The following is a 71519-nucleotide window of genomic DNA, read 5'->3' as shown; positions in this document are numbered from 1 at the left end:
TGACCAACTGAATTAATTCTTGGATTTCTTCCTAAGTGACTTGCTTTATTTTTATTTATTTATTTTGCTTTTTAGGGCTGCACCCACGGCACATGGAGGTTCCCAGGCTAGGGGTCCAATCCAAGCTACAGCTGCTGGTCTACACTACAGCCATGGCAACATCAGATCTGAGCCGCATCTGTGACCTACACCGCAGCTCATGGCAATGCTGGATCCTTAACCCACTGAGCAAGGCCAGGGATTGAACCCACAACCTCATGGTTCCCAGTCAGATTTGCTTCTGCTGTGCCATGACAGGAACTCCATAAGTGACGTGCTTTCTATACAACAAACTTTCAGAGTGTTTCCTTGATGGCAAGGGAAGAGAGAGGGTGTTCCTTTTGTTCCATTTCTACCCTTTCCTTGAATTTCCTTCCCCTTCCCTGCTTTATCCAGTGGCTTGGTGTCTATATGATGTTTTTGATAGCTGTGTTTTGTTTCCAAAGACCACTGTGTATTCCATGGTGGGCACGGAGGGGCTCCAACTGGCATTAAAGGATATTTAGAATTAGAGACCACTTAGAAATAATAATGTAAATAAAAATAAAAAACACTTACTGGATATTCATTATATACCTTTTGGTGTCTTAAATTTATAATTTCATTTACTTTTTTTCTTTTTCTTTTTTTTTCAGCTGAGTCTGCAGCATGCAGAGGTTCCCAGGTAGGGGAGCAAACCTGCACCACAGCTATAACCAGAGCCACAGCAGTAACAACTGCCAGATCCTTGATGTGCTGAGCCACAAGGGAACTCCAATTTCATTTACTTCGTAAAAGACCTCTATTATCTGTGTATCACAGTTATCCTCATTTTATAGATGAGAAAACTCAAAAAAGTTGCCATTCCTCACACATCTAGGCAGTTGCAGAACCGGAATTCAAAGCTGCTCTATTGACTCCAGAGGTCCTTTCTTACCTACGCAGCCCTATTTTCTGTCTCAGTAAGTTTAGAAGTCAGGAAACCAGAAGAAATAACAGCAAAATAACCTAACATAAGACCAAGAGAATTGCTGACAATAAAATACGTCTCATGCTTTCTCCATGTTTAATGTCAATTTTTATACCCTGGTGAAGAGTGCCTATTATAAAGCTATTTGCTCAAGGTTATCTTCCTCATGCCCTGCCCCCATCATCAGATGATTTTTATTTATAGCTATACTTGAGCATCATAGGCAACTCTCAGACTCGAGGTATACTGAATTTGCCATCTGAGCAAAGATTCTTTTTTGAGGCATATTTGCTTTATTTGTGCTCTGTTTTTTTGCCAAGAAATTAAAAGGACGATTCTTTTTGGTTTGCTTTTAACTTTTTGTTCCAAGTACTCCTCAGCCCTAGAATTGAGGCAGTCGGGTCTAATTAGCCAAGACCAGATAAATCAAACTGAATTTTCAGATCCGTTGACTATTTTGAGCTCTACAGAGAAAAAAAATCTAAATTTCTTCTAAAGGAAATGATATTCTGATTTAGTTCTGTATTGTTTATAATCATATATGCTTTACTTCAGTGCTTGAATGCTAGTAAGAGCTTCCTAGAATTCATTCCTTAAGAAATTAAGTCATAGCATCTAATTATTTGGCAGGATGTTCTGAGTATATGTAATTATATCTTCCACTTTTGTGATGATCGTAAGCCAAGGAATCTGCAGCAAGAGAAAATAAATAATACCTACATTAATGCTACCAACAAGGAAGGAGCTCATAGCACTTTGGAAAAACCCTCTCATTATAATCTTTGCACATACTGAGTGGTCAGTACTTTTTTAACCTGCCAAACGAATATCACCTCCACCTTTTAAATTAATTAATTTTTTGACCATGCCCACAGCATGTGTGAGTTGTGGGCCAGGGATCAAACCTGCACCACAACAGTGGGCTGAGCCACAGCAGTGTCAACACCAGATCCTTAACCCACTGAGCCACCTGGAAACTCCCACTCACACCTTTTTAGATAAGAGAGCTCAGGCAAAGGGAAATTATAATCACCTTGCTCCATATTTCAGTCTCTTTAGATCAGTTGTGTGAGTGTTGCTGAGACCTTGAACTTGGGAGTATGAAGTTTTAAATCCTGACCACTACCTTGGGCAAGTCCCTTCTCTTTTCCGAGTGCCTGTCTGCTTCTTGCCAAATGAGATGGGACCACCTCTCACACAGGTATAGGGAAAAATGGTAAATAAGACAGCACACTGGGCATGGCTTTATAATCATGGGCATCAAGTGATGATTTTTTTCCTCCTTTATTCCACACGGTCCTAACTCTTACTTCTCTGTGTTTGGGGATGTTAACTGCAAAACATAGTCAGAAATTGGATTAAAAGAACTCTTTCCCAATCTGGTAAATTAAATATGTTACACGTTTTGTGGGAAGTAGATATGAGGTTCTTTCCTCTGGACATACCACAGGCAGGTATGAAGGGAAAGCAGAACTGCAGTTTTCAGCCCAGGTGGATCAAGTCAGTCTGCTTTGCCAGGCAGCTTGTCTTGTTATTCATTTGTTTGTTTTGTTTGCTTTTTTAGGGTCGCACCTGTGGCACATGGAAGTTCCCAGGCTCAGGGCTGACTGGGAGCTGCAGCTGCCACCCTACACCAAAGCCACCGCAATGCCAGATCTGAGCCACATCTGCAACCTTGACCACAGCTCACAGCAACGCTGGATCCTTAATCCACTGAGCAGAGCCAGGGATTGTACCTGCATCCTCATGGATACTAGTCGGGTTCAATACCACTGAGCTGCAATGGGAACTCCAAAGTAGCTTATCTTGAATGAAGGAGAACTTTCAGTCCTGCCAGTAGCTGATCTCTGCATCCAGGGCCAGCTTCAGCCTTTTGGTCAAGATGATGCCCTCAGGGCTGGAGAGTGTGTGCTCTTCTCCAGCACATTGCCAAGTGCTTGGGTTGACTGGTATTGAGGGTAGAGTCTAAAAGACAGGGACCAGGTTCAGTTCTTGCCTTGTACTTCATGGTTTAATATCCTTTGGAAAACTTCCATCTCTGAGATTCTGTGGTCACTGTCATGGCTAAAAACCGCAAGCAACATGTGTATGTATTAAATATATCACTGTTTAGTCTGCTGCTGAAGGACTTCTGGTTTGTTTCCAATTTTTGGTATAACAAACATCACTGCTAGAAACATCCTTATACTTACTTATCTCCTGAAGTCCATGTGCAAAACTTTCTCTAGGGAAAACAACAAGGAGAAGAAGAGCTGGGTTATGGGTTGTGCCCATCTACACCTTAACTAGATAATGCCAGATTTTCCAAAGTGGTTGTCCCAAAGTACAGCAGTGTGTAAGAGACCCCATTGCTCCACATCCTCACCAACATTGGATGTTGACAGTTTTTGCCAAATGGGTGAGAGTCAAACCTGGAATCTGTGGTTTTCATTTCCCTGCTTACTACCCTTGTGTTACTGGCCATTCATCTTCCTGCTTTTGTGAAGGGCTCTTCTGCCTGTCTATCCCCAGATCATCCCAGGGAGAACACAAGCTCCGCCAGGGTAGGGTACCTCTGTTTGGATGACCCTTCTGTCCTTCGGGCATGAATCTTGAACATAACTGGCGGTGTACGGAGCCAAATATTTCTGCGAATGCAAGGACAACGGAATGCGGATACATTTCACGAATCTCGAAGAGATTTATAGCCAGAGGTCCGATCCTACGGTATCTGAGCTTTCTTTAAAGCGCACATCACAGCCGCTTCTAACACTACCGGGTCGCAATCAGGACCGGTGCGTCCATCTCCTTGCGGTCTTCCCTCTAGAAAGTAGGCCTGAGTGGGCAGACGGTTGGTGGGGGTGGGGTCAGGGGCGTTTTCTTCTTCCCATGGAGGCTCGGAGTCGGAGGAAAGCGCCCACCTAGGGGGCAAGGCCACAATGGCAAGACTGCAGCGGCGCCTGTGGAAGCCAGGAGCGCTAGGAGGCCCCAGCCATGGCGCTAGAAGAGACATCGAGGCCCGGGGACAGGTGTGTTGGGGAGTCAGGTGCACTGCGCAGTACTGCAGGTACACCCTCTTCCGCCTACGACTGACCTAATTACAAGGTGCTGGCCGCACCCGGAGGCAGGGGTGGCTACTCCAACCTGGCTACCACTCGGCGCCTGTTCCTGCTCCCAAGATGCAGCAATTCCAGTGCTGTTGTAGAATGGAGGAGCCACGGGGCCCAATTCTCGTTTCCGTGCTTTGGCAGTCGCCAGGTGAGGAGCCGAGGCGTATCACCTCAGGGAAAAAGTCTCCGGCAACAAGGAGCCACCCTCGCACCCCGGCTGCGCCTGCGCCTGGTCCGCATCTACACCCTGCAGGATTTAGTGCTCTAAGATTAGCCCACTTCCCAGCTGTAAGCAAGGCCCCTGCTTGGACTCGGTCTTCCCTTCCCCCTCGGCCCCTCCCTTCTACAGGACCGCGCCCTAAAAGCGAAGGTGCCTGTTTCCAGCCGGCTACTTTACGCGCCTGCGCCCTGGCCCCTAGTTCCCGCCCCCGCTCAGGTCTGGCGGCAGATGGGAGCCGGCCCCGCAGTTGCGCAGCTCGTATCCCGGCGCTTCTACCCCTCCTCACCCCGCCACCTCCTGACGCCGGGCGTGACGTCACCACGCCGGCGGCCGCCATTACAGAGCCGAGCTCCAAGGCTAGAGCGAGCGGAGGAGGTCAGTGGCCGGTAGCCGAACACCGAGGGGCGAGTCAACTGGGCAGCGCTACTGCCGAGCAGCCTTCAGCAGCCACACAAGAACCCCGGGGGCCGACGGCAGCGTGTGCGTGTGGCCCGTGTGCGGGCGGCGGCGCGGGAGTAGCGCGGAGCGGCAGCCGGTTCGGGCGGGTGGCATCATGGACGAGAAGGTGTTCACTAAGGAGCTGGACCAGTGGATCGAGCAGCTGAATGAGTGCAAGCAGCTGTCCGAGTCCCAGGTCAAGAGCCTCTGCGAGAAGGTGAGCTGCACTCCGGCTTCGGGAGCCGGGGCGGGCCGAGCCCGCCGAGAAGGAAGCAGCCGCGGGGAGGGTGCAACATGGCGGAGGCCAGCGGCCCCGGCCCCCGAGCCTCCCAGACCGGCCCCCGGCGCGGCCCGGCGGCGGCTCCCGGACGACCCGGCGCCCCCTGCCTCCCGCGCAGGGATTGGTTGTCGCTGCCACCGCCGCCTAAAATGGCGCCGTTCACCCGACTCCGGGGCTTCAGAGCTTCCCGGCCTTGGCTGGAAGCGAAGTGGCTTGGGGGGGGGGGTGCGGGGGAGCGGAGACCCTGCGGGTAAGGGTCAGGGACGGTTTTGATATCTGGGCACGAGGTCTTAGGTTCTACGGCCTGGGAATGGGGCCTGGGACTCTTCTGTGAGGTTGCTGGGAGGTTTCTTACTTGTACTCAGGCCGAATGCTTAGGTCCAGAGCTGTCCAGAGGGTCCCCCAGAGGCAAGCTTGTAGGCCGGATCCCGGGACCTATCTAATAAAGGTCACGCAGATTTAGCATCGTCTTGAGTGGTTTATGGTAAACTTCTCGAGCTGTGTTTTGCAGAGACTTACTAGTACATTTTTTCAAGAGTTTTTAAATGAACCTTTAATCTGAGTTTCAATGAAGGTCATGGTGGTAGTTATAGGGAGGAGTATAACTTATTTTTCATAGTTGGAAGAATTAGACATTTTGGTGAGTCATTCTACATAGGAGCTTTGGGATTGGAAATCAACTGTCAGTTTAATCTCTGATTTATATGCTGACTCAAATTGGATAGTATGAAACCCTTCTTTAAGTTTAAGGTTCTTGGCATTTTGCCATTTGTTTTTTAAATGAGCAACATAAACTGTTAAGACCAGCAGATTTTGTATCCTTGCTCTCTGCTGGAAAAGTTGTTAGTATATTTGTGACTTTAAGTAGTAAGTATGATATTAACAGCTGTTGATCGAGCTTTTGCTGTATTCCAGTCATTGTGTTTAGTGTTTAAATCCCACAAACGTTTAAAATGGAATGTTGTAGTCTGTTTTAGAAGTCCATTTTAAATGACCTAATTCTGATTTGTTTTTCCCAAGGAGTTGGGGAAACAGGTAGCCTGTTTAAGTCTTATAATTCAGTTTTCTAAAGTAGAGAAAATGCTGATCTCCACCATGAATGTTTCAACTTCTCTTTTTAAAAATAACTCTGCACCATCTTTAGTTCCACAGAATTGTGGAGTATCAACATTTTGTATTAGTGAAGAGAGTTATTAGAAAGCAATTACACTGACTCGTTTGTGGTTTGATGTGAAAATTAGATTCGTAAATTTGACATATACGCTCCTAAAACAGGCTTTTTCAGAAACTCTTCTGTGAATTACTGCAATTTAAGTAAGTCTAATTCAGATTTGTTTATCCCAAGCCTCAACAAAACTTATAGTTGATGAGGTGGCACATCATCTCTTGGAGCTGAATTTTAATGCCGGCAATGTAGAGCCTTTTGTTGCTTCTTGATCCTTAATTCTTTTACATCAGATGAAAATGACATTTGTTTAAAGTTTTGGAAGTGGGCTTTTAAAAATTGTTTAATGTATAGTGTTAGGTCTTAGTTTTTGGATACTGTAAGTGACGATTTTAAAGATTTCTAGAGTTGAGTACTTAACTCTATATAAAGACTTTGAGTCAGCAGTTGGCTAGATGACTAGTTATTTGTGTAGCAAACATTGCAACAGAGTAATGATGTGGTTGGAAGACCACTGGACTGTGAGTTAGACCTGGACACTGGTCCTTTTTCTGCCACCAAGTAATTGTGACCTTGAGGCAATCACTTCACTTGGTCCACATTTTCCTGTCTATAGAGTTAAAACATGTTCCAGGGTTCCTTCTAATCATTTGAGATTATACAATTGCATTTTAAAATAGCACTCTGTATTTAAATATTGAACACTTACTGGATATCCAAGATTGTTTACTTTTATGAGAGGAATGAAAAGCAATGAAAAATACTCATGCTTATTTTTAAGGATCTTGAATCTGGTTGTAAGTCAGTAGTAGGTAGACCACAGAAGTAAAGGGTCTGTGTTGGAGACCGCAGAAGATACTGGAATTATGGTGGGGCTGAAGCTTGATCCCCTTGGTAAATATTGTTTGCTATGTCTCTGTAATATCAAGATGGAGTGAGATTAATCAGTTTATGTTTAAATCCCCATTGCTCATCCACTGTGTAAAGATTTTAATTCTTGGAGCATATATACATATATATTTGAGGCTAGATTTTTCAAGACATGGGTCCTTTTGGAGGTTGTCACATAGCCTTCATACTGTTTTTAATTTGTAAGTATTCCATCTTTGGGAACTATATTAATCTTCCAAAATAAATTAACTTGAAGGCAGTTTTTTAGGTATAATAAGTCTTTCTAGTGAAACAAAAGTTCTCTTTTCACTATTAATGTTTGTGTGGCCAATAGCACAACTGGCAAAACCTGTATATTTTGAAAATCTTTAGTGGAAAACCTTTTTCATTAGTGTAATAATTAGCATAATTATTTTTCTTTTTAAAGAAAAGGTATTTGGTGGAGGTAGATATTTGGAAATAGTTGATAATTTCTTTGATTATAAGAAAGTATATTTATAGACCAGGGTGAATATGGTTTTTATGTTATTAACTATTTAAGCTTTTTCCCCACAAGATGTGACTAAGGTCTGTATCAAAGCCAAGGTTGTTGTGTGTGCAGTATACCTTGTCATTTTTGGGGATCATAATTTGTTGATTGTTTAAAAATTTGTGGTGAGTGAAGCAGTTTTGTCTGTAGGCACAGTTCTGTAGTCAGTGAGGTTAGTGCATCTGTGTATCTAGACTGGTATGTTTCTATCTACTGATTGGAAGAATAAGTAGTATCCACTTGCTTTTACATTAACTGTATTACAAGTCTTTTGTTAGAATCAGCAGTGGTTTCATTTAGGTGTGATTTTTGGCCTTGTGTTTTCAGGTCTTACCAAACTTGTGGAGAATGTTGTTTGATAGCCAGGTGTTTTGTTTTGTTTTGTTTTCCAGAGGAGTTCTTTACTTTTGTAGGTATGCTGTTTTCCACTGCTGTGCAGGCGCTATAAATAAAATGCAATCATTAAGGCTTCACTTAGTTTTAACATTTGTTACATGAGTATGGAAAAAGCAACCCTCTTCCTTCTAGTTGGATGACCTGCAAAATACTTGGCCAAGGTTAAATTCCTGTATGAAATGGATAATATATTTTTGTGTGTATGCATGTTTAATTTAAAAGGCCTTTTGGCTTATTTCCATAAAGATTAATTTGAATATTCAGAACAAGCAGTTGTGGGAGGAGCATGGTGAGGAATGTTGTTTTCATCATTCTTTCATGTACACTGGTCTCTTAACGGGTTTATGAGGCAGTGATCCTCGGTTATAGTTAGAAACCCGAGGCTCAGAAAGGTAAAATGACTTGATTATAGGGCTAAATAGAAATTGCTTGGGTTATGGATTGTAAGCCCAATGTTTTAGTCTTGCTTCACAGCCCCCTTCTCTTTTCTGAAATAGTGTTAATAATGAAAGATGCAGACGAATTGGGGCCAGATTGGGTTTTCGAATCAAGAATTCTGTAAAAGAAAGCTAACTTTGTGTTCTGATTGCTTGAAAACTTGCTATTCATGTCACATTCTGTTGTCTTAGTCTGTCCTAGAGGAGGAAACAGTAATTATTCTTGAATTTTGAAGGTGGCTAACTGTGTTTGCCTCTCACATAAGATTAGTGAGATGAAAGCCCCAGTTCATTTTCTGTATTTTCTCAGATAGTATAAATCATGATCCCAGAGACCGAGCTCTAAAATACTCTAATAAAGTGTAACTGACATTCATATTGTTTATTACAGTTTGTTAAAAAATGCCTTTTTATCCTTATAGCTTCCACAGTCAAGCCTGTTTGCCTGTGTGTATTTTGTGATCTCCCAGACCTGAAGCGGTAATGCAGTTGTTTTTGAGTTGACTTGTTGAGGGAACATCAAAAAAGTGAACAGTTCTTTGGTGGAGACACACAGGTTCCCCCAATTCTGCCTTTGTTTTCTCTCTCAGAGACAAGAGTTTTGTGTCTGTGTATGGGCTTTAGGGCTAAGTGAGACTCCTACTGTAGAAAGAATGATGGGCACTGGAGTTGCGATAACGCTGGTCTGGCGTTCCTTTCCCCATATCTCATTGTTAGTCAAGTTTGTCAGTTACCTTTTTCACTTTTTTGCTTAACCTGTTTCTCATTACTGTCCTCTGAAAAAACCTTCAATCTGCATTCCCCCATGCAAGTTGAGATCTGATAGGAACTAGAACTAGGAAGGGGAAAGATTTTGTTTGCTTGTTTTTGCTTTTTAGGGCCATACTTGGGCACGTGGAACTTGCCAGGCTAGGGGTGGAATAGGAGCTACAGCTGCCAGCCTACACCACAGCCACAGCAACGTGGGATACAAGCTGTGTTGGCAGCACGGGATCCTTAACCGGTGAGGCCAGGGATCAAACCTTCATCCTCATGGATACTAGTCGGGTTCATAACTGTCTGAGCCACAAGGGGAACTCCCTGTTGTTGTTTTAAATAGGTTTTCTTTTTGCTTTTTTTTTTTCCCAGTTTTAGAGCACAAGTGGTAGAAGAGGCTGAAGTAGAGAGATCTGGTTGTCTATAAATGGCTGGAGGTGGAGGGGTGGAATCTGAAAGAACTGTAAAGAACAATCTGGAACTCACTGCTTAATTTTGTCACAGTTCAAAGTTACTGTTGCCTATTGATATATTGGTGTTGTGGTTTGGGATGGACGAACAAAGCAGTGAGAGGTGTATCTGCATCTGCGTATTTTATAACCTGTGCATGACCAGCTGGCCAGTCACTCTGGCACACCCTGTTTCCACTTCTGCCTTAGTCATGTCGTTACTACCACAGGTGGGAATTTTTACCCTTCTTTTGTTGAGGGGCCCGAAAGAATGTTGAGCTTCTGTTCTAGAGAGCCCCTGGGAGACATCGATTATCTAGAGTCATGCAAAGTGTAATTCACACAGGTTATAGAATGTCAGTGATAGTTTTTATCACTTTTTAATGATTTTTATTTTTTCCATTGTAGTCAGTTTACAGTGTTCTGTCGTTTTTTCTACTGTACAGCAAAGTGACCCACACACATATATATACATTCTTTTTCTTACATTATCCTCTATCATGCTCCATGACAAGTGACCAGATATAGTTCCCAGTGCTATACAGCAGAATCTCATTATTTAATCCATTCTAAATGCAATAGTTTGCATCTCTCAACCCCAGATTCCCAGTCCATCCCACTCCCTCCCCCTTGGCAACCACCAGTCTGTTCTCCAAGTCCATAAGTTTCTTTTCTGTGGACAGGTTCATTTGTGTCATGTGTTAGATTCCAGATATAAGTGATATTATATGATATTTGTCTTTCTCTTTCTGACTTCACTTAGTATGAACATCTCTGGTTGCATCCATGTTGCTGCAAATGGCATGATTCTGTTCCAGAGAAGTAGTAGTATTCCATTGTGTATGTATACCACATCTTAATCCATTCATATGTCAGTGGACATGTAGGTTGTTTCCATATCTTGGCTATTGTGAATAGTGCTGCACTGAACATATGGGTGCATGTGTCTTTTTCGAGGAAAGTTTTTTTCCAGATATATGCCCAAGAGTGGGATTGCTGGGTCAAATGGTAGTTTTGTATTTAATTTCCTGAGGTACCTCCATACTGTTTTCCATAGCGGTGGCATCAGTTTACATTCCCACCAGTGGTGTAGGAGGGTTCCCTTTTCTCCACACCCTCTCTAGCACTTGTTATTTGTGGACTTATTAATGATGGCTATTCTGACAGGTGTGAGATGACACCTCATAGTAGTTTTGATTTGCATTTCTCTAATAATCAGTGATGTTGAGCATTTTTTTCATGTGCTCAGTGATACTATTAACTATGTGACAATATACATTTGCTTTTGGAATACATTCAACCAAAATTTGTTATGCCTCCTTACATGTATTTTAAGTTTTTTTTTTTTTTTTTAGCTTTGTCTTAATAGCATTATTGTAGGGATTTGTTTTTTGCTCTGATAGCAGGGTTTCAGATTAGTCAAGAGGTTGAACTTGTAGTAAACTCTAGATAGGAGTGGTTTCAGAATTTTCATGCTCCTGGTAATCAAGCGAATTGTCTTCCTCTGCTGCCCATCATTTGTATATTAGCAGTAGTGTCTGCTATCTATTTCTGTTGGGTGATTTTGACTTTCAATAGAAAGGCTTAAGAAGTAAAGTGCTTTAGGATTGAAGTAGAATTTTGGTCTTAAAAAGAACGTTAAAGATCCTCTAGGCCAAGTCACCTTTCACAGATGAGGTAGGACACTGAGACTCAGAGTGATTGAATCTCATTCAAGATGGATTATTGTGAAGAGTTTTAAGACGGTTGTGTATATAGCAGCAGTTCTCAGTTTAGTAGATTAATGTTTTTCCCCCATGCAGCAACGATTGGGACTGTTTATTTAATTCACGCACATGTGTGTGTTCGTTGGTAAAGATGGGGGACAGTCTGTTATTGCATGTGAGACATAGAGCTTAAAGGAAAATAGTCCTTCGTTTTGGTCAGAGTTGTGAAGATTATTTGACAGAAACAGATGGGAAAACAATTACGTATTTCCTTCTTACACAGTTTTACAATTATCCTTCATCCCTGATCTTTGTCTTTCTGTTAGACCCTAAACCAAATAGCAAATACTTGTTTCTAGAACATTATATGAAGGATTATATAATACTTTTAAATTATAGTTATACAGATTTTAATCAAACACCGAAATGTTTCATAAAATATTAGAGACATCTGATCAGTGTAATTAATGAAAGATAAGTAATATGAAGAGGAGTTCCCGTCGTGGTGCAGTGGTTAACGAATCCGACTGGGAACCATGAAGTTTCGTGTTCTATCCCTGCCCTTGCTCAGTGGGTTAAGGATCTGGTGTTGCCATGAGCTATGGTGTGGGTCGCAGACGCGACTTGGATCCTGTGTTGCTGTGGTTCTGGTGTAGGCCAGTGGCTACAGCTCCGATTGGACCTCTAGCCTGGGAACCTCCATATGAAGGGGGAAGCGGCCCAAGAAAAGGCGAAAAGACAAAAAAAAAAAAAAAGGTAATATGAAGAAAGATTTGTTACTTGAAGATAATTAACTCAAGAATCATTTGCTTCCAGGGCTAATAAGGTCCTACCTTGTGTATCACACTAAAATAAAAGTCTAGCCACATACAATAATTTATCATGAACCTTAACTTTTTTTTGCAGTTACGTGAAAATCAAAGAAACTAACCTTTTAATTCATAAAAACAGTATAAAGTAAGTTGAAATTCCCTTAGGATATTGAAAAGCTTGATTCTTGTAAATTTAGTTATTTTGCTTTTTCAAAAAGTTTTCAAATGTCTTCAATTTTTACTTAAACTAAGAAGTAAAATTTGGAGTTCCCGTCGTGGCTCAGTGGTTAATGAATCCAACTAGGAACCATGAGGTTTCGGGTTCAATCCCTGGCCTTGCTTAGTGGGTTAGGGATCCAGCATTGCTATGAGCTGTGGTGAAGGTCGCAGATGTGGTTCAGATCCTGCATTGCTATGGCGTAGGTTGGCGGCTTCAGCTCTGATTAGACCCCTAGCCTGGAAACCTCTGTGTGCCGCAGGAGTGGCCCTAGAAAAGGCAAAAAGATTCCCCCCCCCAAAAAGAAGTAAAATTCAAAAATTAATACTTTTTTTTCAGTTTTGCTTCTCTTAATGTCTGTGGCTGTTTTAGTAAATGTACTAAATGTACTAAACTGTTTTAGTAAATGTTAATTAACATTTAATTAATGTTAAATTAACTTCAACTAGAGTTCTAGTGAACATTAATTGGAATTAATAATAATATTTTTAATAGATACCTAAGAACATCCAGCACCCTATGAATACTCAAAGAATACGTGTGGACATTTTGTGTAAGAGGAGAAATAACTGGAGTTCCCTAATGGCTCAGCAGGTTAAGGATCTGGCTTTGTCACTACTATAGCACAGGTTTGATCCATGGCTTGGGAACTTCCACATACTGCGAGCACAGCTAAAAAGTTTTTAGGAGAGGAGAAATAGATAGTATATATACATGGAATGAAAAGTTGGAACTCTGGAATGAAAAATGCTAGTTAAATCAGAAGATGACACTTTATGAAGTAGCTGAGAAGGAGGTACAGTCTTTTTATTACTGCATAACAAGTTGGGCATAGGTCCAGTTTTATAGTACGTATGAAACCAAAAATGTTAACACTGTTTTGCTCTGTAATCCCACAATTGAAAATTTCCTCAACGAAAATAATTCAAGAGCTCCTGCTTGTGGCACAGTGGGGTCCAGCACCGAGACGTAGGTTCCATCCCCGGCTGGCCGTATTGGGTTAATAAGGGATCTGGTGTTGCTGCAGCTGCAGTGTCGGTTCCAACTGTAGCTCAGGTCTGATTCCTGTCTTGGGGTGGCCAAAAAAAGAAAAAGAGAAAGAAGAGAAATAATCCAAATAAACAATACTGTATGTATAGATCTGTTCGGGAGCATGTTATACAGCAGTTTACTTGGTGATCTTACAGTGCTGTAGGAGATGAGATAGTGAATATGAAACTTCGGGACACAATGAAGTGTTAACCAATTGTAAACTGAAAGGAAATACAAAGAAATGAGAATATTTTTGTTGGTGTGGTAGAAATGAGATTAGCCATATTCTTAGAGTTTCACCACTGAAGTACATACTCAACATTTTATTGTTTTCCAGTCATTTTATACAAATAATTTTTACATTGCTGTAATCATTTTGCGTTTTTAAAACTGTTTCCTTGATTTAATAATGTAAAAATGCCTAAATGTGTTGCATAGCTTTTTTTTTAAACTGTGTAAGTAGAAATGATACTACACTTGTACCCTTTAAGGAAATTAATGTATATGTATACAAAAATTTTTTTAACTTTCACAGTTACTTGTGATAAACTGTTATTAATGGGATAGCTTGTTCAAGTTTTAACCTTGTTCTAGGAAGGTTTGTCCCTTGGATTCATTTCAGTCTGTATCATTTGGCAGAATTTCAGTATGGTTCCAATATCACTATGGTGGTGATTATATTATTTTTAAAAACTTGATCTTAATTCTTTTTTCAAATATTAATTTTATTAGCTGAGGCATTTGAAGTCCTAGAAAACAATGTTTTAGAGGAGACAAAGTTTACATTGTGTATGTTTTGCTTTTGCTTCCATGCATAGTTCAAGTGACCTGAGACTTTAAGTTATGGATGGGAATCAATACCAGAGAGTGAAAAGATAGTTAACTAAAAAATGGTAAATCTCTGAAGTTATTTTTATTTTATTTTGTCTTTTTGCCTTTTCTATAGCCTCTCCTGCGGCATATGGAGATTCCCAGGCTAGGGGTCTAATCAGAGCTGTAGCCACTGGCTTATGCCAGAGCCACAGCAATGCAGAATCCGAGCTGCCGACCCTACTACACCACAGCTCACAGCAATGCCAGATCCCCATCCCTCTGAGCAAGGCCAGGGATTGAACCCAAAACCCCATGGTTCCTAGTCGGATTCGTTAATCACTGTGCCATGACGGGAACTCCTCTAATGTTAATTAAGTGACTTTATTGAAAGTCTGGTTCTACCTTTTTCTCTGTTTATTTTTTATTAATATAGTTGATCTACAATGTTCTGTCAATTTCTGCTGTATGGCAAAGTGACCCAGTTATATATACACACATTTTTTTTTCTTAGATTATCTTCTGTCATGTTCTATCACAGGTGATAGGATATAGTTCCCTATGCTCTGCAGCAGGACCTGCCATTTACTTTGAGTATTTATCTAGAGAGTTGAAATTGTATAGCTGTGTTTGAAACTGATGGTTGGTGAAGGTCTGCGAGCACTCAAGATGTCTCATTAAAGAAAGTTTCCCATTGGGTGACCCAGAGAGGGGCTTCTATTAGGGGCTTCTGGGATTTATAAGACCTGAGTCCTTGTGATAGCTCAGCCTCTCTCAGATCTTTCTTCTTTGATTAGTTTTCCTGATTGTAGAATAATTTTTTAAAACAGGATGTCTGCACTCTTTATTGTTCTGATGTTCTAGGAATAGTGTATTTTGGTGTAGTAATCATCTCAGAGCTCATAATTTGAGACCAAAAATCAAAAACTATATTTAAGATTGGTCCTTTGGATCCCAATTGTTCTGGTCCAAAATTTGGTAAGAGGGGAAGAGCCAGCTTTAACTTTCCCAGGTTGAGAATGTTCACCTTATTGATGCAGTCAACTTGCCCTTTTGGAGGTCATTTTGGTAGCGTCAACAACAACAACAACAAGGAGTTCCCGTGTGGTGCAGTGGTTAACAAATCCGACTAGGAACCATGAGGGTCCAGGTTCCATCCCTGGCCTTGCTCAGTGGGTTAAGGATTCAGCATTGATGTGAGCTGTGGTGTAGGTTGCAGACGTGGCTCGGATCCCACGTTCCTGTGGCTCTGGCATAAGCTGGTGGCTACAGCTCCGATTAGACCCCTAGCCTGGAAACCTCCATGTGCCATGAATGCAGCCCTAGAAAAGGCAAAAAGACAAAACAACAACAAGAAACTACTGAATATACTAATAGGTCTATTTTATAATATCTTTCATATAGAAGAAAAATGCCTGCATGTGAATACAAGAGAGCAAACACTAGGATAGACATTGAAGCCCCCACCCTATTTGTAATCCTTCAGGAAATACTCTTACATCCACTGTGAGAAATTAGCCCCTTCTATATATGTATACATTATTATTATTATTTATCTTTGTAGGGCCGCACCCACAGTGTATGGAAGTTCTCAGGCAAAGGGTCTAATTGGAACTACAGTTACCATCCTACACCACAGTCACAGCAATGCTGGATCCTTAACCCATTGAGCGAGGCTAGGGATCAAACCCGTGTCCTCTGATTTGTTACTGCTGAGCCACGACGGGAACTCCCGTGTATGCATTATGAACTCTGCAATTATATTAAGAAAAATCAGGCTGCTGAACAGTATTGTTTCTGGTTTTAAAATGAGAAGGAACAGTTCCCTGGTGGCTCAGCCAGTTAAGGATCCAGCATTATCATTGCTCTGGCACAGATTCAGTCCCCAGTCCTGGAACTTCACATGCCTTGGGCACAGCCAAAAAAAGAAAAAGCGAAGGAAAGGAAAACTGTTATGTTTCTTTAGGCATATACTGGGGATGTATGATTTGTAAACAAGGTTTTGAAAAGGTATACTTCAGAGTCCTATTGGTGGTTACTTTGCCTAAGAGGAATGGGATTCTGGAGAGTGGTCAAAGGGGACATTTAATTTTGTACCTTCTTCAGGTGGATGGGTTCTGCCTCCTTCTACTTGAGAATGAAATTCTGTTTTTTACAGGCTTCTGTCCTCTACCTAGATACCTGGGCATTTTTCTGTATGGCTATTACCTATTATTTTTTCGTTCTCCAGAGAACTTGGTACCATTTTCCAGACCTGTACTTAGACTTTTGTCCTGGAAGATGTACATGATTTTCCCTGAGGATTACCTATCCAAATATATTTGATTCCTTTAAAATATATATTAAGTGCTTTCTATATCTTGGTCATTGTTCTAGTGAGGTGCTATGTGCACAGTGGTGAATAAAATGAATCTGGTGGTATTTTTAATAATTTTTTTATTTTCATTTTTATTTATTTATTTATTGGTCTTTTTTGGTCTTTTTCCAGGACTGCACCCACGGCATATAGAGGTTTCCAGGCTAGGGGTCTAATCGGAGCTGTAGCTGCCAGCCTATGCCACAGCCATAGCAATGCCAGATCCAAGCCACGTCTGTGACCTCCACCACAGCTCATGGCAATGCTGGATCCTTAACCCACTGAGCAAGGGCAGGGATCAAACCCGAAACCTCATGGTTCCTAGTTGGATTCGTTAACCACTGAGCCACGATGGGAACTCCTGGTGATAATTTTTTAAGCTGTGACTTTGTTGCATGGAAATTAAGTTGGAGGCAGGAAGAATGGAAACAGTGACTTTGGTGTGGAGGCCAGCACAGTAATCCAAGTGAACTGATGGTGGCTTGGACTGGGTAAAAAAGATAGAAGCATATGGATTGAGATCAATTTTTTGCTTTTTGGTTTTTTGTTTGTTTGGTTTTGGGTTTTTGGTACACCCGCAGCATGTGTAAGCTCCTGGGGCAGGGATCAAACCCATGCCTCAGCAGCAACCTGAGCCACAGCAGTGACAGTGCCAGTTCCTTAACCACTAGGCCTCCAGGGAAGAGGTATTTTTTTTTTTGGAAGGATAGTGGGCAAGATTTGTCAGTGGGTTGGTCGCTGAATACCAACCCACTGGTTAGGCTTTAAGCTCTACTCCATCTCAAATCCACATCCATAGTCCGACCTCTGAAATCCTAAATTCACTCATCAAATTTTCTACCAGTGGATCTTTGTTCTAATACTAAGCTTTGATTTGTTTCCAGTCCATATCCATCCTCCATTCCCCCCTACATTTCTTACGTGTGTGACTGTCATCATGACTTGCCTGGCTGCAACTGGGGTGTTTCCTAGGATGCAGGCTTTCCATGCTAAAACCAGGGTAATTTGTCAACCTGCCTCCACTCTCTTCTGCCCTCTTCTCTGCTCTTATGTGCTGTGCTTTAGCCATGTTAGCCTTTTCCTCTTAACTTGTTGGACTTTATACACATGATTGCATCTACCTGTGTTGGATGTCCTCCCATTTTCTACCCCCATCTCCTTCCTGTAACTCTCGCCCATTCTTTGTACCTCAGGCAGTTTTTATAACTTGTTTGTGAGAGTGGAACACTGCTGCTTACCCTAGCAGGTCATAGCACTCAGCTCTTTATTTTGTTACGATCTTTTATCATCTGCCTCTTCTGCTCCATTGTGTGCTTTTAAGGGCTGTGTTGTTTGTTGTGATATCTTAGACTTACAAAGTGGCTTCCATAGGTTACTCTCTCCTTTTCTTTAATGGCACTTAGTACAGTCTGTATACTTTGTTACCGGATTACTTGTTTGTGGTCATTCCCCTACAACTTTTCCCCAACCCTGGAGCTACCACAGGGCCTGGCACATAGTATCACTCAGATAGTTAAACAAAACATTATTTCCTAACGCATTTCACAGTTTTTGGCATACAGTAAATAATAAACGAGTGTTGAAATGAATAGTAGAGTTTCTACTGAGTGGAATATTACGTTGTTCTTGAAAGTAATGTTTGAATTTGTGGTTACATGAGGGAACACATAGGATACTAAACATTTTTCTAAAAGCAGCATAAAAACCATGTATTGGGAGTTCCCGTCGTGGCGCAGTGGTTAACGAATCCGACTAGGAACCATGAGGTTGCGGGTTCGATCCCTGCCCTTGCTCAGTGGGTTAACGATCCGGCGTTGCCGTGAGCTGTGGTGTAGGTTGCAGACGTGGCTCGGATCCCGCGTTGCTGTGGCTCTGGCGTAGGCTAGTGGCTACAGCTCCGATTAGACCCCTAGCCTGGGAACCTCCATATGCCGCGGGAGCGGCCCAAGAAATAGCAAAAAGACCAAAAAAAAAAAAAAAACCATGTATTGAATAGTCACAGTTGTAAAACAAGTTTATTTTTTTTTCATTTTTATTTTTTCCATTATAGTTGGTTTACAGTGTCGTCAGTTTTCTACTGTACAGCAAATTGACCCAAACGAGTTTATATTTTGATATAAAGACTGTAATAAGTAAGTCAAAATACAGACAAAATTTTAATGTCTTCAAAAATTTTTTTTAGAAAAGATAAATAGGACTAAGAAATCTCTCCTTATAGCCTGGAATCCTAGAGTGCATTAAAATTGAACTCTAAAGCTAAGGAACTAGATGCCCGAGTGTCTTGCTCCATTTTTATTGATTTTATATGGCTATTTATTTTAATAGTAATCTCTCTAGTGTTTAGTTAGATGGCAACTGATGGGTCTGAAAACTCAGGATAGTGATGAGAGGAATGGGACTATGCATCTTGATATACTTTTTTTTTTCCAGGAATGAAGGGCAAAACAGTGGATAGATTCTAGTCATAGCATGTCCTCTTAATTTAATGGGATCATAATTGCCTGCAATTTCACCTTATGCTAAGTCTTCCCTTGACAGCTACTTAAAGTATAACTTAAACATATCTGAAATATAACTAGGTATGTCTTTGTTGATGTTGTTTAATGCCAAATATTTTGGTTTATTTTTTTTTCCACCTGTAGGCTAAAGAAATCCTGACAAAAGAATCCAACGTGCAAGAGGTTCGATGTCCAGTCACTGTCTGTGGAGATGTGCACGGGCAATTTCATGATCTCATGGAACTGTTTAGAATTGGTGGCAAATCACCAGATACGAATTACCTGTTTATGGGAGATTACGTTGACAGAGGATATTATTCCGTTGAAACAGTTACTCTGCTTGTAGCTCTTAAGGTAATTTCAGTTTTATGTCTGAGCATTTTGAATTGGGTAAGACAATCCTCTTGAATTTCTTTTCCAGTCGTCTTTGGTTTTCTCCATCTGAATGTTAGCTTTTAGAATAAAACTCCACCTTTGTAGATATTTTTGAAGCATTATAAAGGAACAAAGGTTTCAGATGTTTATATTCTTTGACATAATATTTCTATTATTAAAATTTTACTGAGGGAGAATTTAATAAGAGGAAAGGAGCTTTATTTAGGTGAAAACATAAATTGTAGCATTATCTTTAATACCAGAAAAAGAATTGATATATTGGAGTTCCCTTGTGGAGCAGAGGGTTAAGTATCCAGCAGTTGTTACTGCAATGGCTGAGGTTGTTGCTGTGGTGTGGGCTAGATCCCTGGTCCCAGGAACTTTCACATGCCATAGGCACGGCCAAGAAAAGAAAAAGAATTGAAATAAATAACTAACAATAAGTGAATATTTAAATTATGGTTTATCTCAGTGGAGTAGTTTGTAGCCATTAAACATGACATGTAACCTAGAGCAATGGGAGTGATAAAGAAAGCAGGTTGTTTTGTACCAGCTGTAGCTTTGGGGAATTTGCAAAGATCTGAAGGTGAAACAAAACAGTGAAGAGCTTTTTAGGATGGTCTTTCTCTTAAAAGAAATTATTTGACTTGACTTTGGGGGAGAAAACTTTATTAAAGAATATGTAGGAGTTCCCATCATGGCTCAGTGGTTAACGAACCCGACTAGCAACCATGAGGATGTGGGTTCGATCCCTGGCCTCACTCAGTGGGTTAAGGATCCGGCATTGCCATGAGCTGTGATGTAGGTCACAGACGCGGCTCAGATCCTACATTGCTGTGGCTTTGGCGTAGGCCGGAGACTACAGCTCCGATTAGACCCCTAACCTGGGAACCTCCGTATACCGCGGTGCGGCCCTGAAAAGGCAAAAGACAAAAAAAGACAGATTATGTAGACTGGTGAGATGGCTGCCAAGATCTAGTATTGGAAAAGCAGTTAGGTGTGGTTTTGGCAAGAGCTGCATTTTAGGCAATTAATAAAATGTAAATGTTTGTGAAGCTACTAGTCTGAATCTTGTAAAGTGCTACAAAACATTTTTGGAGGTGGTTATGTTTTGCATCTCTAAATTGTAGTAGTTGAATTAAAGGATGGTAAGTTTTCTCTAGTAACTCTGGATACTTGGAAAGCAGCCTTGCAAGCTATCCTTTACTTTAAAAGCCCAGGGTGAATCCCAGTGCTCAGAGGAGTAATGAATATGCTACCTTTAAGAATTCACGTTTGAAAGTGTCAGGGGTTGAATTGTGCCACTACCACCTGTTCCCCACATTGATGTGTTGAAGTCCTAACTCCCAATACCTCAGAAGGTGTCTGTCTGCATTGGATACAGTGTTTGAAGAGGTAATGAGAGTATAAAGTGAGGTCATATGAATGAGCTCTAATCCAGCCTGACTGGTGTCCTTCTAAGAAGAGATCAGGACACAGATTCAGAGGGAAGATGACGAAAAGACACACGGAAAAGATGGCCATTTTCTAGTCAAAGGGGAGAGAGGGGCCTTCAGAAGAAACCACTCCTGCTGACACCGTGATCTTGGGACTTGTAACCTCTAGAAACTGTGAGGAAATAAATACCTATTGTTTAAGGCTTCTGGTCTGTGGTACTTTGTATGGTAGCCCTAGGAGACTATTAGAGTTTGGTATCTATACACACACAAAAAAATGAACATAGATACCTCATACCATATATTTAGATGGACCATAATTGATCATAGACCTAAGTATGGGTGCTAAAACTGTGAAACTTCTAAAGTAAAACATAGAAGCGTTCCTGTAGTGACTCAGCGAGTTAAGGACCTGACATTATCTCTGTGAAGATGCAAGTTCAATCCCTGGCTTTGCTCAGTGGGTTAGGGATCTGGCATTCTTTGAGCTACAGCATAGGCCAGAGTTGCCAGTCCAATTGACTCCTGGCTTTGGAACTTCCACATGCTGCAGGTGCAGCCATTTGAAATGATTAATTAAAATTAAAAATCTTTGTAACCTTGGAGTTATGTCATATTATGTCATGTGGTTATGTCATGGCTCAGTGGTTAACAAAGCCAGCTAGCATCCATGAGGATGTGGGTTCTATCCCTGGGCTCACTCAATGGATTAAGAATCTGGCGTTGCTCTGGGCTGTGGTATAGGTTGCTGATGTGACTCAGGTCTTGCGTTGCTCTGGCATAGGCCGGCAGCTGTAGCTCTGATTCTATTGACCCTTAGCCTGGGAACCTCCATATGCCGCTGGTGCAGCCCTAAAAAGACAAAAGCCAAAAAAAAAAAAAGAAATTTTTTTTTTTTTGTAACCTTGGGTTCAGCAAAGATGTCTTAGTTAAGATACTAAAAGCACAACCAATTAAAAATCTGATAGGCGTTCTCTTGTGCAGTGGGTTAAGCATCCGGTGTTGTCACTGCAGTGGCTTGGGTCGCTGCTGTGGTGTGGGTTTGATCATTGGCCTGGGAACTTCCTAAAACTGCAGGCAAGGCCCCAAAAAAAAAAAAAGGATAAATTGGACTGCATCAAAATTGATTATTTTGTTCTTCAAAAGACATCAGTAAGAAAAAGTATTTGTAGGAGTTCCCGTCGTGGCACAGTGGTTAACGAATCCGACCAGGAACCATGAGGTTGCAGGTTCGATCCCTGCCCTTGCTCAGTGGGTTAACGATCCGGTGTTGCCGTGAGCTGTGGTATACGTCGCAGACGCGGCTCGGATCCCACGTTGCTGTGGCTCAGGCAGCTGCATCTCCGATTAGACCCCTAGCCCGGGAACCTCCATATGCCGCAGGAGTGGCCCAAGAAATGGCAAAAAGACAAAAAAGAAAGAAAAAGTATTTGTATTCATATGTATACTTAAACCTGTAATAATAAGAAGGCAAATAATTTTCAGTAGACACAATATTTGAATAGATGTTTCCACCAGGAACATACATGAATGGCCAGTAAGCACATGAAAAGATGCTCAAACATATAGTTATCATCAGGGAGATGCAAATTAAAGTCAAAATCAGACCCATTAGAATGGCTTTTATTGGTTAGGTTTGTTACACGATGCGTTAGTTTGTTGGAGAGATTAGAACAAAGAAAAATGAAAGCATAGAGCATACAGAAACTTTTTGCATGAAGTATGATCACGGCAACGTTATTCATAATAGCCCCAAACTGCAGGCAACCCAGATGTTCAGCCTACTGGTGAGGGAAAAAAACAACAACAAAAAACATACATACATGTTATATATCTAGTATTGCCACACAGTGGAATACTGTGCAGTAATAAAAAGAGACAGATCACTGATCCATACAGAGATGAGTCTCAGAAATATTCTACTAAATATAGGAAGCCAGTTACACACCAAAAAACTACATATTGTATGATTCCATTTCTAGAGAAAGCAAATCTCAAGAGACACTATCAGTGGTTACTGCGTGGGAGTCAGGAGTGATTGCCAGCAGGCATGCAGGATCTTTGTGGGTTAATGGAAAAGTTCTAAAACGGGAATGTGATGGTTGTTGTGTAACTGTAACAAAACTCATGGATGGAGTTGTGCAGCCGATGATTATGCTTGGCATAAAGTTGGTGAAATTTGATTTTAATTGACATGGATGGGATTGGCAGATACCCCATGGGATAAATATCTGTTCAGTTCTGTGTGATATGGAGGGTGGGTGGGTGTGTTTGTGTTTGAGGGCAGGGTGGGGGTGTTTTTGAACATAACTGAAACTGTATTTTCCTGTAGAAAGCTTATTGGGTTGTCATTTGGTTTTCGAAGGATCCAGTTGTTTATGTTGTTTTCCTCTTTGTCATTTCAGGTTCGTTATCGTGAACGCATCACCATTCTTCGAGGAAATCATGAGAGCAGACAGATCACACAAGTATATGGTTTCTATGATGAGTGTTTAAGGAAATATGGAAATGCAAATGTTTGGAAATATTTTACAGATCTTTTTGATTATCTTCCTCTCACTGCGTTAGTGGATGGGCAGGTATGTAGGTCTTCCTAAAACTTATTGCTGGAGTTCCTGTCGTGGCACAGTGGTTAACGAATCCAACTAAGAACCATGAGGTTTCAGGTTCGGTCCCTGGCCTTGCTCAGTGGTTTAAGGATCCGGTGTGGCCGTGAGCTGTGGTGTAGGTTGCAGACGCGGCCCGGATCCCGCGTTGCTGTGGCTCTGGCGTAGGCCTGTGGCTACAGCTCCGATTCAGCCCCTAACCTGGGAACCTCCATATGCCGTGGGAGCGGCCCAAGAAATGGCAAAAAGACCCCCCCCCAAAAAAAAAAAAAAAAAACTTAACTGCTGATTATTTTCTAGAATGTGCTTTCTTAGCGTTTAGGTGCCAATAAGTCATTTTTCCATCCTCACTTCCCTTTGGGGCTTTTTTTGAAGTGCCTTCTTTATGTCAGGCCCTGAACTGTATGTTGGGACCACAGGGGTGGAAGATGTAGCCCATCCATTCTCTTCAGCTGTTTGTGGACATGTCGGCGTGGGGGTCAGGGTGAGGGATGTAATTAGCCATTTACTGATCTTGAGAAATGCACAAAAAAATTCCCAGGAAATTCTGTGGAGAGGAAGATAATAGTCTATGATGAAGGTAAAATCAAAGAAATGTTTTTTCTTAAAAGAGTTGGTTGAAGTTTGGGTGCAGTAGGGATAGTTCAGGAAGAATGGGAGTGTATCCCATAGTTTAAAGTGGGATGGAGTTCCCATCATGGCGCAGTGGTTAACAATCCAACTAGGATCCATGAGGTTGAGGGTTCGATCCCTGGCCTCGTTCAGTGGGTTAAGGATCCGGTGTTGCCATGAGCTGTGGCGTAGGTCGAAGATGTGGCTCTGGTGTAGGCCGGCATCTACAGCTCCAATTAGACCCCTAATCTGGGAACCTCCACATGCCTCGGTGCGGCCCTAGAAAAGGCAAAAAGATGGGGAAAAAAAATAAAAATAAAAAAAAATAAAGTGAAATGGGGTGGAAGAAAAAAAGACCCCCAGAAAGACCCTGCAGAAATAAGCCTAGTTCTAGTTCTGGCAGAATGCCGAAACACCAGTTGGGCCAAGTGATGTGGTCTGCTGCCTGCAGCTTAGTCCAGAATGTTTATGGTTTATTTTAGATGAGGGTAACATTGTAAACCACTCTTTTCAGATCTTCTGTCTACATGGTGGCCTCTCACCATCCATAGATACACTGGATCACATCAGAGCACTTGATCGCCTGCAAGAAGTTCCCCATGAGGTATTGATGCTTTCTTTTCAAGAAACATTAGAGAGAGGAAATGTTTAATTGTGACTTAATTACAAGTATTTTCTTGTTTAATTCTCAAAAAACGATCCCATGTGGTGTGAGCATTCTTGTTGACCTCGTTCTTCCGACGCTAACATTAAGAAAACTGCTGAGATCACAGTTGCTCTGCGATTGGGTTTAGGACCTAGGTGGTGGTTGTCTTTACAGCTTCTGTCTTAATTTCTAAACTCTACTGCCTAACATTGAAATTTGCACCCTAAAGGCAGATTAATTAGTATGGGCTTGTTGCTATTGGGACTTATTGATGTAGGCTGTGCCTGTTAAAAACATTTGAAAATAGTTTCTTATTTACTTGACCCAAATATTTGACGCAGTCTGCAAGTCCTTTTACCGTTTTCAGCAAACATCATTCAGAAAGTGTGGCTTAGGAGGGCGCAGCTTCTGATGAATTACTCAGATCGTGCATTTAACCAGGTTTGCAAGAGGTGGTCTAAAACTTAACTTGCTTTTTAGGGTCCAATGTGTGACTTGCTGTGGTCAGATCCAGATGACCGTGGAGGTTGGGGTATATCTCCTCGAGGAGCTGGTTACACTTTTGGGCAAGATATTTCCGAGACATTTAATCATGCCAATGGCCTCACGTTGGTGTCTAGAGCTCATCAGCTCGTGATGGAGGTATGTTCTGTATTTTGATGCTTGATTTGCTTTTTTATTTATTTATTTTTTCGTCTTTTCTAGGGCCACTCCTTTGGCATATGGAGGTTCCCAGGCTAGGGGTCAATCGGAGCTGTAGCCACTGGCCTACACCAGAGTCACAACAACTCAGCATCCGAGCCGTGTCTGGGACCTACATACACCACAGCTCACAGCAATGCTGGATCCTTAACCCACTCAGCGAGGCCAGGGATCGAACATGCAACCTCATGGTTCCTAGTCAGATTCGTTTCTGCTGCACCACGAAGGGAACTCCTTGATTTGCTTTTTAAGTAAACTTGAGGAAGATGTTAGGGAATTTTATGTTAATATATTTTAAATTACATGATTTATTAATATATTAATGAGAACATGCCATGTATTTTTCTGATGAGTTTACCATTATAGCATGTCTTATGGCTAGATGCCCACTAGAATAAAACCTCAAGGAGTTCCCCCTGTGGCAAAGTGGGAATACCAGCATTTCTGCAGCACCAGGATGCATGTTCTATAACCTGCATGGCACAGTGAGTTAAAGGATCCAGCATTTCGGCAGCTGTGGCATAGGTTGCCACTGTAGCTGGGGTCTGATCTCTGGCCCAGGAACTCCGTATGTCATGGGGCACCAGAAAAGGAGGAAAAAAAAAAAGAATCTCAAGGCTTTTGATCATAATGAGATTCATAGCTTCAGTGTTTTCAGAGAGTTCTATGACTGGGTAGTGCTTGAGATTTAAGGCTGGGAAAGTAAGGTGGGGAGAGGGAAATACACCATTTTTATGATCTCAATTTTACTTCATGTATTTAACATGTGTATGTATGGAGGAAAGTTTGGGAAGAAATATGCAAAGATGCTTAAGTGGTCCTTTGGATGGTAGTATTACAGGTGATTTAAAAGAAGAAACTAAAGAAACTAAAGGGAAATGATCTAAATTCTTAGCATAGAACATCGATGAGCATACTTATAAAATTAGGGTCCTGTTTAGATTAATGTGAACAAGATGTAAAAAGTAACTCAGGCATTCAGATGGACTTTGAGGGAATAAGGCTGGCATTACCAAAGGCATCTATCTCTCTTTTGTACCTGGGCAGTACAGGTGAGGACAGATTGACGGGAGTGTGTATATACCCCTGCAGGGAAAGTGTATATGCTCATTCTTAGATCATGTTTTTTTGGAGCTTATCTTTTTATAGTAGATTGGTTTTGTTCTTCTGGAAAAAATAAATAACATGTTTTGTTTTTTTAAATTGTGCAGGGTGTAGAAAATTATTAAATCATCCAGAAACAAAGCAATACTTTTCTAAGCCTTTTGGTGGAGGAGGGGAGATCTTTTCTCTCTCTTGAGAGGAGTCATTTAGTTGTGTAAGTAGGGAGTAAAATAGGTGTTTTTTTTTTCCTTTTCTTTTTTCTTTGCAGGGATATAACTGGTGCCATGACCGGAATGTAGTAACGATTTTCAGTGCTCCAAACTATTGTTACCGTTGTGGGAACCAAGCTGCAATCATGGAACTTGATGATACTCTAAAATACTCTTTGTAAGTATTTACACCTGAGTAGTTAGTTACTTGACTTTGTTAGTCTTAAGGGGAGGTTTAAGAATTCAGGAGCTCATGCTCAGTCCAGATTCTAATTTGATGCTTAAGTTCATTTGAAACAAATCAACGGAGATGTAGACCCTGATCTGAATTATTAGAATTTTAATTTTTAAATCCTTGATTTTACTGTAGAATTTATACAATATATCCTGAGAATGAGATTACAGATACAGTCTCTTAGTCTCTTTAAATTTTATTTAGTAGAACCTTTTTTCTAATGGCCTTAGAGGGAACCACAGTAAAAGTGTATCCTTTCTGGCTGAAGTTGGCTTGGCCCTTTGAGAAGGCATGCAGCTAGAAGACCCTTATTAAATGCACTCTTAGGCTACAGTTATTACATTAAGGTGTTGGAAAGGCGGGGGCAGAGGTGTGTAAAAATCTGCATGGAGATGAAATGTACACCATGGGGAATATAGTCATTCATGCTGCAGAAACTTTGTATGGTGACAGGTGGTTAACTAATCTAGGTGATTAATACATATTGTAATGTATAGAAATTTTGAAACCCTTTGTTGGACACTTGGAACTAACACGTTTGTAGATCAATTATACTTCAGTTTTTAAAAATACTATTGGAGTTCCCTGGTCACTCAGTGGTCTAAGCATTGTTACTGCTGTGGCTCAAGTTCCAATCCCTGGCCTGGGAACTTGCGCATACCTTGGGTGCAGCCAAAAAACCAAAAAGTATTTAAAAATGTGTAGCTTCAAAGACTTTTTTTTTTTTTGTCTTTTTAGGGCTGCACCTGCGGCATGTCAAAGTTCCCGGGCTAGGGGTCTAATCAGAGCTATAACTGCCGGCCTGTGCCACAGCCACTGCAATGCCAGATCCATTTCGCATCTGTGATCTGCACCACAGCTCACAGCAATGCCAGATCCTTAACCCATTGAGCAAGGCCAGGGATAGAACCCACAACCTCATCGTTCCTAGTCGGATTCATTTCTGCTGTGCCACAACAGGAACTCCCTCTATTTTTTTTTTTTTTAATTTTTTAGAGTTGATTTACAATGTTGTGTCAATTTCTGCTGCACAGCAAAGTGACCCAGTCATACATGCATATGCATTCCTTCTCCTATATTATCTTCAATCATGATCTATCCCAGGAAATTGGATATCGTTATACAGTAGGACCTTGTTTACCCATTCTAATGGAGTAGTTTGCATCTACTAACCCTAAACTCCCAGGCCATCCCACTCCCTTCCTTCTCCCCCTTTGCAACCACAAGTCTGTTCTCTATGTGTGTGAGTCTGTTCCTGTTTTGTAGATAGATTCATTTGTGCCATATTTTAGATTTCACATGGAAATGTTATACAGTAGTTTTCTTTTTGACTCACTTAGTATGATGATCGCTAATTGTATCCACGTTGCTGCCAATGACTTTATTTCCTTCTTTATGGCCGAGTGGTATTCCTTTGTATATTTGTGCCACATCTTTATCTTTTCCTCTGTCAGTGGACGTTTAGGTTGCTTCCATGTCTTGGCTGTTGCAAATAGTGCTGCAGTGAACATTGGGGTGCGTGTATCTTTTTGAATTATGTTTTTTTCTGGATATATACCCAGGAATGGGTTTGCTAGATCATATGGTAATTCTGTTTTTAGTTTTCTGAGGAACTTCCATACTGTTTTCCAAGCGGTTGTGCCAATTTACATTCCCACCAACAGTTTAGGAGGGTTCCCTTTTCTCCATAAGCTCTCCAGCATTTATCTGTGGACTTAATAATGATGGCCATTCTGACCAGTATGAGGTGTAGTTTCGATTTGCATTTCTCTCATAATTAGTGATGCTGAGCATCTTTTCATATGCCTACTGGCCAACTGTGTATCTTTTATCTTGGAGATTAAGCCCTTGTAGATTGCATCATTTGCAACTATTTTCTCCCATCCCTTAGGTTGTCTTTTTCATTTTTTAAATGGTTTCCTTTGCTGTGCAAACGCTTGTCAGTTTGATTAGTTTATTTTTGTTTTTATTTCTCTTGCCTTGGGAGACTGACCTAAGAGAAAAAGAAAACAATTATATAGTTTGTGTCAGAGTGTTTTGTCTGTGCTCTCTTCCTAGGAGTCTTATGGTGTCATGTCTTAATGTTTAAGTCTTGAAGCCATTTTGAGTTTATTTTGCGCATGGCATGAGGGTATGTTCTAGTTTCATTGATTCACATGGCAGCTGCTCAGTTTTCCCAACACCACTTGCTGAAGAGACTGTCAAAGACTACAGTATTCTTTATGGTAATTATCAGGACATTAATGTCTCGGGAGTATAAACAACAAATCTGTCTTGTTTTTCAGCTTGCAGTTTGACCCAGCACCTCGCAGAGGCGAGCCACACGTTACTCGTCGTACCCCAGACTACTTCCTGTAATGAAATTTTAAACTTGTACAGTATTGCCATGAACCATATATTGACCTAATGGAGATGGGAAGAGCAACAGTAACTCCACAGAGTGTCAGAGAATAGTTAACATTCAAAAAAAACTTGTTTTCACACGGACCAAAAAGATGTGCCATATAAAATACAAAGCCTCTTGTCATCAACAGCCGTGACCACTTTAGAATGAACCAGTTCATTGCATGCTGAAGCGACATTGTTGGTCAAGAAACCAGTTTCTGGCATAGCGCTACTTGTAGTTACTTTGCTTTCTCTGAGAGACTGCAGATAATAAGATGTAAACATTAACACCTCGTGAATACAATTTAACTTCCATTTAGCTATAGCTTTACTCAGCATGACTGTAGATAAGAATAGCAGCAAACAATCATTGGAGCTTAATGAACATTTTTAAAAATAAGTACCAAGGCCTCCCCTCTACTTGTGAGTTTCGAAATTGTTTTGTTTATTTTCAGGGATACCGTTTAATTTAATTGTATGATTTGTCTGCACTCAGTTTATTTCCTTTCTCAAATCTCAGCCTCATGTTGTTCTTTGTTATTGTCAGAACCTGGTGAGTTGTTTTGAACAGAACTGTTTTTTTCTTCCTCCTGTAAGACGATGTTACTGCACAAGAGCACTGCAGTGTTTTTCATAATAAACTTGTGAACTAAGAACTGAGAAAGTCAAATTTTAATTGTATCAGTGGGCAAGACTGGTGCTGTTTATTTAATGATAAATCAAGTGATAAATTTTAGAATTTGTAGAATTCTAGGTGAAAAATAAAAATCAAGGCCACTACGTCATCTCTCTCGTAAATCCTTGACATTCTTCACATGGATTTCAGGACTTACTTGTAGTCCAGATAGTACAGTTTTTTGTCAGGTTGCCATTGTGCTCTTCGTGGTTTCTTCCTGTATATTGTCTGCAAGAAGGGAAATGAAATTTCTGGGCTTCTCTAGTAAGACTTGATTGTAAACCATTTAACTTGAGATTTAAGTTTTCAGGTTTTGTTTTTTAATTTTAAAAAGGATCTTTTCAGGTAGAGCTTAACAGACTAATGTATCCACTTACCAGTGCAGTTTCTGGTTATAAATATTGCTGTGTTTGTTAACCTGAATGATTTAAGATGATGACAGATTGGTTAGTTCTTAACAAATATTTGTATATTACTTGTCATGTGGTATTAGAGATAACTTTGTCTCTGATAAGATATCTGTTAAAGAATTATCCAGTATTAAGCTCTTTAAGTGATACTATTTAAACCAAATAGAAAACTATTGCTGGATCATGGTTTAGTGTTACGTACATTCATCCAAGGCCAAATGGCATTTGAAATGAAGTTGCAGTGATAAGCACTTCATGAGTTTTTTCCCATCTTTTATCCTTTGAATAGAATCAGGAAGTTAAAACAGTTCTTCTGTGGAAACTAATACTTGATTGTCTTATCAGGGTAAACTTGAGGACACTTAATCATTAATTGTATGAGTGTAGTAATAAATGTTTCTTTGCTTTGTACTATGTTGTATTTGGAACCGATGAGGAAATTTTCACATTTTTCTAAGACACTGTATATGTTTTTTAAATGGTCCACTTTATTTATTCTCTGTTTTAATCAACAGTATTTTTGGCTCATGGAGTTGATGGTCTAAAACACCCTTAGTTTTTCTGCTTGTCTCCATTTTGTTTTGTTCTTTTAAGCTTTCATAAGAAAAAAACCTTTTTTTTTTTTTTTTTTGGTCTTTTTGCCTTTTCTAGTGCCGCACCCTCGGCATATGGAGGTTCCCAGGCTAGGGGTCTAATCGGAGCTGCAGCTGCCAGCCTACACCACACCCACAGCAACACCAGATGCAAGAGCCTCATCTGCGACCTACAGCACAGCTCACGGCAACGCCGAATCCTTAACCCACTCGAGGCCAGGGGTGGAACCTGCAACCTCATGGTTCCTAGTCAGATTAGTTAACAACTGAGCCACGACGGGAACTCCACACTTCTCTTTTTTTGTTTTATCATTTTATGCCTTTTCTTTCTGACTAAGCAAATAGTTTATTAATGTGCAGTACTTAACAATCCAGGTTATATTGTATTTGACATGTGTTACTGTCATCCAGGTACAAATTCTTTAAACCTTGTGGTTAATAGATAAGGGCTTTGGCCAGATGTGCTTGGGTTTAGAATGATTACTAGGGTTTAAACTAATTGTCTAATTGTAGAGAATGACTGGGCTTTGGCTGTCTAAACTAGAAAGTGTTAGTAACCCTACCTGATTTTAAAATGGGTAAAGATGATTCATTGATAAGTACAGTAGGAAGGAGTTCCTGTTGTGGCCAGCGGGAATAATCCGACTAGGAACTGTGAGGTGGTGGGTTCCATCCCTGGCTTTGCTCAGTGGTTTAAGGATCTAGCATTGCTAGAGCTGTGGTGTAGGTTGCAGATGCGGTTCAGACTGGTGTGGTTGTGGCTATGGCTGTAGCTGGCAGTTGTAGCTCCAATTAAACCCCTGGCCTGGAAACCTCCATATGCCATGGGTGCAGCCCTAAAAAGCAAAAAATAAATAAATAAGTGTTTTAAAAGCACAATAATTTCCTTTAATTATTGCTGTTGATTTTCACTTTTACAAAGCTTCAACAAAAATGAGTGTTTTGAGTATTTTAAACTGAGGACTTAGAGAAATTTGCTATGAAACTTAACTTTGTAAGGGTAAAATGAATTGGTAAAATGATATACTCATGTCTTAAGTTGGATATCCTAAGCAAACCTATAGGTGACTCTTCCCCTTTTTGGTTGTAGTAGGTGTTTTAAATGGAAGTGTATCATGTCAGTATCAGGTAATTTTTCAGAAAAACTTAGCTTTAACTTAGTAGAGAAAAGGTGGTTTAAACAGGGATTCTGATTTAAATTGTTTGGTGGAAAGCTTAAGTTTCCCAAGTGGTTTTAATTTCCATCTACATTTAAGAGCCCTACTCACCCAATAAATTTAAGAATATTGGGTTTTATGCAGATTAGTGGTGGTCGTGGGTTCTTGTAAATGATTAAAGTATACAGTGTGACTGTTATTTTGTTTAAGTAGCTACTACTTTTACCTGTCCTGTATAATCAGTCCCTTTCAACCATAATTTGTAATTAGAAATGGACCTTAAAGTTAGCGATAGGCTTGGTATGAGGTAGTTTCTCTTCCCACAAGCTAAAACTTTTCTCATTAAAGCTTTAATCTGTTCTCATGGTTTTTTGACATATTTCTAGCTTTATTAGCTTTTTTCTATTGTCCACACCCGCAACATGCGCAAGTTCCCCTGGGCCAAGGATTGAAATCCACACCATGGTTTACACCCTGTGCCACAGCCGTAGCAGTGCTGGGTCCTTAACCCACAGTACCACAGGGAAACTTTCCAACTCTTTTTGAGTTCGATTTTTTTCCCTTCACAGTTGTACATTTATTCTATGAATAACCTTAGGGAAGCCGTAGGTGTATTATTGTAGACATCTGATGTTCTCCATACTTGTTTCGATTACACTTTAAGCCTTACGTCTTAGAAGAATAAGTACATTATATTTCTCTTTTTATATATCTCTTTAATTGCATATGTACTGCCGTATAGACAGAAGTGAACTGTTGCAGAAACAGTACTGTTGATTTGAAGTCCTGATGCTATCTTGTAAATAGGTTACAGTGTTAATTTATCAGCTGGTGTATAAATTCGAAGGAAGGAAAATGTGGATTATGGATATTTATAACATACAAGCCTGTTTAAAAGTAAAACAAACATACAAAGATGTTTGATAACTAAGAGTAAGTGGACTGGATGACAAACCCCAGATTTATGGCTTCTATAATACCTGGACCAAAATAATTCCTCTCAGAATAAGAGAGGAATTACACAGAATAAGAATAAAGAGAAGACTCAATGCTTAGTAATTGAATGCTGAAAAAAGACTGTCCTTTTTTTGGTGGTGGTGGTTGGGGGGAGGTAGTTTTGGTTTTTTAGCCAAAGTGCAAATTCTCATGGCCAAAGTGTAAGTGTAAGTAGTTTGTATCCTCGACGGGTTTAGGAAGGTAGAAACCCTCTGCCTAAAATAATGCCAATAGAAGAAACTTCATGTGGCTACTTAGATCCCTTGGGAATCTCTCGCGATAGCTTCAGCCATCCAGATATCTTCCAAGGGAAGATTTAGCCAACTTCTTTCTTAGTGTAGTGGTTACAGCCTCCAGCAAGTCCATTGCCCACTGATAGAGGTCGAAGACCAGAAGTGTCTGATGGAGAAGGAATTTGAGAGTGCTTGCTCTGCAGGCAGGAAGACCAAAGTGAAAGGTCAAATTAAAGCTATTGGAAATAAAGTCTGTTGAGTACCTCTGCTTCAAGGCTTAAGTGTATCTTCTGAGCTGTAAGGAGATTTGGTGGTCTCTTTTGGGTTTTTTGTTTTGTTCTTTGCTTTTTGAGACTTCACCCATGGCATATGGAGGTTCCCAGGCTAGGGGTCCAATCCCAGCTGTAGCTGCTGGCCTACACCATAGCAATGCCAGATCCGAGCCATGTCTGTGACTTAACACCACAGCTCACAGCAACGCGGGATCCTTAACTCCCTGAGCAAGGCCGGGGATCAAACCCACATCCTCATGGGTCCTAGTCAGGTTCATTAACTGCTGGGCTACAAAGGGAACTCCAGGGGGTTTCTTTTGGTTTAGGTTTTTGCAAGAGAACTGCTTTGCTGTGGCATCAGTATCTAGGGGGCAGGGGCAAGGACTAGTAGTAGGTTTTATAAATACAGGAGGTGGCCTCCCAACTCCAGGGTCCGGATATGTCCAAGAGTCTCGGGTTACAAGGGAGAGTGAAATACACCCGATGTAAAATGGTTGTAGAATTACCCTTAATGTTAGGTCGGGCTGTCCTTTCAGGGTAAGTCCCTTGCCTGCAGCAATAAGGGTCTGGGTGTGTGTTTAATGTAGTGGGCAGGAGGAATGGGAGGAGAAGCTATGTAATGCATTTGGCCCTGAGCAGCCTTTTTTCCCCATAATCACGTGCCAAAGAAGGGTGAATAGTCTCTTCCTTGTTCCAAATAAAACTATCATTTTAATGTTAGTCCTCTCATTGGTCTGTGTTTAAAAGTAGACCACAAAGACAATATGCGCCAGCTCACTACCCCATCCCCATAGCCACACGAGCTGAAGAGATCAGACAGTCAAGTATAGATCAAGATCTTTGGGGTGGCAGGGTTGTAGTGCCCATGACCTCTGAAAAATTCAGGTGATAAGATCAGATTATGGTCTTTTCACTTGCTGCTACTTGAACATATCTTGTCCTTGGCTCTGGATTTCCGTGTTTTTATATTTTTTGATTGGCCTTTGGGTTTTTCCAACTTCACTTAGATCCTGTGGAAAATAACCCTACTCCAGAAAGTAGACGCTGGGCTTTTTTTTTTTTTTTTTTCCCCTTTTTCCTTTTAGGACCACACTTGGGGCATGTGAAGTTTCCCAGGCTAGGAGTCAAATCGAAGCTGTAGCTGCTGGCCTATGCCACAGCCACGGCAATGCCAGATCCTTAACCCACTGAGCAAGGCCAGGGATCGAACCCGCATCCTCAAGGATCCTAGTCCTTCATTAACCGCTAAGCCACCAAGGGAACTCCAATGCTGGGCTTTTAAAAGTAGGGCTGGGAATGTGGAAAGATGACTTGGGTGAGAGTATTTGTTTAAGCCACCTTTTGGAAGTACATTGACGTTTCTGCTCTTAATCTGTGTAGCAGATGGCCTGTGTCATTAGGCATATTAGAAGAGTGCAGAATAAGTGGTTTTTGGCTTCTGGAATATATGATTTTTTGCTTTGTTTTTGTTTGGCTGCACCCAAGGCATGTGAGAGTTCCTGGGCCAGGGATCCAACCCGTCCCACATGTCGCATGGGTTGCTGCAGTGACAACGCCAGATCCTTAATCCACTGTGCCATAGGAGAACTTCCAGGAATATATAATTTTGATGCTGCAATCCTAAAAGCAGTAGCTGACATTCTGAGCAAGGTTAGGGTTCTGGTGTTGTCAGCATTTGTGAATGAGGAGGGTTGAGTCCTGAGATGACAATTACTGCAAAGTTTCGTTGAATTCAGGGTGGTCAGGAGGGGTATTGGATCCTCAGACCTTGAAGTGGCAGAAATAGCTTATAGTGAATAATATCTGAAATTTGTATTTAGTAGCCTTTGAAGGGTGGGCAAGAGCCTGCACAGCTTTTGGGTCTAGAGAAGGTGACTTGTGTATGTGTGCTTGCTTCAGAGTAGACAGATACTTAGCAGCCCCTTTGGGAGCCTGGTCAAGGTGGTGGTTTGCACACTGTCCCTCTTTTTTTTTTTTTTTTTTTTTTTTAATGGCTACACACGCGGCATATGTAAGTTCCCCTGCCAGGGACTGAATCCGAGCCAACAGAGGCAACCTATTGGCGCAGTTGTGGCAACACCAGATCTTTTAACCCACTGCGCCGGACCCAGGATGGAACCCACACCTCTGCGGCGACCTGAGCCTCTGCAGTCACACTGGTCCTTTAGAGTGTGGGCCCAAGTCAAGTGTCCTGTTCACTGCACTTCTGAAGCTTATGGAAAGACTTGACTATGTCTCAGGGAGAGCTGAGTCTGATCAAGAAAATTATTTTCACCCGTGTCCACCATCTAACTTGTTCTTGAGGATAAAGGAAATTTCTCAGTGGACTTAGTTGACAAATGTATTAAAAATGAAAAGGAAAAACTACGGTTTATTTTAAGGAGGTATGTATGTAGTGGGATATATCATCCCCCAATTTTTTAAGGCTTTTTTTTTTTTTTTAAACAGAAGTTTCGGGTTCACAGTAAAATTGAGAAGGTATAGAGATTTCCTGTATGCCCCCCTGTACCCCCATATATGCATAACCTCCCCCATTATCAACATCCCTACCAGGGCGGTAAATTTGTTAGTTGATGAACCTACACTGACTTAAAATGACCTGGAGCCCATATCACTCTTGGTTTAGGCACATAAATAATTCGTATCCACCGTTGTAGTATACAGGGTGTTTTCGCTGCCCTAAAAATCCTCCGTGCTCTGCTTATTCTCCATCTCCTCACCCCAACCCAGTCTTGCATATAAGCAAAATAATTGCTCTTTTACTCCCTGAAAGCCCAACTGATTATTGTAGCCGAGAGGTGACCTTAGACTCTAATTAAACATCTGGTATTTAGTACAGCACTGTTGGAATCTAGTCAGCTGTTTAGTCTTTAACAAGGGTAGTAAATGGGATCTTCTAGCTTTTCATCTGACAATCCCCCAAGCTCTTTTAACTTGTCATCTTTGAGAGCAGCCAGAAGCCAAGATCAGATTACTTTCTTCCTGTCTAGTTCCAACCATCCAACATTAACCATCCAAATTTCTGATAAATAGGACTTGACTCTGCAAGTGTAACCCACTTTTTTTTTTTTTGTCTTTTTGCCATTTCTTGGGCCGCTCCCGCAGCATATGGAGATGCCCAGGCTAGGGGCTGAATCGGAGCTGTAGCCCCCGGCCTAAGCCAGAGCCCCAGCAACGCAGGATTGTTAACCCACTGAGCAAAGGCAGGGATCGAACCTGCAACCTCATGGTTCCTAGTTGGATTCATTAACCACTATGCCACCACAGGAACTCCTAACCCACTTTTGATCTGTATAGTTTACTAGTCTTTTTGTTGTGGTTTTCCAGTTGGTTTTTCTACTTATAAAATAACACTTAAAGTCAAACAATATAGATGTATAGAAAAAAATCTCTCCACCCTTACTGTCGTGAGGTTATTACTGTTGATTTTTGTGGACACCCTCATAATCATCACACCAGCACATAAAAACACGCCTTTTTGTAGAGTGGTTATGCTCTATCTTTTTGTTTGTTTGTTTGTTTTTGTCTTTTTGTCCTTTTAGGGCCGCACGGGCGGCATATGGAGGTTCCCAGGCTAGGGGTCTAATCAGAGCTGTAGCCGCCAGCCTACGCCAGGGCCACAGCAACACGGGATCTGAGCCGCGTCTGCAACCTACCCCACAGCTCACGGCAACGCTGGATCCTTAACCCACTGAGCGAGGCCAGGGATTGAACCTGCCACCTCATGGTTCCTAGTCGGATTCGTTAACCACTGAGCCACAAGGGGAACTCCTGCTCTGTCATTCTTAATGATAATCAGGAAAAAGTAAATTGCCTTCCTGGGAGCAGCTTAGGTTAATTTTGCATCTGTCAGCACATAGATAATGTGTGTTTTACTCCCAGCTTTTTTTTTTTTTTTTTTTTAAACAAATAGTAGCAGACACAGTTCTGTACATTGCTTTTTGAAAGTTTTAACATCTTGGATGTTGTGCCAACCAGTGTGAGCTTTTAATTGTTTTACAAGTAACAATTGTGAGTTCCCTGAAGCAGCTAAATTTTAAAGGGAAGCAAAACTTAACTCACAAGATTAAGTGTGGCTGGAATTGGGCACAGCTCCAACATAGGATGACTGGTCGTCTCAGTTTGCCAAGGACTTCGGGTTTTCCAGGATGCAGAGCTTTCAGTTTTCAAACTGGGACAGTTAGTTACCCCAAGAGAAAGCTTTTCCTACCCTCACCAACTTGGCAGAATCTCCACTCTGCTTTGGCCCTCATCTGAGTTACTGGTGGAGGAGTTGGGTAGGGTGGTAGTTGGATGAATCGATTCAGGCCTGAGTTCTAAGTAAGCATCTGTTGCTTGGACTGGTCAGCAGGAACCAGTCTGCATTTAAAAGCCTACAGAGTTTCCTTCATGGCTCAGTGGTTAACAAACCCAACTAGGATCCATGAGGTTGTGGGTTCAATCCCTGGCCTCTCCCAGTGGGTTAAGGAACCGGTGTTGCTGTGAGCTGTGATGTAGGTTGCAGTCGCAGCTTGGCTATGGCTGTGGCATAGGCCAGTGGCTGTAGCTGTGATTCGAACCCTAGTCTGGGAACTTCCATATGCCGCGGGTGTGTCTCTTAAAGGCAAAAAATAATTTTTTAAAAAGCCAATGACGATAGGACCTGCTGACTCCCAACATTCCAAGCCTTGTGCTTTACTGATGCTCTTGTTTATAAGAATTTCAAAGTCTTAAAGCAAAGAACAGAGATACTTGTCTCAGGGAGAGCTCAGAGGTAGGAATAAATTGGCAAAAAGATGAAGAAAGGGAGAAAGCAAGGGTGGTGGGGGGAGTGTGGAATGAGGTAGGTGATTCTAGCCAGAGGGCTTCGTTCTCAGCGTGTAGTAAGGAGTTGCTGCCATCTGGGGGAGCACAGCAACCAAGCCGAACCCAGAAGAGATGTTGCCATAGTGATGAAGTCCATCACGGGGTAAGTAAGCCACTGTCAAGCACCAGCTGAACTGAGTGGCTTGGCAGAGTGCGGTTAGTGGCTGGTTCAGGTGGGGTATCACAGATGCCTTGAGTCAGACAAGTACCTGGGGTGGCCTGGGTGGACTTGGGAGCAGTTTTGACTGTTTGCTCATAGGACAACCGTATGGTTAGGGAAGTGGAAAGCTCTGTTTAGGCCCCTGATGATCTTAACCTACCGACACTTAAAAATCAGACAAGTTCAGCCTTCCTGCCACCAACGCCAACAACCTATCTCTAATGATAATGGGATTATACTCAGTAGCATAAAGAGATGTGATTCCATTATCTTCATTCCTAAAAACAAACTCTGACCTCACAGCCTCCATTCTATATTCCTCTTCTATATTCCTTAGCACAACTCCTTGAGAGAAATGTTACCGATCTTATCTTTTCATATTATGTTCTCTCCTCACTCAGCACACCACTCCACTGAAATAATTGGCTTTACTAAGGTTCTTTTTTTTTTTTTTATGGTTTTTTGCCTTTCCTAGGACTGCTCCTGTGGTGTATGGAGGTTCTCAGGCTAGGGGTCTAATCTGAGCTGCAGCCGCTGGCCTAAGCCAGAGCCACGGCAATGCCAGATCCGAGCCACATCTGCTACCTACACCACAGCTCACCGCCACGCCAGATACTTAACCCACCGAGCAAGGCCAGGGATTGAACCCACAACCTCATGGTTCCTCGTCGGGTTCATTAACCACTGTGCCACGATGGGAACTCCAAAGGTTATTATTTTCATATTGCCGAATATAGTTGACATTTTTCTGACTGTTACATTCCAGGTTTTAGAATGTGAGTAATTGACCAAAACAATTTTCTGGAAAATACTTTATTGTTCTGCCCTTACTCGTGCATGCATGGCAAATCTAGCGATTTGCTTAGTTTCCTCTTGTCTTTTTCAACTTGCCAAGTTCCTTTGCTCTTTCTTCCTGTCTTAGTGTTAGACAGCCTAAATGCTTAGGTGATCTCATCCAGTCCCATTTATAGGGTGGAGAGCCCCAAGTGTATATCCTTGGCCCAACTTCCCTATGCTCCAGACTGACATTTCCTGTGGCCTCCTTGACATGACTCAGATCTCTTAATGTGCATCTCAAAACCGAATTCCTGATCCCCCACACCGATTCCTGGTGTTCCTTTACCTCATTCGTTACCTCTCCGGCATGGTTATCCCTCACGCGTATAGCCTGTTAGCTGTGCCTCCAGATGTGCCTTTCTCATCGCCACTGCCCCTGCCCTAGTTCAAGCCTTCCAAAAGGTCCCACTTCTTTCTCTCCCCCACTACAGGCCATTCTCCATGTCATAATTGTGGTCTTTGTGGATAACATCATCCCACTTAGTATTTGCTCTCTGTCCCCTGAGGTTGCTAAACGCAAATAGAAAGAAATCTGACAATGTCTTCATGGTTTGGTCCTGCCTTGCTTCTTTGCCTTGTCTCTTTGCGCTCACCCCCCACCCCCATTCATCAGGCTCTAAAGATGCTGGCCTTGCAGTTCCTGGAACACTTGAAGCTCATTGTTATCTTGGAGGCTTTGCACCTGCTATACTTGAAGGAACACTTATCCTGCTTCTTCTCATGGCTGGTACTTTCTTCTGCAAGTTTCTGCTTAAATGTGTTGTTGTCCCCACCCTCCCCGACTTCAACGCATTTTCTTTCCAGTACTTACCTACCTAATGTTCCCTTATTTGTGCTTGTCAACATCTAACCCTTTAGATGACGAACTCCCTGAGGGCAGAAGTCCTTGAACTTTCGTGCTTACTACTGCCTATGATGCGGGCGTGGGTGGCTGAGAGGGTGCTAGATAAATACTCAATGGCTAATTGGCTGACACTGTCCACACACCGGCAGCTTTCTAGGACAGTTAGTGGGTCATTGAGTCAGAGATGCTCCTGGGGAAATCTTTGCCACTCAGTGGCCCCTTGGCAGTCTGGCCTTCCTGCCTGGGCATTCAGTAGGCACAAATTGGCACTTGCCTTTAGGATATAATCTAATCACACTTGCCTTCCCCTCACTGATGTCTCCCTGCGTCTGGCTCCTGGAATGCTCAGCATCTGAAGGCCTGGCCCGGAGCTCCACAGGCAGCCCGCTGGCAGTCTGGGCTGCATACCTTTCAGACACACTGCCTGGTGTGGTGGTCTCTGCTCTAATGTGCTGGCTCCAGATGCCATGTTGGGGCTGGGTCTTCGTTACCCCACAGAGGCAAACAGTGAGAAGACAGCTAAAGATTGTAGATCATTTGGAGTTCCTGTCATGGCTCAGTGGTTAACGAATCCGACTAGGAACCATTAGGTTGCGGGTTCGATCCCTGGCCTTGCTCAGTGGGTTAAGGATCCCTTGTTGCTGTGAGAAGACGTGGCTCGGATCCTGCGTTACTGTGGCTCTGGCTTAGGCTGGCGGCTGCAGCTCCAATTCAACCCTAGCCTGGGAACCTCCATATGCTGTAGGTGCGGCCCTAGAAAAGGCAAAAAGACAAAAAAAAAAAGAGAGAGAGAGAGAGAGAGATTGTAGGTCATTTCTGTTGTGGCTTTGTCAAAATGCAAAAAAAGCACTGTGTTGCCCTCACCCTTGCTTCCAGGGCTTGCTGTGCATGAATTCAGTTTCACAGAGGGATGCTGTGGCCCACAGGGCTGGAGGCTACAACCACAGTCTGGGTGAAAAAGCTGCACTGGCATTCATTCTGATGGCCAGACCAGCGTTCTGGACAGGTTTGGGGTCCTGGAGAGGAGAGAGGGCAGCTTCTGGAGGCATCTCAGTGAAGGGCAGGGCAAGAGGGCAAACCTACGAGGGGACAGACTCAGCAAGGATGCCCTCCTCAGAGAGCCACCTGGCCCTCTGGCACCATCTGCTGGCTGAAGCCAGTTGGTATTGGCAATTCTTGGGCATTCACCAGCCAGTTAGGGCAACCCCCATACCTGTGCCTGCCTTTGCTGTGTTCAGCCTGGTTATTCTGAGCCCACTGGGGGTACCCACGTGTCCCCATAGACTTTCCCTCTGGAGGAGGGGGTGGGACAGAGGGTAGCCCACGCTCTTGGGGGAAGCTTTGATTCTTTCATGGTGAGTCAGCCAGACCTAGGTTTAAATCCTATGTCCCTTCCATGCACTTGGCCTGGGGCAAGATCCATAACCCATCCCAGTCTCCTGGGTGGGCCCACTCTGGCTTGACAACCCTCCAATCTAACCTGGGCCTACACCTCTCTGATGGTGGATGGGTCAGGAAGTTTGCTGTATCATTTATGCTGGATGCTCATTCTGCCTAGAGATTCCATGAGAGCTTTCAGAGGATGGGTTCATAGCCCACCAGGGCCCCCACTGCACCAGCAGGCTGTGATAGAAGCTGATGAGTAGCCCTTTCTGTAGCTCTGTCTGAGACCTCAGTTAGACTCTTCTCCCCTCGGCAAAGAAGTCCTGTGTGGACACATGGACCTTCTCCCACCTTCCCTCTAAATGTTTTTCACTTCCCCTTTAGCCTTAGCTGTGGATGGTTGAGCCATATAAAGATGAGAGGCTTATAGGGGCTCAAAGCTCCTTCTGGAATTGACGCTGGAACCACGCTAAGCATGCAACATCGGCTTTATTATCACTCCCCTCTTTCCTCTCCCCCTTTCCCCCCCCTCTCTTTTTTCTTTTTAGGGCCACACCTGCAGCATATGGAAGTTCTCAGGCTAGGGGTCCAATTGGAGCTGCAGCTGAGACCTACACCACAGCCCCAGCAATGCCAGATCCAGGCTGCTCCTGCCAACTACATTGCAGCTTGCAGCAACACCGAATCTTTAATCCACTGATCAAGGTCAGGGATTGAACCCGCATCCTCAGGGTTACTAGCTGGGTTAGTTACCACCAAGCCACGACAGGAACTCCCTCATTCACCTCTTTTAAACTTGAGTTGTGACTTGCATGCAGAACACAAATGTAATTATAGCTCAGGGAATTTTTATGTGTGCATACATGCTTGAAACTACCACCTGGAACAAGATGGGGCATTGCCAGCATCCCAGAGCTTCCCTTATCAACACCTCCCTCCCTGGTCAAAAGAACTATTACTCTCTCATCTCTAACCTACATTAGTTTTTGCATGGTTTTGGTCTTAATTTCAGTGGACTCATACAGTATGTACTCTTCTATTTCTTTTTTTTTCACCTTAATTTTATTAAAGTATAGTTAATTTACAGTGTTTTGCTAATTTCCACTGAGCCAGAGTTGTAACCTACGCCACAGCTGTGGCATCACTGGATCCTTAACCTTCTGTGCCAGGCCAGGGATCAAGCTTGTATCCTAGCACTGCAGAGATGCCATCAATCTCATTGCACCACAGTGGGAACTCCTTTTTAAAATATATATATAGGGAATTCCCGTCATGGCTCAGTGGTTAATGAATCCAACTAGGAACTATGAGGTTGCGGGTTCGATCCCTGGCCTTGCTCAGAGGGTTAAGGATCCAGTGTTGCCGTGAGCTGTGGTGTATGTCGCAGACGAGACTTGGATCTGGCATTGCTGTGGCTGTGGTGTAGGCTGGCAGCTCCAGCTCCGATTTGACCCCTAGCCTGGGAACCTCCATATGCTGTGGGAGCAGCCCAAGAGATGGCAAAAAGACAAAAAAGAAATAAAAATAAAATAATATAAAAATATATATATATAAGACATATATATGCCTTTCCATTATGGTTTATCCTGGGAGGCTGGATATAGTTCACTGTGCTATCCAATAGGATCTTGATTTCTATCCATTCTATATGTAATAGTTTGCTTTTACTAACCCCAAACTCCCAGTCCATTCCTTTCCCTCCCCACTCCTCCTTGGCAACCACAGGTCTGTTCTCTGTCCATGAATCTGTTTCTGTTTCGTAGATAGGTTCATTTGTGCCTGTCTTTCTGACTTGCTTAGTATGATAATATCTAGTTGCATCCATGTTCCTGCAAATGGCATTATTTGCATCCTTGATAATATTCCATTGTATATCTGTACCATATCTTTATCTATTCTTCTGTCCGTGGACATTTAGACTGCTTCCATTGTCTTGGCTATTGTAAATAGTGAACACTGGGGTGCATATAGCTTTGGGAATTCTATTTTTCTCTGGATATATGCCCAGGAGTAGCAGTGCTGGATCTTATGGTAATTCTATTTTTAGTTTTCTGAGGAATCTCCATATTGTTTTCCATAGTGGTTGTACCAATTTATATCCCAAAAGTGTAGGGAGGTTCCCTTTTCTCCACACCCTCTCCAACATTTGTTATTTGTAGAGTTTTGTTTTTGTTTTTGTTTTGTTTTGGTTTTGTCTTTTTAGGGCCGCACCTGCAGCATATGGAGGTTCCCAGGCTAGGGGTTGAATCGGAGCTGTAGCCACCGGCCTACGCCACAGCCACAGCAATGCCAGATCTGAGTCGCATCTGTGACCTACACCACAGCTCACGGCAACACCAGATCCTTAACCCACTGAGCGAGGCCAGGGGTCGAACCCACAACTTCATGGTTCTTGGTCAGAGTTCCTAACCACTGAGCCATGATGGGAACTCCCGTGGAGTTTTTATTTTTATTTTTATTTATTTATTTATTTAGTCTTTTCTGGGGCTGCACCCATGGCACATGGCGGTTCCCAGGCTAGGGGTCGAATTGGAGCTGTAGCCACCGGCCTATGCCACAGCCACAACCACACCAGATCCGAGCCACATCTGTGACCTACACCATAGCTCATGGCAACACCAGATCCTTAACCCACTAAGGCCAGGGATCGAACCCGAAACCTCATTGTTCCTAGGGGGATTCGTTAACCACTGAGCCAGGACAGGAACTCCCCATAGAGTTTTTAATGATGACCAATCTAACCAATGTGAGGTGGTATCTCATAGTAGTTTTGATTCTCATTTCTCTAATAATTAGTGGTGTTGAGCATTTTTTCATGTGCCTATGGCCATCCGTATGTCTTTGGAGAAATGTCTATTTCGGGCTTCTGCCCATTTTTCAATTGGATCATTTGTTTTGGTTTCTTTTTATGGCTGGCTGCACCTTTGGCAAATGGAAGTTTCTGGGCTAGGGGTCCAACTGGAGCTGCAGCCGCCGGCCTACGCCTCAGCCACAGCAAAGTGAGATCCAGGCTGCATCTGTGACTTATGCTGCAGCTTGCAGCAATGCCAGATCCTTAACCCACTGAACAAGGCCAGATCGACCCCACATTCTCAACCATGTCAAGTTCTTAAACTGTTGAGCCAAAATGGGAATGCTTTTTTGTTGGTGGTGAGTTGTATGAGTTGTTTGTATATTCTGTAGATTAAGCCCTTGGTGGTATACTTTCTTTTGCTCAACATTGTGAAATACATCCATGATTATATCAGCAGTTTCTTTTTCATTGCCATTTAGTATTCCATTGTATTAATATATGACAGTTCATTTTTTCATTTTACAGTTGAGGGGTTTGTTAATTCTAGTTGTTGTTTTTTTCTCTTATGGCTAAAGTTGTTGGGAATATTCCTGAACCTATTTTTTGATGGCCATAAAGACATATTCCTCTTGGGAATTAGTCCAGAATTGGAATTCCTGAGCCCTTGGGTATATGCATGTTTAGTTTTTGCAGATACTGTCAGTTTTCCAAAGTATACCAATTTGCATTCCCACTAGCAACATGTGAGGATTTCAGTTGTGCTACATCCTTGTCAACACTTGGTATTCACTTTTTGTTTTGTTTTTGTCTGGACCTGCAACATGTAGAAGTTCCAGGGTCAAAGGTCAAACCCATGCCACAGCAGTGACAACACCAGATCCCTAACCCTCTGGGCACAGAGGAGCTCCAGTATTTGTCACTCTTAAGTTTGGCCATTTTAGTGACTGAAATAATTTTCACAAAAAAATTTTGAGGTAGGTGTTGCTATAAGCCCCATTCTGCAGATAAGGAGACTAAAACTAGAGAGGAAAAGCCACATATCCCACCCAGATCGCATATGATGTGAGCAGCTGCATGTGTTTGGTTTCTGTGCACCATGGCCATATGACTTTTTTTTTTTTTTTTGTCTTTTTAGGGCTGTACCCATGGCATATGGAGGTGCCCAGGCTAGGGGTCTAATTGGAGCTACAGCTGCTGGCCTATGCCAGAGCCACAGCAATGTCAGATTCGAGCCACGTCTGCGACTTACGCCACAGCTCACTGCAACGCTGGATCCTTAACCCACTGAGCGAGGCCAGGGATTGAACCTGCAACCTCATGGTTCCTAGTCGGATTCATTTCCGCTGCACCACGATGGGAACTCTGGCCATGTGACATTTTAATAAGAAAATGCAAGTGTGCCAAAATGAAAGCTCTCTTCTTTCTGTAACGAGCTTTCAGAAAGCTCGTTTCTTTCTGTAGTACTTACTTCCATTTGATAGCAAAAATATCATCTGGTCACTTCAGTCAGGTGGTTGTATGATCACTCAGTCATTTCAGGGGTACACTCAGTCAGGGTGAGTGTTTTGTTCTGCTATCCGGGGTCAAAGCTCCATTCTGAGCTTATGTGATCATGGCATGAAGCAGGAGCTGAGGAGGCTGGAAATTGTCTGGTCCTTGGTCATCATCCATCTTCTTCTACTGCTCAGGGGGGCAGGCAGACTTGACCCCTGCCAGTTGAGAACTGTCAGCCTTAATTTCTGCATTTCTCACAGATGTCTTTCTTTGTGCCAGGATCTCTGGCTTAGACTGTCCAGATTCTTCTAGGTCATTTGTTTCATCCCGCAAGCCCCTTGCTACTTATCTAGCCCCTCTGTGAGCAACTTCTATGCTCTTTTAGGGCTTCAGGACATACTTCAGAGCTCCCTGGGGTCCTCACACCTTCGGTACAGAGCCGCCTGTGATGCTCCCAGCCCCACCTGCCCGAGAACACCCAGCCGCCATTGCTGCTTCACTGCCACTGTACCTGCTCATCATCATGGAAGCCCTTAGACCTTACTCACAGGCCAAGGCAGGACTTCTCTTCACTCCCAGAGCTTCCCAAACCTCTTTGAGGGTCCTAATGTCTCCCTGTCCCATGGTGGAGGGGACCCGGGGAAGGAATCAAAGTTCCTTCTCAGAGACCCACCCCACTAGCTAACTGCAATGCTCTCTTTGCCTTAATTTTTTCCCTACCCCCAGTCTTGTGGAAAACTGGCTCTGGTACCATCATACCTTTTTCTTAACTTGCTGCTGCTGATAGAAAATTTGAAATATGAGTCCTTTGGTCTCTTGGGCTTTCAGTCCTCAAAAATTTTTCTAGTTCTAAAAAGCTTTGGAGAGTTCCTTTTGTAGCTCAGTGGTTAATGAACCCTACTAGGATCCATGAGGATGTGGATTCAATACCTGGCTTTACTCAGTGGGTTAAGCATCTGGCATTGCCATGAGATTTGGTGTAGGCTGCAGACGTGGCTCGGATCCCACGGTGCTGTGGCTGTGGTGTAGGCCGGCAGCTGCAGCTCCAATTGGACCCCTAGCCTGGGAACTTCCATATGCCATGGGTGCGGCTCTAAAAAAATAGTAATAAATAAATAAATAAAATAAAAAGCTTTGGGTGGAGTTCCTGCTTTGGTACAGTGGGTTAATGGTCTGGCTTGTCTCTGTGGAGCTGTGGGTTCGATCTCTGGTCCTGCACAGTGGGTTAAGGATCCTCTGTTGCTGCAGCTGTGGCAGAGGACCCAGCTAATCCATCAACTTCCATATGCTACAAGGGCGGCGAAAAAAGAAAAAAAAATTTAAAATTTCCAAAAAAGCTTTGGGTTTCAAGAGCCCATTCTGCAAATCGAGATTCAAGAATTTAACTCTTTTTGGAGTTCTCATCATGGCTCAGTGGTTAATGAATCTGACTAGGAACCATGAGGTTTCGGGTTCAATCCCTGGCCTTGCTCAGTGGGTTAAGGATCCAGTGTTGCCGTGAGCTGTGGTGTAGGTCACAGACTCTGCTCGGATCCCTCGTTGCTGTGGTTGTGGTGTAGGCCATTGGCTACAGCTCCGATTGGACCCGGGGCCTGGGAACCTCCATATGCAGTGGGTGAGGGCCTAGAAAAGACAAAAAAAAAAAAAAGAATTTAACTCTTTTTTTTCTCTACATTCAGCACTCTCTCCTCTGGAGTAATCAGGTGGTCTGTTTTTCAATGCGAGGCTTAGAGTTTGGAAAAAGGGAAGAAAGGAGGGGCTAAGCAGAGGAATGTGAGGCTCAGAGAGGTGAAAAAACTAGCCCAAGATCACATAACAGAGTCGCTGTGCTTTAACTGTATCAGGAGAGACTGGGACAGCTGACACAGCAGGAGTGTGTGGCCAGGAGATCTCTGACCACGGGGACTGGATTACTTCTGTGCTTACAGGCCATCCTATGGGCTGGAACCCACATCCAAAGACCAAGGTCTCTTCCATGGGTAGGTGCTTGAGAAAGGCTGTGTGAACTGAATTCCAGGCAGCAGCAAAGTCCGACTGATTTCAGATCCACCCGAGAGAGAAAGAGGGCCAGTCCTCAAAGGAATGCTCCTGTGGCTCTTTACAGCAGGGATACTCGGATTTCCAAAGGGAAATCACCTCTGGGAATGAATTCACCATTAAAACTAGATTTTCCCATCCGGACTGTTTGAATCTAAAGGCTTTAGCCTCCCTGGAGGTGGGTAGTATGCTGGGAATAGCTCATCAGGAAATATTTCTGGCATTTGAAGGATGGGGCCAAAATTCAATACCTAGGCTGTGGCTGCAGAAGCATGGTTGGGGCAGTAACTTCAGCCCTGCCCTTCAGTGGCTGTGTGACACTGGAAAAGTCCCTCTTCTTTGGTTTTATTTTTTTTCTTCTGTAGTACAAGGAGTTTTGATAACATGGTGTGTGGAATGACTGAAGTAAGGGTGAGACCTCAGTCTTCTCAGAGCCAGCTCTGGAATCAGTGGAACTCCCTCTCACACCCCAACATACCAAAGGGAGTGTGTGGGGGCTAGTGCTTTTTGACCTGGACTGGTGATTATGGCTAAATGGGTGGAGGTGTGTGTTTTCCAGACTGCACCCCCAGTGCTGAACTGTCTGGTCTCCCCTGAGTGGAGGGTATGGTTGATTCAGAAAGTGTGAAGCTAAATGAATCATCTTTGACAGACACTGCTGGCCCCTTTTTAGCAGTGCTTCACCATTGAGTCCCTACTATAGTGGTTTCTCACCTTAACCTGGGCTTCAGAATCAGGTGGAGAAGTTGTTCAAAATGCAGAAAAACCTGCCCCTAGGGAGTCTGATTCATGACGTCCAGAATGGACCCAAGGGAGTTCCCCTTGTGGCTCAGTGGTAACAAACCCAACTAGTATCCAGGAGGACATGGGTTCAATCCCTGGACCTGCTTAGTGGGTTAAGGATCCGGTGTTGCCGTGAGCTGTGGTGTAGGCTGCAGATGTAGCTCCGATTCAAACCCTAGCCTGGGGACTTCCATATGCTGTGGGTGTGGCCCTGAAAAGCAAAAAAAAAAAAAAAAAAAAGAGGGCACCCAGGAATCTGCATTTTCCTTGACCTAATGTCAATTTTTTGTAGAGATTTTTTAATATGTAATATATCCATATGGATCAAAATTGAAAAAATAGAAAAGTGTATAAAGTGAAAAATCACCCCAACCCTCTTCTCCAGTCACCTAATTCTCCTGAGGCAAACAATTTCTTGTGTATCTTTCCTGAGATAATCTATGCATATAACAGCTATATGAGTAAATGAAATCTTCATTTTCTTCCTTTTTTTTTGAAATCTGCATTTTATTTATTTATTTATTTATTTATTTATTGTCTTTTTGCCATTTCTTGGGCCACACCCACGGCATATGGAGGTTCCCAGGCTAGGGGTCAAAACAGAGCTGTAGCCACCAGCCTAGGCCACAGCCACAGCAATGCAGGATCGGAGCCGCGTCTGCAACCTACACCACAGCTCACGGCAACGCTGGATCCTTAACCCACTGAGCAAGGGCAGGGATAAAACCCGCACCCTCATGGTTCCTAGTCGGATTCGTTAACCACCGAGCCACGACGGGAACTCCTGAAATCTGCATTTTAAAAACAAGAATCCTGGCAGGTCCCGTTGTGTCTCAGCAGGTTAAGAGCATGACTAGTATCCATGAGGATGCCTGTTTGATCCCTAGCCTCACTCAGTGGGTTAAGGATTCGGCATTGCAGCAAGTTGCAGCATAGGTTGCAGACACAGCTCTGATCCAATACTTCCGTGGCTGTGCCAAAGGCCTCAGCTGTATCTCATATTCAACCCCTAGCCTGGGAACTCTCATATGCTGCAGGTGTAGCCATAAAAAGAAAAAGCAGCCAAAAAAAGCCACCCAAGAATATCTCGGTGATTCTAATATTAGGGGTCCCCAGACATTTTGGAAAAAACATACACCTTCCTAATGCCAGGCCCTGTGCCAGATCCTCCAGCTAGACGTGTAACCTGGCACTGCCCAGTCCTGCTTAGGATACTCAACTAGGCTACAAGGTGGCCCTTATATGCCACAGGCAGGGGAGCAAAGGGGATCTAGTGGGCCTTAACTAAGAGACCGGAAGCTGGAGCTGCTTAGGGCAGGGCAGGATTGTGGAGAAAAAGTCTGAGAGCTGTAGGTCCTTTCATCTTCCCGACATCAGCTGTGGCACCTGGCAGACACTGGATACCACAGCTTGGAGACAAAGACCTGGTAACCCAAGGAGCTGCTTGGTCTCCCTGCCCAGTCCCATCTCAGAAGAGCTGCAGGCTTCTGATTTCTTTAGGGGGCCCTGTGTGGAAGTGTCCTTTGTCTCCTTGGCGTCAGGAATACCATCACGTGCCTGCTGGTTAGGTGAGCCTGGCGCCTTAGTCTCCTCCGGAGGGGTGGCATTGTTCTCTAAACAGAGCAGGGTAGAGCGGGTCAAAGTCACTGACTGGAGAGGGTGGGAGTGGGAATTTGCAGACTAACCCCTTTCCCTTGAGGGTTGGTTTCATCTTAGGGACCCTAACACAGCCTTTAGGGAGCATCCCACACAAGGGCTCTCTGCAGGCTGGACTCTGGCTGCCTCGTTCGCTGCCGAATTCCTAGCACCCATCACCTCGCCCTCCCCCCACCCAATACACTTTTGCTAACTTGGGGTTTCCCTGAAACAGTGGTTACTTTGGATTGGAGGCCTCTTCAGAAGTCGATAGGAAATCAGGGTTGAGAGTATCAAACAATCCTTGCTCTGCCACGGAACCGTTTTGAACCTGTTCCCTCACAAGTCAAAGAGAAAAGGGTAACGGTATTTCTTCTTCTTCTTTTTTTTTTGTCTTTTTGTCTTTCTAGGGCCGCACCCAAGGCATACGGAGGTTCCCTGGCTAGGGGTCGAATCGGAGCTGTAGCCACCGGCCTACACCAGAGCCACAACGTGGGATCCGAGTCGCGACTGTGACCTACACCACAGCTCATGGCCACGCCAAATCCTTAACCCACTGAGCGAGGCCAGGGATCGAACCCGAAACCTCATGGTTTCTAGTCGGATTCGTTAACCACTGAGCCACGAGGGGAACTCCTGATATTTCTTCTTATGCATTATTGTGGAGAGTGAGCTAACTCATGTAAGGTTCAGGGAGGACACTGAGGCCCTGAGCAAAATCTCACAGCGCTGGCTGCAAAGACCAGCGCCCTTTCTTTCTCAGAGTCCCAGTTTCCGCATCATGAAAAGGAGCTGCAGCCCCCCCCAAACACCACCCCTAACACAGACGCCTCTCCCTCCCCACTGCGCCCCTCTCTCCCCGCTACCCCCCCCGCTCTCCCTCCCGACCCCTCGCTCCAGGTTTCTAGGCTTTTCGGGACTTGGGTCTTTAATTCGACTTAGGCCAGCTCCCGCCTGAAAAACCCTTGCAGGCCGTGGAGTATCTGAGCCAGTCCCCCGTTTCCGCTTTGACGGGAGTGAGCGACGCTTTCGAGGGAAGGGGTGAGACTCAAGGCCCGCCGCGCCCCGCCCCGCCGGTCTGCGCCTGCCGTCAGGCGATCTCGGCGGCCAGCCCTGCCGTCTCTGTGACGTCACGGGCCCCGGGGTCCTCGGCGCCTGCGCCTGCTGCTATAAAGGCGACGCCGCGCCACTCGGTTGAGGTCGCCTTGTGCGTCGCTTTTCTGTCTCTCCGGTTGCGGACACCGCCCTTCTCTCGTCAGCCTCCGGCCCGCCATCTCCTTGAGCCCAAACACCGTGAGTACCCGCCGACTGAGCTGAAAGGGGGCGGTGGCGCCGCAGATTGCGAGCCGCGGGCCGCACCGCTGCGGCTTTGGCCTTGCTCGAAACGGGAGGCACCTGGGCCTGGCCTTCCCTCAGGCCCGGTGAAAGCCGTCGTCGACCCCATTCTCCCGGAGGTGCCATTCACCTCCCACACCGCCCCTCGACTTGCCGAGGCCTCTTTTAGCCGCTTGTCTTCACCGCGCCCAGGCGGGCGGGAGGGAGAAGGTGTGAGCGGAACCGGGATTGGGCCTTCTCTGCGCGGGGCGACCCTCAGCCGTCGCGGAGCAAGGCTGCAGGCCCAGGCTGCGGCCGGGGCCTCCCTCGGCGGTTGAGCCCATCGGCCCCGGGAAGCCAGGGCGAGGGTGGTGGCGGGGCTTTTAATGGACTTCGCTGGGTCGTCGTGAGCATGGGCGTTTGTCCGTGTTTGTTGTTCGGGTGTCCCGGAGGAAGCGTGGTAGGGTCGTCCCGCAGCTGGATTTTTGGCTCCCAGCCTTTCTCGCCCCTGTGTCTGGCGTCACTCGTCCTGGTTAACTGTGCCGGAGCCGAATTTCGGCAGAGAGCTGCCTGCTCCTTCGGAATATTTGTCGCCCATTATTTTGCCACAGCCCGCAGTTGCTGAAGCAATTGTTGGAGTAGCAGGTGCCATCGCCACAGTGGTTTGGCTTTTAGGTGCACCAACTCCGTAAACTTACTAAGAGGTTTTCGAAGGGATAGGATGTTCACCTGCTTTGGTTTGCTTTTTAATGGAGACTAAAGGTTGGCGTTTGGGCTCATGAATGTTTTCATGAGAGCGTCACAGCAGAATGTTTGTGTGTCATAGAGCAACGCAGATTTCACTTTGCCCTATAAGAAGAAGTGTCAGAACTTCGGGTCACTTAAACAGGTTATTTTTCTTTTGTGATGTTTGATAGACCCCTCCTCCTGGAGGGTGATTTAACTCAAAAGTACCGGCGCATACGGAATTGAAGGAATGGTCTGGAGAACATACCACATCAAAGTTTCATGGATAATTATAGAAAAGTTTTGCTCTGATTTCCAGCTGTATAACGCTAAAAAAAATTTTTTTGAGTATTAAGTTTAGCTTACAAAGTGCATCGAATTACAGATTAACCGATTGTTTCCCTGCTATTTATTTAGTAAGAGCTCAACTAAGAGTAACCTAATACACGAATTTGACTGTGACTAAGCAGATATGGCTGTTTATCAAAAGTTATTTGAAATATGAAATGTTCGTCTTGCTTAAAAGTAATTTTATCAACTGCATTTCCAGACTTGTGATTTTATAACGTTCACTCCAGTGTTGTGGAACATTCATAGAGCATAGAATGTTTTGTAATTTAAAATTGAGCTCATGTTGAAGTGTTTCTTTAGGGGGACATCTTTTGTTATTGCCTTGTCACAAGGAAGGTCCTCTGCTCTGGGCGTTTCTTCATGGAGCAGGACAACTGCATTATTGGCAGGCACTGAGTAATATGGAGAAGCAGACATTTGTGAACTGAAAAGTGAAATCTGATTCTCTGCAACCATGGATGAGTGTGAGCTGGATATTTCAATGGCTGGTTTTAAAACAGCTTTACCTTTTTGCTTCCTTGCCCTAACACCTTTGTCTCTTTGGGGAATGGAGACAGTTGTGTGGGAAAAGCTGAATATTGTAACCGATTTAATGGGTCCTAAGTGTTGGGACTTAAAATTGGTGCAGTGTTTTGAATGCCAAATTCTGTATTTTTAAGTTAGAGTGATATCAGAGTATTATTATGAACATCTCAGATGCACGGGCCTTTTAAAAACTTGTTACAGAAACTTAAAGAGATCTTGAGTTTTTACAGTCAGGTGTTGCTGCCGCCCACCCCCCCCCATGCCTCTCCCCCAAGAATCTGAAGACGGTAAGAAATTGCTGGCTTAGAAGCTTAGAACTTTTAATTTTAAAGAGGTTTTGTTTTGTTTTTGCCAAAACTCAAGTCCTTTGAAGTTAAATGCTTAATTAACTTTTATGTAAGAAGTGTCTTTTTCCTAATGACTCATAATCAGTGTGAGTTAATAAATTCATTTTGGCGGCAAGTAAAAGGCTGTTATTACTATGAGGATTTTGGCATTCGATCTCAAACTTGGGACGCCTAGACAGTAAAGAAAGGTAAACAGGACTCTGAAACTATAGGTTTAGGGCATTAGGTCAACATCTGCTTATCCTTAAATATTTCATTCTGTTCTCTATGGTGTTGCTTTCATCCAAACATAAGTAAGTATATTCTAATCTACTCTTTAGATCTGAACTCATTTTTTACTGATAAGTTTCACTGTGGGAAAATTAATATCTTATCTGGTAGCTTTGTTTATTTTGGACTGACCTCCCTCAGGTGAAAGGTGAAAGGCAGGCAAAGAGTAAAAAAGCATTTTAGATATATTTTGCATTAGAAATATAGTGTGAGTTTTAAAATTTATACCAGTAATGAGTGCAGAAGGGTAGGCCTTAAAAGTTTCTGTTCCTAGGAGTTATATATACTTTTGAAAAAATTTTATAGAAATACTTGTATAAAATTGCCTTATAATCATTTACAGTGTTTTATACTATACTACAGGTCGTTAAGATTTTGTAGTTAATAAGTTAGAAGGCTTAGACATTTATTGGTGAAATGCAGTGTAGAAGTAATATCTCTTAAATTTCAAATTCAATATAATACCTTTTTTTAGATGCCTTCAATTAAGTTGCAGAGTTCCGATGGGGAGATATTTGAAGTTGATGTTGAAATTGCCAAACAGTCTGTGACTATCAAGACCATGTTGGAAGGTAAGTTAATTAGAAAACCTGGGTTCCCGTCGTGGCGCAGTGGTTAACGAATCCGACTAGGAACCATGAGGTTGCGGGGTTGATCCCTGCCCTTGCTCAGTGGGTTGACGATCCGGCGTTGCCGTGAGCTGCGGTGTAGGTTGCAGACGCGGCTCGGATCCCTCGTTGCTGTGACTCTGGCGTAGGCCGGCAGCTACAGCTCCGATTAGACCCCTAGCCTGGGAACCTCCATATGCCGTGAGAGCTGCCCAAGAAATAGCAACAACAACAACAACAAGACAAAAGACAAAAGAAAACCTGGGTCACGGTTTTCTATAGACATAAAAATCCATCATAAAATGCTGAAGAGTATGAAGGGTAAAATTTGTGTCTTTTTTTCTTCCAAAGTTTAACTGCATTTTTCTGATACAAGTCGTTTTTTTTTCCTACATTGTCTGAATTTCCTTTATTAAGTAGGTAACACCGTAAGCTAACATTGAAATGGTTTTCAAGCCTCAGATAGTGGCTCATTTCTCTTTCAAATAGGTTTGGATTCACACTTTCTAATGACACAAACTAAAGCCTTTGGAAAAGAGATACCTTACATATGATAGCTAAGTAGAGCAGCACTTTGTTTAAGCAGAGGGAGTAAGCTGAGTAGATTGTAAACTGAGTAGATGTCTTTTTTCCCTTTTGGTTGTTCTTTTGAAACTGCTGCAAAACATATATGCAGTACATCAAAGAATTAAGGCAAGAAAACAGGTCCTGAAACATTTTAAACTTTTACTAGTTAACATAGATTTCCTAGAATTATTGTGGGCTGGTAAACATTGATGGTATATAGAGACACACAAATCACTTTCTAGAATTGGAGGAAAAAAACTGAATAGTTATCGGGGGAGTTTCCCTCGTGGCTCAGCGGAAATGAATCTGACTAGTATCCACAAAGATGCGGGTTTGATCCCTGGCCTCGCTCAGTGGGTTAAGGATCTGATATTGCTGTGGCTGTGGTGTAGGCCAGCAGCTGTAGCTCTGATTTGACCCCTGGCTTGGGCACCTCCAAATGCTGTGGGTCTAAAAAAACTAAAAAAAAAAAAAAAAAAAGTTCTTCGGTGCTGTTGTCTCCATATCTGCATAGGATTGGTTCCGGGATACAAAATCCGTGGGTATTCAAATCCCTGATCCCAAATACCACATCCCAAATGCCATATTTGTAAATAATCTCCATAATCCTCCCTTATACTTGAATTTATCTCTAGATTACTTATACCTCATAAGACTATAAATGCTGGAGTTCCCGTTGTGGCTCAGTGGTTAACAATCCGACTAGGAACCATGAGGTTGCGGATTCGGTCCCTTCCCTTGCTTAGTGGGTTAACGATCCGGCGTTGCCGTGAGCTGTGGTGTAGGTTGCAGACGCAACTCGGATCCCGTGTTGCTGTGGCTGTGGTGTAGGCTGGCAGCTACAGCTCCAATTGGACCCCTAGCCTGGGAACCTCCATATGCCGCGGGAGTGGCCCAAGAAATGGCAAAAAGACAGAAAAAAAAAGATTGTAAATGCTATGTAAATAGTTGCCTGTGTGTGTGGAAAATTCAGGTTTTGCTTTTTCTAACTTTCTGTAATTTTTTAAGTTTTTTTTTTTTTTCTTGCTTTTTAGGGCTGCACCCGCCGGCATAAGGAGGTTCCCAGGCTAGGGGTCCAATAGGAGCTGTAGCTGCTGGCCTACACCACAGCCACAGCAACGCCAGAACAGAGCTGCATCTGTGACCTACACCACAGCTCATGGCAACGACGGATTCTCCCACTGATCGAGGCCAGGGATCGACCCCGCAACCTCATGGTTCCTAGTCAGATTTGTTTCCACTGCACCATGAGAACTCCAAATTTAAGTTTTTTTAAAAAATTATTTATTTTGGATGATCTGTGACATGTGGAAGTTCCTGGGCCAGGGATCAAATCTAAGTCACAGCTGCAGCAACGCTATATCCTTAACCCACTGTCTCAGTGGGAACTCCTAATTTTTATTTAATACTTTCTATCCATGGTTATTTGAATCTGAGAATGCGGAACCTGCAGATACAGGGGGCTGAATGTACTCAAATATCAAAAGGTTTTGTGTATCTACAGCTTATAAAAATAAAGTGCAGAGTTACATTCAAAGCATTAGATATATGTTGGTGAAAAGAAGAAAAGCGAGAAATGGTCTTTGCCCTTGAAGGATTTATAAAGTAGGAAAGGAGGCAGACGTCAAACATGGCAAACTGTCACATGGTATGATTCACATGCATTAATACAGGTAGTACTGGGTGGTGCTCTGGGAACATCTTGGTGGATGTTATTCTTTATACTGGTGAGGTGATAGAGATGTTTTGGGGAGCATTCTGAGCTAAAGTAGACAGGATGTGTTTTTAAAAAACATTTTAGTTGGGGTTGAGATGGTTATGCTGTAGTTGATAGAGCTGAAGAATGAGTTCGAGAGGAATAGAAAGAAAATGACTTTGAGCTTGAACATGTTTGAGTGTCCCTTAAAGATCTTTGTTATAAGCTAGTGAATCTTGGACCCTGAGTCGTAGACTGCTTGAGATAGACTTACTTGGTGTGGTGGGTTCTGGGCATATGTATCTGTGGAGTAAATAGGGTCACATTGGGGCAGAATGAGGTGTTAATAAAAGAGTGTAGAAGTCAGAAATAAAGGATTGGTAGAGTAGGATTTGCAGAAGCCAAGGGAAAAGGGAGGTGTTTTGAAGTGACCAGAATGATTATCAGATTCATATACTACAGACTGATTACGTAGGATTCAGGGATAAGTTAGCAGATTTCTAACAGCAAATATTAGGTGTGGTAGAGGCAGAAGCTTAATTGCGGAAGGTTTGTCTTCTGTCTTCTAATGGAAAATAAAAGCAGAGCATGTAATTCTTTTTAGTTCTCTTTCTTTTTTTCTTTTCTTTTTTTTTTTTTGTGCTTTTTTAGGGCCACACCTGCTGCATGTGGAGGTTTCTAGGCTAGGGGTCAAATCGGAGCTACAGCTGCCAGCCTATGCCACAGCAACAGAGGATCCCTGCTGAGTCTGCCACCTACACCACAGCAAACGGCAATGCCAGAGCCTTAACCCACTGATCGAGGCCCAGGATTAACCTCATGGTTCCTAGTGTCGCGTTCGTTTCTGCTGTGCCACAGTGGGAACTCCTTTTCTTTTGTTTTTTGTTTTTTTGTTTTTTTTGTTTTTTTTTTGATCTTTTTGCCTTTTCTAGGGCCGCTCCCGCAGCATATGGAGGTTCCCAGGCTAGGGGGTCCAATAGGAGCTGTAGCTACCAGCCTACGCCACAGTCACAGCAACGTGGGATCTGAGCCGCGTCTGTGACCTACACCACAGCTCACGGCAAGGCCGGATCCTTAACCCACTGAGCAAGGCCAGGGATCGAACCCGCAACCTCATGGTTCCTAGTCGGATTCGTTAACCACTGAGCCACGATGGGAACTCCTTCTTTTGTTTTTATTTTATTTTTCCTGTTTTCTAGTGAAAAAAAGCTGAACATAAAATTCTTTTTTGATAATTGACATCAGTCATGTGGCACTTAAGAGTCCTGTACCCTGGTAACTTAAATACATAGATTTCTTCTATTAAGTTGTAAACCCCTTGGTACATCCCACAGTCACTGTTCATCAAGTGCCTGTTGAATGAAGAACTGTGGTATGGTCACTAATAAAAGAGTTGAAAGCTATCCAGGTATCCCTAAAGGTAGATGAGTAAGGCTTTAGAAGATGTATAAACTGATACCAAAATTGCTGCCTGAATACTTGCTTTGGCAATGAAAATGTTCTTTATTTCCTCTTAGTTGGTGCCTGGCACACTAATCTGTCCTGTGCTGCTTCAAAGAAGTATTTACTGATGTAAGAGCATAGGGCTCCTTGAAGGTTTTCCAATGCCAGCTTTGATCACTGATAGCAGTAGTTAAATGATTGTTTCCTTCCATACCTTTTGGGCATCAGAGGTGAATTCTAGCGTCTTGAGGACTGGAGTGTGTTGAAATAAAATCTGCTAATCACAGGACAGTCAGAAGTGAAAATCTTAGAATGTGTACACATGGATTGATTGATTTCTTCAGTTCTAGGGTATGCTATCAGGATACAGGTGTCTTTCAAAAGTCCTTGAAATTAAATCACTTAAAGGAATGACTGTTGTAGATTCAGTCTAAAAGCAAAAAACATTACAGATCCTTTGTTTAAAGCTAGACAAGTGATCCTTTACAACTATAAAAGGCCCTTATTTGAATTTTTAACTTAAGCCTTCTTCAGATAACATTTGGATCTAAACAAGCTGGTCTCCTGTATTAAGTTTCCTCTAATGTCTTCACTCCCCAAGCATGAGTATTTTACATGCAAGTTGTACAACTTCTTTCTCTCCCCTCTGATTAAAAATATTTCATCCTAGTTCAAGAAAAGCATGTGACTTGATCCAAATTGAAATATTGTCATTTTATAGTTTTAATCTTGGCTGTAATGGGATCAGGGAATGGCATTGGTAGGGAGAAGGAGAGGGGAAATAAGTGAATCCACCTGTACAGGAAAATAGGATCCTTTTTTGAATCTACTCTCATCTTTACCTGCCACGCCACTGGAGCAGCTTGTTAAATAAGCTCATTGATCTCCATGATGTCAGGTGCCTTGTTTGTTTCATTTCTCATCTAGATGTAATTGATAGCCTTTAACAGTTGATCATCCCTTCCATTTTTGGCTTCCAGGGCACTTATTACCTTACTCAGAGCCTTTGTCTCCCCAACTTTAAAGCCTTCAGTTCTCCAGGGTTTGCTTGATGGTTGTGCTTCTTCACCATATCAATCAATGATACTCATTTTCTTGGTTGCCTCAGCCAGTCTCATGGTACTGTAAACGATTTATACATCAGTTCTCAAACTTACCTACAGTTTTGATCTCTTCTTTTGATTTTTAGACTTGGAGTATTTAACTTCTTGGTCTGCCATTGAATATCTAAAAGATATCTCAGACTTATGAAACCAGCGTTCTTGATTCCCTGCCCTCCAGAATGTGTTCTCTGACAACCTTACCCATATCAATTAATGGCACCTCCAATGGCAGCTACATCCACCTGGTCCTCATGTTACAAACCTTTCACATTTTCCTTTCCATTTATTGGCAAATCCTATTGCCTCTAACTTCAAAATGGATAAAGAATTGGAGTTCCCATTGTGGCTCAGCAGTAATGAATCCGCCTAGTATCCATGAGGATGGGGATTCAGTGCTTGGGTCAAGGATCCGGCATTGCCTGAGCTGTGGTGTAGGCCAGCAGCTACAGCTCAGATTCGACTCCTAGCCTGGGAACTTCCATATGCCACAGGTGCGGCACTAAAAAGACATAAATAAGAATTGGACTGTTTCTTCTTACATAGTTGTAAACCTTGTACAAGCCACTTGTACTTGCCAGGATTATTGCCAGCCCAGTAATTGGTTTCTCTCTTTCCCCTCCTGCTGTCTTTCCTTCTCTTCCCAATACAGTAGCCATATTGCAGAAGGCCCTATTAGGGCCCCCTGTCATCTACTCTTTTCAGCGTGGCAAACTCTGCTCTTGTAACAGTAGATTCCTTAGTGTTTTTAGGACATGCCAGATAGTCCCATCAGAAGGCCTTTGTGTTTGCCATTTCCTCTGCTTACGGCTTCTCTCCTTTACAATTTTCCAAAAATGCCATCTTCTCTGTGATGCATACTGAGCAACTCTAAAACTGCAACAACTCCTCCCATCCTCCTCTATTCATTGCTGAGTCTTCACTATCTGTGACAACACCTGGTATATTTTAGGGACTCATAACTTATGTTTTGACCTCTAATCTTGGCACTTCTATTACATAAGTTTCTTTAGCATCTCTTTTTTAGTCCTTTAGAAACTGAAGGACAGACTCATTTGGTTTGAAAAATATTACTTAGAATCTTTGAGTAACATGGATTTTAAGTTTTTTCTTTGGAGGTCAGCAGCCACATCGATAAAATAAAAGACCTTTTTTATCAGAGGAATCTATATATTCAAAACTACAGGTAATATATACGTGATGATGGATAACACTAAAGGGTACGTGCTGAAACTTAAGCACGTTCTTATTAACCCATGTTCTCATTAACTTCCCTGGATGTAATATTAACAATTCCTTATATATTCTTTTGGAGAGATTTTAAATATAATTATATAAGTGTATTCCCATTTCAATTTAGGTAACATTTATTTTTTATACGTGGCTTTTAAAAACTTTAATCTTGAAATCATACCAGTATGTATGGAATTGCCTGCCTTGATTTTGTCAGTAGCTGCATGATCTGTTGTGTTTGTGTATATACATCTTTGAGCTTCACATTTTAATAGATTGAGATGATGTTTCGTTTGCAATACTTTATGTTGCTTTTTCTTTTCTTTTTTTTTGTCTTTTTGCTATTTCTTTGGGCCGCTCTTGCGGCATATGGAGGTTCCTAGGCTAGGGGTTGAATCGGAGCTGTAGCCACCGGCCTACACCAGAGCCACAGCAACGCGGGATCCGAGCCGCGTCTGCAACCTACACCACAGCTCACGGCAACGCCAGATCGTTAACCCACTGAGCAAGGGCAGGGACCAAACCCGAAACCTCGTGGTTCCTAGTCGGATTCGTTAACCACTGCGCCACGACGGGAACTCCCTATGTTGCTTTTTCTAAATGCAGTTCAACTAGAGAGTTTGGTACAAAGAATAGTGTTAAGAGTCTGGCTTTAATTTTCTTCCAGTTGGCTGCCCACTTATCTCAATCCTACCTTTTTATTTTTAAATTGTTTTTTGCTGCACCTGTGGCATGCGGAAGCTCCCTAGCCAGGGATTGAACCCGTGGCAAAGCGGTGACCAAGCCACAGCAGTGAGAACGCTGGATATTTTACATGCTAGGCCACCAGAGAACTCCTCAGTCCTACTTCTTTTTTTTCTTTTTTTTTGTCTTTTTGCCATTTCTTGGGCCGCTCCCGTGGCATGTGGAGGTTCACAGGCTAGGGGTCAAATTGGAGCCGTAGCCACCGGCCTGTACCACAGCCACAACAATGTGAGATCTGAGCCGAGTTTGCGACCTACACCACAGCTCATGGCAACGCCGGATGCTTAACCCACTGAGCAAGGCCAGGGATCGAACCCGCCACCTCATGGTTCCTAGTCGGATTCATTAACCACTGAGCCACGACGGGAACTCCATTCCTACTTCTTAAGTCACCTTTCTTCCTAACTAAGAACTGCCTTTTTATAATATTCCTGCATTTCTCTACTCATACAACTTTATATAGTTTTGGGTAGTTCTTGGAGCTGTTGCTAGGAACTGCCTATTTGAAGTACTTTTGAAAGAACTATTTTTAGTAATGCCCTTTTATAGTCTTTGAGATAACATGTCTTGCAAGTTACTTGTTTGAGACAGCCTGGTTGGTGTAAATGTTATAATGGAGTTAGAATATAATAGAGACTCTCTTCTGGTTTTCTTAGATTTGGGAATGGATGATGAAGGAGATGATGATCCAGTCCCTTTACCAAATGTTAATGCAGCAATATTAAAAAAGGTAAGGTAGCAAACTCTACACATACATATGTATGCATCCATTTAGCAGTACCCCCGTCATCTTTCTATATCGACACATAGATCATGACTAGCATCCATGAGGACGCCGGTTTGATCCCTGTCCTTGCTCAGTGAGCCAAGGATCTGGCATTGCCATGAGCTATGGTGTAGGTCACCGACACAGCTCGGATCTAGCATTGCTGTGGCTGTTGCATAGGCTAGTGGCTACAGCTCTGATTCGACCCCTAGCATGGGAACCTCCATATGCCGCTGGTGCGGTCCTAAAAATTAAAAAAAAAAAAAACCCAAACAATTATATAAGATTATGACTAAGATATTTGTTTTAGTTGATTTAACCAGGCTCTGAAGATTTAAATTGTGTAGTCTTTTTCATTAACACATTTTAAATATTGGATTGCTTATCTACTGAATGGGTATACCTCAGCGACCATGTGTTTCCCCCGTCACTTGTTGATCAACACTGTTTCCAAGCATAAACAACAGGCCACTCTGTTGAATAGGATTTTAGTGTTTCAGGGCATATGGCTCCATAACAGAGCCAGATGTTGGACTGCTTGCTCTTCTGAAGAAAGCCGGCAGTTTGCACACTGGGGGGAGAACTGGCTAGGCTTGGAGATGGAAGTGGTCAGTTCCAGGTGGGGCCTTCCTCAGGGATTTTGAGAGGTCCTTAACCATACATATTTACATTTTATGCTTTCTCTTGACCCTGGAATGAGATGCAGCTGCACTGCATGTGTTTCCATAGTTTTACTACACTTGGCTATTACCAGTCTTTTAAATATGCCTAGTCGAGTTCTGCTGTCAGGCAGCAGAAACTAATCCGACTGATATCCATGAGTATGTGGGTTCAATCCTAGTGGGTCAGGGTTCCCGTATTGCCGTGAGCTCCGGTGTAGGTCTCAGGCATGGCTTGGATCCTGCGTTGCTGTGGTGTAGGCCAGCAGCTGTAGCTCCAATTGGACCCCTAGCCTACGAACTTCCATATGCCACAGGTGTGGCCCTAAAAAGCAAAAAAATAAATTTATATATGTATGTATGTATTGTGCCTAGTCTGGGTAAAAAAACCCTTGTATCCACTGTTCTGTATTTCTGCCTCTATGAATTTGACTATATTGGGTACCTTATAAAAATGGGATCATAGAACATTTAATCCTTGCGTGTCTGACTTATTTCACTTAGGATAATGTTTTCAAAATGCACCCATTTCATAGTCTAGTAGGCTTGTTATAGGAGTTCTTTATATAGTTTTTATCAATTTGCTTGTCTTTTGTCAATTCTTAGTATTTTTTGGTTCAGAAGCTTTGTATTTTATCTAAGTAAATCTCCTTTCTGACTTCTGGGCATTTTCTTTGCAAACTAACATCCTATTTTATGCCAATACAAAATGCTTCTAAAAGGGCTTTTTCTTGCATTCATTCAAATGTCAGGCCTCTCTTAGGTGTTGGAGGTATAGCAGTGAACTAAACAGACAAAGTTGCTGTCCTTAGGGAGTCTGCATTCTGAAGGTGTGGGGGAAGTGTACAACATAAGCAGTATGTCACATGGAAAAGCTGTGGAGTAAAGTGGTATGGTAGGGAGCAGTTGGCTATTTTTAAAACAAAGATGGTCAGGAAATGCCTTAAGGTGAGAAGATGATCTTTGAACAAAGACATGACTCTATGGGGGAAGAAAGTTCTGGGCATTGGGAGCATGGGCTTTAATTAAAGCCCTTTATGCTTGGCTTTTTCTTCTGGAAATAGTTATTTCTCTTTTTTTTGTATCCTGGTGGTATACAATCTATATGTAATTTATCTATAAATATACAATTTATATGTAATTTATAATTTCTCAGCTCTCCCATTGTCTCTCAGCATTGTTTATTCCCCCGACATTATAAAATAAAAAAATTTTTAATCATACAGAAAAGTTAGATTATACAGCAAACACCCATTCTCATTCAGCTTACTTGGTATTCCTAGATTACTTTTTACACTCTACAGTAGAAGCATTCATGTTATCCTCACACTGTTGTCAGTGATTAGTATCAACGTCATGATTTTTTGTTTGTTTTGTTTTGTTTTTTGTCTTTTTATGGCTGCACCTGCGGCATATGGAGGTTCCCAGGCTAGGGGTTCAGTTGGAGCTACAGCTGCTGGCATACACCGGAGCCACAGCAACTCGGGATCCAAGCCACATCTGCGACCTACACCACAGCTCATGGCAACGCTGGATCCTTAACCCACTGAGAGAGGCCAGGTATCGAACCTGCAAATTTCATGGTTCCTAGTCAGATTCGTTTCCTCTGCGCCACGATGAGAACTCCAGCGTCTTGATTTTTATATATCTTTTTGGGGGGGCGTGATCTAAAGTAGTTTCTGACTATAGTGTTAATTTTGCATTTAATAAAGCTGAGAATTTCCTCCTCTTTGACTATTCAGACATTTTATAAACTGCCTTTTTATATCTTTAGTCTGTTGTAGAGATTTTTTTGAGATTTTATATTTTATAGTGTGGTCATTTGCTGGCTTGTACATGTTTATTTCTAATTTAATGTTTTTTGGGTTTTTTTTTTTTTTGCAGAGTAGCTTTTTCGTATGGTCATGTATAGTAATCTGACTGCATGGTTCACTGTTACCTAAGATATTCTGCCCTCAAGGGTTGTGCTTTTAAAAAGCTTGGCTACTAACTTGATTATCCAGTTCGACTATAGCTAGTTCTTAGCCCAGTGTATGAATAACCTTGCCCCAGTACTGGAATGAGTACCTTGTCACAAAATGCCACAGAGGAATGAACTTTTGTTGTAACAGGTCATTCAGTGGTGCACCCACCATAAGGATGATCCTCCTCCTCCTGAGGATGATGAGAACAAGGAAAAGCGAACAGATGATATCCCTGTTTGGGATCAAGAATTCCTGAAAGTCGACCAAGGAACACTTTTCGAGCTAATCCTGGTATGTTTTTAATGCATTGTATAAGACATCTCTAATGCACAGCCTTCAGCCTCTCTTTTGAGTTAAAATTGTTAAATTCATTGATACTGAATTTTGATTCTAAATTCAAATGCAGTGCTATATTTAAGTCCATGTATCAGTAACCACATTAAATGTAAATGGTCTAAACACCACAATTAAAGGGTAGAGGTTGTCACATTGGATAAAAAAGCAAGACAGCTGTTCTCTCTACAAAAAACTGACTTTAAATATATAAAGTCACTATTAGGTTTAAAAGGTGGAAAGAGATATTTTGCTAACAACAATCAAAAGAAAGCTGGAGTGACTATATATATTAGGGTATATTTCTGAGCAAAGAATATTACCAGGATTAAAGAGGGTTGTTGCATAATGATAAAGGGATCAGTTTGTTATTAAGAGGACATAAGAATCCTAAATGTTTATTTACCTAAAAGCAGAACTTCCAGAAAGTGAGACAAAAACTAACAGACTTCTAAAGAATAAGTAGGCAAATCTGCAGTCATAGTTAGATATTTTAATACATGTCTCGCTAATAATCAAGTAAACAGAGAATCAGTAAGGATATAGAGGGCTTAAATAACAACCAACTTGTCCTGATATTTTTATAACATATCTAATGACAGCAGAGTACATATTCTTTTCAAGTGTATCTTTCCATGTTGTGGACCTTAAAACAAGTCTCAAATTTGAAAGGATTTAGGTCACACAAAATGTGTTTCTTTTCTAATCACAATGGCATTAAGTTAGAAATCAGTAACAGCCATCTGGAAAATCTGCAAATATCTGAAAACTTAACACATTTCACAGTAACCCATGAGTCGAAGAAATCAAAAGAAAAATTAATATTATGAACGTAATAGAAATGAAATACAATGTATGAAAATCTGTTAAATGCAGCTAAAGTAACATTCAGAGGGAAATTGAAGTACTAAACACATGTATTGGGAAAGGAGAAAAGTCTCAAGTCAGTGATCTAAGCTTTTACGTTAAGAAACTTATGAAATGGGGGAGTTCCCGTCGTGGCTCAGTGGTTAACGAATCCGAATGGGAACCATGAGGTTGCGAGTTCGATCCCTGGCCTTGCTCAGTGGGTTAAGGATCTGGCGTTGCTGTGAGCTGTGGTGTAGGTCACAGACGCGACTTGGATCCCGTGTTGCTGTGGCTCTGGCGTAGGCCAGCAGCTACAGCTCTGATTGGACCCCTAGCCTGGGAACCTCCATATGCTGTGGGAGCAGCTCAAGAAATGGCAAAAAGACAAAAAAAAAAGAAAAAAAAGAAACTAATGAAATGGAGTTTCTGTCGTGGCACAGTGGAAACAATCCAACCATGAGGTTGCAAGTTCTATCCCTGGCCTCGCTTGGTTAAGGATCCGGTGTTGCCGGGAGCTATATGTAGGTCACAGATGCAGCTTGGATCTGTTGTGGCAGTGGCTGTGGTGTAGGCTGGCAGCTACAGCTTGGTTCTCTAGCCTGGGAACCTTTATATGCTGTGGGTGCAGCCCTAAAAAAACAAAACAGCAGCAGCAAGACACAACTAATGAAAGGTGAAATTCAACCCAGAGAGAGGAGGTATTAAAGATAACAGCTGAAATCAATAAAATAGAAAACAGTAGAGAAAATGAAAGTGAAAGCTGATTCTTTTGGAATTCATTAAGATGTGGTTCTATTAACAGCTTATATTGGAATTCTGTAAATATTTTTGTCAAGATTTGAGGTGTGTGCGTACGTAAAACTGCCAGTAGTGGCCATTCTTTAACATTTGAGGTAGTGCAGTTTGCTGAAGGCAGCACAAGGATCAGTATTACAGAAGTATAACAAAGAAGGGGGCATGCAACAATCTTTCACGGAAGAATTTGTCATTTATTCATTTCTTAAAATTGACTACCATTTTAAGATGAATTAGATATGGATTCTTAGTCACTAACTTTGGATTTAATTTAAAACATCAAGTATACTTAAATGAAAACAACAAAATTACTTTACAGGCAGCAAACTACTTAGACATCAAAGGTTTGCTTGATGTTACATGCAAGACTGTTGCTAACATGATCAAGGGGAAAACTCCTGAGGAAATACGCAAGACCTTCAATATCAAAAATGACTTTACTGAAGAAGAAGAAGCCCAGGTAGGTGGCTCACAGCTTATTCTTGATCGAATGCTTTTTTATGAAAGACTAAAACCCAAGCTAGGCAAAAGAAGTACTAATAGCAAGGAGTCTTGACCTTATTTGAGGGATAAAAGGTACCTTCTGTGTGCTAAATATTAATGATACTGTTTTTCATAAGTGTAAGAACAATTAGTATTCATCCAAAGGTGCTGTTTGATCATTTATTCCTTAGCTTTTACTAGTTTGGGCACCTAGAACCTTATATATAAGTCATCAATATTTGACTTAAGAAAAGCAGGCCCTATCTGTGGGTGATTGTGTGCCAGGATATGTCACAATGACTTAGTGAATGGGGAAGAAATGAATAAATCAGAATGGTTTTGTTGGCCCAGGTCAGCTGTAGTGACTAAAGCTGTAATTGCTCATTGCCTTTCCATTTTTTTTTTTTCTTTTTTTTTCCCTTGCTTTTCAGGGCCATACCTGTGGCACGTGGAAGTTTCTGGGCTAGGGGTCAAATCGTAACTACAGCTGCTGGCCTACACCACAGCTGAAGCAATGCTGGATCTGAGCCTCGTCTGGGACCTACACCACAACTCACTGACAACGGCAGATTCTTAATCCACTGAGTGAGGCCAGGGATCAAACCCCCAACCTCATTGTTCCTAGTTGGATTCGTTTCTGCTGCGCCATGATGGGAACTCTGCCTTTCCTCTTTTTTTTAGTGATTATTTGAGCAGGGCACAATAAAAAACTGGGGAGGGGGAAAAAAATGGTACTCTTAACCTGGTTTTTCCAGTTTTCCATCTATCTCTTTCTGACCCACCTCACAGGCTACTGATGAATCATGAGGCAGTAGACTTAGGAAAGACTACACGTGTTAAGGTACTTCCTTTCTATCTGTCTTTATTTCTTGTAGGTACGCAAAGAGAACCAGTGGTGTGAGGAGAAGTGAAATCTTGTGCCTGATGCTGAAACACTGTAAGGATATTTCCAAATACTAGTTGCACTGCTCTGTTTATAATTGTTAATATTCGAAAAACAGTCGACAAATGCAGCAGCGAATCAGTTGTATTAGTGGAATATTGTCCTCATTGCATGTGTAGTTTCAGTACAGATTCCAAACCTATGGCTGAGTTTCTTCTAGTATGATCTAAAGTTTCTCTTTTCTTTGCTCTGAATAAAATTGAACTGTGGGTTCTCTGTAGGAAGTGGCATATTGGGCTTTGCCTCTTTATGTAAAGCAATTTCTACCTAGTTTATTGTCAGTTTAGTTTAGTGACTTGGAAAAGTTGGCATTGTAAATAAAGCATCTCAGAAAAATTTTTCTGAGATAGAATTAACAATGTATTATCTTTATTCATGAGTTGGAAGCTGGAAAAAGGCCACTTGAGGTAAATGTTCTGAGATGGCGTTATGGGGATGTCTTCCAGCTTCCTAGAGTCAAAGAGTACCACTGGTATTGATTAGCCTGTATGTAGCAGGGCTTCCTTAATTGGATCTGAGGACTTGTTTTTGCATTTTTAATCCTTTCCGCTTTCAATATGGTGGCTAGAAATTCAGTTACTACTCAGTTTGTGGTTTTGGGGGAAATATAATTAGATAGTTTGTTAGCTTTTTCAATTAAAAAAGACATGTAACCCATGTGGTATGTCATCTTTTTATAATCAGTGATCCCATGTGGAGTAAACTATTTACACTACTTACCTGCATGTAAGAAATAATTTAACCTCTAACGTTAAAATGTGTGGCATATCCCAGAAAGCAACCGTCATGAATGAAAGATACTTTCAATAAAAAGTAAGTAACATAGTAGGTAGTAAATGGTTTGCTTTTTGTGTACTTAAATGTGTCTCTTCAATTTTTTTTTTTTTTTTGGCTTTTTAGGGCTGCACCTGCAGCACATGGAGGTTCCCAGGCCAAGGGTTGATTCAGAGCTATAGCTGCCGGCCTACACCACAGCCACAGCAACGCCAGAACAGAGCTGCATCTGTGACCTACACCACAGCTCACGGCAACACTGGATCCCCAACCCACTGAGTGAGGCCAGGGATTGAACCTGCACCCTCATGGATGCTAGTCAGATTTGTTTCCACTGAGCCATGATGGGAACTCCCTAAAAGAGTAAAATTTATGCATGATTGTTGAGTTGGAATAGACTTGCAGGCCGTTAATGTCCTCACAGGAGGCTGCTGACATAACAGTAAGGTTCTGATAGAAATTGTTGTCGATACGGTTCTGTGAAGTCACTACTTCAGTTCTTAAGTGGTGGACTCAGGCATACTGTATGCTGCACTGCTCTGGTTTCCAGCCTCTCTCCTATAGTGGAATGAAGTTTTCCCTTTTTTGGCTTTGTGGAAGTTCCTGGGCCAGGGATGGGACCCATACCACAGTAGTGACCTGAGCTCCTGCAGTGACAGTGCTGGTCCTTAACCTCTGGGCCACCAGGGAACTTCTTAACTGATTTTTTTCTTTCTTCCTCAGGCTCCTTTTTTTTTTTTTTTTGGGGGGGGGGGGGTCTTTTTGCTATTTCTTTGGGCCGTTCTTGCGGCATATGGAGGTTCCCAGGCTAGGGGTCCAATCGGAGCTGTAGCCACTGGCCTACGCCAGAGCCACAGCAACTCAGGATCCGAGCCGCGTCTGCAACCTACACCACAGCTCACGGCAACGCCGGATCGTTAACCCACTGAGCAAGGGCAGGGACCGAACCCACAACCTCATGGTTCCTAGTCGGATTCGTTAACCACTGCGCCACGACGGGAACTCCCTCAGGCTCCTTTTTTTCTTACTTTCCCAGTTAGAATCATCTGTGTTCACATGTAGTCTTTTTTTTTCTTTTTCTTTTTTTTTTTTTTTGTCTTTTGTCCTTTTAGGGCCGCACTCGTGGCAGCATATGGAGATTCCCGGGCTAGGGGTCCAGTCGAGCTCACATGTAATCTTAATGTGTTCTCTTCATGGTTACTGTGAGTTGTGGCTCAGATTATTACTTGACAATAGTTTGCCTTTAATTCACCTTTCACTAGTCCGAAACCTACCTTTTTAATGCAGTTACATGTACTGCCTTCACATGAATCCCCACTTATTGTCTGTTACAGCCTGAGTAGGGGTAGTCTACAAGGTAAAAGTGGCTTTTACATTTTTAAAGGGTTGTTAAAAATCTCACACACACACCCCGTATTTGACCAAAAAGCCAAAAATATTTATTCCCTGGCCCTTTACAGAAAATGATTGCCAAACCCCTTTGACTACTTCTGGATCCCTGATTGCCTTTACTTTTCTATTTGTTCTCCGTCTTAGTGGGGAAGGTAGCAGAGTTCAATCCTAGCTGGAATGTCTTACTTTGTTTTCCACTGTAAAGGTCAGTTCTTGCAACAAGTTTAACTATCCTAAGTATGTTCCTAGCAATATCATAAATCTTTCCTGAAAGTCCAGGATTGTTAGCATGTGCTGTATTTAGTTTGGAAAGGAAGTTTCACCTTCTAGGAAGCAAGATCCTATTACTATTAGCTCTTGAGCTGTATAACCCTCAAGAATTGTTAGAATTACAGGACGAAATAACATCACTACCCATGTTTAAAGGATACTGGCATCTTTCTGAATATGTAAGTTTATGTGGACAGACTATATAGTAGTTTAAAATTTTGTTCCCTTTACGACTTTCTGTAAGACCTTTGCACTACAACAAATTCCTTGGCTTAAATTCCTGATAAACTCTCATGTTTAATGAAATCTGGCAGCTCATCCAAGAGAAAATAGTACGTACCCAAATAAATCACAGGCATGTTAACAGGCCCTTCCAGCTGGCCGTAGCAAGTACTCTTTTGTACTCTCTTCCTTTTCCCCTGCTGTATTCTCAGTTTTCTTAATATGTTTTACCAAGAGTTTTCCAGGCTCTGACCTTATTCAAAGAAATTGAGCGGCCCTTTCCCATTAATAGCAAATAGCAAACCTGTCTTCAGTGCTACTCACTGCTGTCTGTCCTCTCATTTCCTTATTATCTTGAGCATGACGTCAAACCATGAGGCTGGAGTCCTGCCCCTGCCCCTCATGGGCTTGGCTGGGTAATTTGGAAAGAGGAGCTACCTGCAGTGTGGTGCTGCTGGTGATGATGACGACTCTGGGACAGTCTTGGCTTCTCAGTGTTTCACTGATTGTCTTGGTCACTTGTGAAGTGACTGAAAGTGAGGTGGGACTGCCGTGGTATTTGAAGTTGAATTTGGGGCTACATCTCTAGTCACTCTGTGGCCTCAACAGAAATGTGC

General features: G+C 42.6%; 2 protein-coding genes across 2 annotated transcripts; both read left to right on the top strand.

The window, feature by feature from the left end:
- The first annotated feature begins 4597 nt into the window (after positions 1-4597).
- PPP2CA (protein phosphatase 2 catalytic subunit alpha) lies at positions 4598-30035 on the top strand. Its single transcript, XM_047778635.1, has 7 exons — positions 4598-4952; positions 19214-19423; positions 23286-23459; positions 24613-24702; positions 25225-25386; positions 26819-26937; positions 29280-30035. Exons 1-7 carry the CDS (start codon positions 4851-4853, stop codon positions 29350-29352), a joined length of 930 nt encoding a protein of 309 aa, XP_047634591.1. The 5' UTR covers positions 4598-4850; the 3' UTR covers positions 29353-30035.
- Positions 30036-51703: 21668 nt separating this feature from the next.
- SKP1 (S-phase kinase associated protein 1) lies at positions 51704-69069 on the top strand. The gene is made up of 6 exons (XM_047778630.1): positions 51704-51821; positions 54537-54633; positions 62109-62182; positions 64989-65132; positions 67138-67278; positions 68177-69069. Exons 2-6 carry the CDS (start codon positions 54537-54539, stop codon positions 68210-68212), a joined length of 492 nt encoding a protein of 163 aa, XP_047634586.1. The 5' UTR covers positions 51704-51821; the 3' UTR covers positions 68213-69069.
- The last annotated feature ends 2450 nt before the right edge of the window (positions 69070-71519 follow it).

This window comes from Phacochoerus africanus, chromosome 4 (assembly GCF_016906955.1).
Source record: "Phacochoerus africanus isolate WHEZ1 chromosome 4, ROS_Pafr_v1, whole genome shotgun sequence".
NCBI lineage: Eukaryota > Metazoa > Chordata > Mammalia > Artiodactyla > Suidae > Phacochoerus > Phacochoerus africanus.
The sequence above is the reverse complement of the archived record's forward strand: the minus strand, read 5'-3'. Positions and strand labels throughout refer to the sequence as shown.

Coding starts and splice junctions, on each gene's coding strand:
- PPP2CA (XM_047778635.1), top strand. CDS start 4,851: ATGGACGAGAAGGTGTTCACTAAGGAGCTGGACCAGTGGATCGAGCAG. Junction 4,953..19,213: donor TCAAGAGCCTCTGCGAGAAG/GTGAGCTGCACT, acceptor TTCCACCTGTAG/GCTAAAGAAATCCTGACAAA. Junction 19,424..23,285: donor CTCTGCTTGTAGCTCTTAAG/GTAATTTCAGTT, acceptor TTGTCATTTCAG/GTTCGTTATCGTGAACGCAT.
- SKP1 (XM_047778630.1), top strand. CDS start 54,537: ATGCCTTCAATTAAGTTGCAGAGTTCCGATGGGGAGATATTTGAAGTT. Junction 54,634..62,108: donor TATCAAGACCATGTTGGAAG/GTAAGTTAATTA, acceptor TGGTTTTCTTAG/ATTTGGGAATGGATGATGAA. Junction 65,133..67,137: donor CACTTTTCGAGCTAATCCTG/GTATGTTTTTAA, acceptor ATTACTTTACAG/GCAGCAAACTACTTAGACAT.